The sequence below is a fragment of the Toxotes jaculatrix genome, chromosome 17 (genome assembly GCF_017976425.1).
Source record: "Toxotes jaculatrix isolate fToxJac2 chromosome 17, fToxJac2.pri, whole genome shotgun sequence".
NCBI classification, from domain to species: Eukaryota; Metazoa; Chordata; class Actinopteri; family Toxotidae; genus Toxotes; species Toxotes jaculatrix.
In genome coordinates this window covers 2,607,153-2,675,435 of record NC_054410.1, presented here as the reverse complement: position 1 = coordinate 2,675,435, position 68,283 = coordinate 2,607,153, and the positions used below count along the sequence as shown (strand labels likewise).

Here is a 68,283-nt window from a genome sequence, read left to right as displayed (position 1 = left end):
TCACAACAGCAGAGCGGGTGCACTCGCAGGTCGGTGGGTAGATAAGGAAAGAACATTTAAACTGCACTTTAACTGGAAAAGAATGCAGTTTTCTCCTGTAGCAATGCTTCACAAATGGAGCGAGACTCAAAGGCATCATTGTTTAGTTTATTTGCCATGAAATTAGGAGTCATTAAGGCCGGGCTAAACGGTTCCACATGCGAAAACTGTCTTCCATCTCACGTTCAAGGTAAACAACAAAGACAGTTCTCCCTCTCCCTCACTCACTCTCTCTCTCTCTCTCTCTCTCTCTCTCTCTCTCTCACTCTCAGGCCCAAATCTTTTGTTTTTCTAACCTTAAGCCAGTGGCAGGTATCCCTGCTGAGAGTACAAATCTCTCTCACCACTCGTCTGACCTAGAAAGTTGCATCAATGACAAACTTAACAACATACAACACCAACAATACATCTCTTTTCTCGCCGCCACGTTTCACATTTTTTGTTTGACCTTGCAGTGTGTTTTGATGATGCACACACACACACAGAGAACAGGTCAAACACACTTCCTCCTTCTTTTTTGTCAGCCAGAAATGAACATGACTGATGACACTGAGGTAGCACAGTGCTACCGATGTGGAATTTAAAGTGGGACTGTGAGACTTGGCTGCTGCCGTCAAGACAGCGCTCACGCGGCCCGTGTACACAGGGCCGGGTGGAGCGCGATGGAGAGAAGGTGTGAAGAGGAAGTTTAAGGCTGCTGATATTTCCACTGACGCTGACGCACGATGACATCGTCAGGTTAAATCGCAGGACTGTGGCGTTGTTGACTGTCATGTGGGAAGCGTTTCTGGCATCAGGTGAAAAGACAAAAACTGGAAAAAAAAAAAAAAGGGCTTGACAGTTTTAGGCATTCACGCCGGCATCCTTTCCTCTGTGCCAGAGCAAGCAAATACCAGGAAGAGGTTTAACGTGATCTCATTCAGATTCACTTGCTTCAGAGCGAAGCAGGGCAGAGCAGGGATGAAGGCCGGGTCGTGAGCGTGGCTGCATCACTGATTGGCAGACAGGGAGACGAGCGGGAAAACAGGAAGGCACAGAACGATCCTGCATCACAAGCAGACGAGGATTAGGTCAGTGATCGAAACAACATGAGTCAAAACTTAGAATGCACAGTCGGGAACATGATCTACATCACTGGCTGAAACAACGATCTGGTGATGAGTGGATGAAGAACTGGGGTTGATATACCGCTGAGTTGATGAGTAGATGGATTGCAGGTATGTGAGAGTAAGAGGAGCGCTACACCCACAACACACACACACACACACACACACACAGAGGGGAGCACAGGGGAAAGGGAAACACACCAGAAACACAAGGAATAAACTGGAGACTCAGCCGAGACGGTGACAATCTGTTTATTAAAATTCAGCCAAATCAGACTGTAACTTTATGAGATATTATCCTGCAAACAGAAAGGGATGAAAACATCACCCCCTGAAGTTCCCACAATGCTGCCATCAGCCAGTATCATGTAAGCCTGATGAAACACACTTATTTATGCTGCAAAATATAAGCACAGCTCATGTATTTTTCAACAGTGCAGCCAACAGCTTTTGCGAGTTTGCAAGTCAGCCCTTTGCATCTCCTCTTTTAGTTCTTGACTTTGGAAACTCTACTTCGGTGTATTTCGATCATACATTTGCATGAATCAGAAGCCTCGACTGATTGAGTTACTGCTGTGCATGTGTATTCAAGGGGCTCGGATGGAGCTTTAATCCAGAGCAAAACGATGAGCCGAGCTGCAGAAACAGCTTCTCACACACATCACCGTGTGGAGAAAGAGTTCAGAAGTCAACCATAGCATCCACGGTACAGATGTAACCTCTCTCTGTACTTGGAAATATACATGACATAGAAGTAGAAAAAAGTAGAAAGCATAAGAGTTCAGAAGAACATCTTAAGTTTCTGTTTGTCAGTGGAAGCCTGTTAAAACCTGAAGGTGTAACTATACAAGGAACGAGGCCATTGTTTGGGTCACTGTTTATCTTGTGATAACTCTGGGCTACGTTAGCTGCGAGCGTGTCCCAGCAAACGAATCACGTGTCACTCAGAGAGTGATTCCCTGCACGTTCACCAGCAGCTGACCGAGAGCTCGAGCGAACTGAGAAATGATCAGATCGATTCGTCCTTTTGAATGAGTCGTTCACGAACAACACAACGCCAGCTCCTCCAGGGATTTAACGTAATATGCTCCATTTGATGAGACTGTTTTCACAACAAATTCAGGTTGAGTAATGCAGCCATTTAAAGCACTGTCACAGAGCAGGTCACCATCCAGAGAGCAGTAAAGAGTAAACTTTATGTACACCTTTATGTAGCAGGCATCAAATTAATACTTCAAACACGACCTCCACTGCCTTCCAAGGAAAACAGTGACCAGCATTATGATAGATTGCTACTACAGCTTTTCTGAAAGTGGCCAGCCAGGACCAGGCAACACAATAAATACCTTATCTGCATGTTGGTACGACAATACTGTGAATGTAGGCCTGTACAGCAGGGAAGAATGCACGTACAGAGCTACTGGTCATTCTTAAAGTATTATTCCGGTTAAGCCACCAGACCTTTACATGAGCTGTGGGGTTGAGTTTCCCTCGTGACGAAAAAAAGTTAATAGAATATTTCTGTCAGCTCCGAGCGTAATGCTCCATAAAATCTATGAAAGGGTTCGGCCGCAGGTTTCCTCAGTGACAGAGGTTTCCTCTAACAGCCTACAGGGGAAATAAATGAGGATGATGAGGACGATGAGGATCGTAGGTACCGCTCCCTCGCCACGCCGTTTTATTGACATCCAAATCTGCCTTCAACGCATAATTAAATTATGAGCTTAGCAAGGTTATTCAAAGTTTTGACATTTGTATGCAGCGATCCAACTAGGCTGCGTCTGGAATTGTAAATGAAACGTGACTTAGAAAATGTTTCTCAGGTGTTTTACACTTCAGACAGTTTAGTTATGTGTTATAAAAATCAATTGTTTTCAAGTTTTGTTTTTTTTTTTTACAGTGAAACAGTCCTTTACTTGTCCCCGAAGACAAAAAAAAAAAAAATTGATAACACTGGAGTAACCAGGTTAAGAAGTGAACGCTGTGTGCATGTAAGCATAGCTGCTGTCTCCTGTGCTGTCAGTGTGTGATGGATGAGCTGTGGAGGAGATTAAACGCTCCTCAGTGTGCAGTGACAGGTGAGTCCGGCGGCTCTGTACTCAGCGCTGCATTTCTATCTGTCTCCAAACGGCATGAGGCCCTTTGTCATAGGCCGGACTACAAAGGACCTTCAGGTCTCCATTGTTCTCTGCGATCAATATGGAGCTACAGTGTTGGAAAGCACCGCTGGCACTGCGAGGGGAGTTCAATTAAAATGAAATAGGGTGTATCATGTTAGAGTGCTTTTATAGTATGAGACATGATGTAGTCCCTCATGCATTTAACACACAATACAGCGTCTTATAATGTATTTTAGCGTGTTACAGTAAACTATGTGACATGTTTGGAACCGTCAGCTGAAGTACAATTTAAAAATCACAAAATATCACTAATATGATAAAACACCAGCTCTAAAAAGATGTTGCGTCACATTCATTCATACATTTACAGTGAGGTTTTCTACATGTTGTTAAAACAGAGAAAAATAAAGGCATGAAATTGTCCTGTTTTCTTCGTGTCTTAACAACAAAGGCTGTGACTGTGGTTTATTGCCTGACCTGAATACTTTACAGCACCGCGTACCCTCATACAGCTGGTCGGTGTGTGCATGAGCTCAGGGGTGGACAGACCCTCTGCGTCTGGCTGATCAGGAACCAACGGTAAGTTAATTCCAGGTTAAGATACCAATTGATGGGAGGTTACTAACTTCTACTGTGTCTCCAGTGAGGTCTATGTATCCTTGAGTGGCTGATGCTGCATTCTGACCCCTCTGAACAACTGTTCACATTGGTAGTTAAGTTTTTTCCCTTCACAGCTGCACTTTAAAAAAAAAAAAAAAAGGCACAGAAGTCTCGTATTTTTCCCGTTTTTTCTCAACAACAGCTTCTCTTGTTGAAAGAAACCACAGCCTGTGGTTTATTGTATAATTACATACTGTAGTATGTAAATCACATAATTATAGTATCACATGCACCCAAACAGTTGCATCGTGTTTTCCTACATCACACCAGAGAAGAGACACATGAAATCACAGAAATCTCCTGCTCTCTTCTGCAGCAGAGGCCACAACTGTGGCTTACAGCATAGTTTCTATGTGGTGTAACTACAGCACTGCATTCATTTATACAGATAGACTTTGTTTTCATAGAGCATTTAAAGCGGAGCAAAATAAAATCTCATAAATCTCATATTTCTGCCTTTTTTTTTTTCTCAGAAACGGGCTGCAACTCATTATAGTATAATTACAGAGTAGATCCGTGCATCCATGCATCCGTTCATCCTGCTCAGGGTCAGCGGGGGCTGCAGCCATGAGGTACATACATACATTCAACATGTAATTACAGTACAGTGCAGTCAGAGAGATGTAGGAGAGTATGTGTTTTTCCCGTGTTTCTGTGTGTGTCTGTGCTGCAGCACACTGGATACAAACAAAGAGAACTGTGATTAAAGTGCAGCTTTTCAGCTTTTAATTAAAGTTCATCTGCATCCACAGTGTGTGAACACGTGGCTTATTTTACACACTGTATGGTTAAAAGAATGTGGACACCTAAATAACAGCCTCGGCTGTTCTGGGCTCAGGTTTTCCACCAGATTTTGGAGCCTGGTTTCAGGTCTGGCTCACAGTTGGCAGAGATCTGTAGAGATCAATCTAGTTCTTCTTGATTGATCTGTGTTTCAGATGCTGAAAACCACACAAAGGATTTTACCTTTCTGATACATCAGATTGGTATCAGTGATAATACTTACCACTTAAGCAGATCAGGTAGCAGCCAGATTTGGGGAAAAGAGAGGACTGGTGTCAGAATGGTATTTGGAATCAGATGAAATCCTGAGTTGAAGTTTCAGAATTGAGAGAGGGAAAGCCGTCACGAGACCAAAGGGAAGGTAAACTGTTGTTATATTTTATTCTATGCAGTTTGTTATTGGAGTCAGTTGAGACGTGCTGTGTATGTTTGTGTATTTGGCAAATAATAATGTCAACTTGATTCGTTTTTTCTACATCACGTCAAAAATGAAGCAAAAGCGAAATCACAGAAATCTTGTTGCTTCCTCTCGTCAGCCAGTGACTGCTGCTCGGTCCCTCACAGCCAGAGGGTTTATTGTGTTGTGACACTGAGCTCAGCCAACTAACCAGCCCACACACACATACACACATACACATTCTCCACCAGCAGCACCACCGCTGGCTCTGGACAGGCTTGTTTGGGCTGGAAGCGGGCAGCCCGGCAGCTCGGGGCTGGGCTGGGTCAAAGCAGCGCGGCGGGAGGACGGCCAGCTCTGGCGGCTGCTGTCCCTCTCCAAGACAACTGTTGACGGGGCCAGAGAGGCCCAACTGGGCCAGAGCCGGGCACGCTCAATAGTCCCCATTGACAAGGCATTTCCTGGAGGCAGCAGTGCACAGAGAAATAAGCAGAGAAGAAGAAGAGGACGAGAGAAAAGCAGAGGAAGAGAAGAGGGAGGACGGAAAGAGAGAGGAGAAAGGAGGAGGAGAGGGATGTCAAAGGGACAAAAGAGGAAAGATGGAGAGGAGAAGATAGAATCTGAGACAAAGAGGATGAGGAGGACAAGGACAAGATGAGGAGGACAAGACAGAGGGGGCAAACTGCCAGGGTATGAAAAGAAGGTGAGGTGAGGAGACAAAAATGTGTGAGATGTGGTGGCAAGAGAAAGGAAAAGAAATGACTAAAAAGAGGAGGAGAGAACTGAGAAGTAGAGGAATGGATGGAGGAATAAATACTGGAGGGGAGAAGGTAGAAACAACCTGCTCACAATGACGACATGCTAATGTTTAATAGGTGAAATTTACCGTGGCGACAAAGTAAAACTGAGGCTGATGAGAACGTCATTAGTTCTGCAGGTGTTTGGTCATAAACCAAAATATTGGACAGATTTGAACTTTGACCTGATGGTGGCGCTAAATGAAAACCAGCAAAGTTCTTACAATTCATCCTCAGAGGAACACAAACGTGTGTGTCAGCCTCACAGTGGAACATCGTCTGCAAACGTCTGTATAAAATCTGTGCCGGTCCATCCTGTAGATGTTGGGATGTCTCAGTCCCCATGGACCAAAGCGGTGGACGGGCCGACTGACATTGTCGTCTCTAGATCTAGAGCACTGCTGTGGCTAAAAATGAGAGAGACAAGTAGAAAGAGGACAAGAAAGGCAGAGGTGACAGAAGTAGGGTTTGGGAAGAAAAAGAAGTGAAGACAGACGAGAGCGAGATGAAAGCAGACAGAAAGAAAGAAAGAAAGAAAGAGAAAGAAAATGAGAGGAAGAAAAGGAAGCAGTGAGAAAGACGATGAAGACAGTACACACACACACACACACACACACACACACAGACTTGTCTCTGCCAGGTTTAATTTACTCTTTTGACCCCCACTGAGTACACGGAGGTTTCTTCTTCTCCTCCTCTCTCTCAGCACCTTCATCTTCTTCTGCTTCTTGGTTCTCTGCTTCTTTTCCTTCTCCCTTTTTTCTTTTCCTGTGAACAATTATCACATCTGGAACATTGCTCCTGACGTCTTCTCTCCCGTATCAACAAACATCCACCACCTGCTCCACCTTTCATCTGACCAGAGACGTCATTATGTCCACATCTGGAACTTCGGCTCTTCAGCTTAACTGATGCTGAAAAACTTTAGGTAATAATGTGCAAAATCTATAAACAAATAAATGTTTGTTTTCCTGGTTTTGTTTATCACTGGTTGATATAACAAAAGAGTGAATGTTGAGAAGCCGTGTTCCTCTGTTGCATCAGAATTTGTTTCTCCTACGAAATGTGTTTCTCTTGGCACTTTATTTTTGCTTTGAAATCCATGTCTGGGAAGAAAGTGTCTTGAACATATTTCAAATTTTGGGATTGTTTTTCTGTCCCGGACTATGCAAACAAAACATGTTTCAAATCATGCGGTGAGAACTGCAAAAACTGGCAGTTGAAAGAAAGTTACCAGGCTATAGACCACATTAGTTTATTAGTCAAGTCAGGCATAAAGATTTCTGGGGGGGACATGAGTTATGGCACCAAACCCACAGGGATGATGAGGTTACATTTCCAGCAAGAGAAACTGCTAATTTAAGTCAGTCTGCAGTTTGAAGACTCCCTGAAAAACATCACCATTGGTAACAATCACACAAGCAAGCATGAGAAACAAGGTACAAGGTTTGTTTAATCGCTGTAAGTAGACTGTTCTGTGGGGTGCTGTTCTCTGTGCAAGCTGTTGGAAATAAACTCTGACGTGATCGAGTCTAAAATGGAGGAAACTAACTTGAAATCATTCACCAGTTCTCTGGCTACTTTGTCTTATTAAAGTCTTCATTGTGCTTTTAGTTGGTGAGGTAGCATCATTTGCTAACGCAACACTTTCACTTGGTTTTACCAGGACTTTATTTTTTGAATAATATTTTCTGTCGATGTGTGTGCATTTTCTTTATTCTGCTGCTACTCACCTGCCCACAGTTTATTTTATTTAGTTTATTTTTCTGATCAGAAAGTTATGCACAGCAGCACATCACATTTATCATATCAAAACAAAGTGTATTCATATTCAATGCAAAAAGTAGATTGCATAGTGTGGGAGGTTTCCCGCTCCTGCACACCTGACTCTCATCAGCTGATCATCTCTGTGACCCGCTGCCTGCTCAGCTGTTGCTTGTTGGCTCATCAGGCTGAAGGCATAAAGGCAGCTCTGCCCTCAACCTCTGGTTTTTTTTTTTTATGTTGAAGTGCTTTCTGTGTGCAGCTGCTTTAGCAAACTATCAAAGGACACAGAGCTCACATAAAGGCTGAAGACAGGGGGGGGAAATGGGCAGTAAACTGACTAAAACTTCTATATCAGAACCTATGAAGATAATGACATTAAAGTATTGTTTGCCTTTCTTTTCTTGGCATGTCATGTCCCAGACAAGCAGCTCAAACCACATCAGTCGAGACAAAAATAAAGTCAGTGGCTGATTAATTCAGCAGCACTACTTTGGTTTTAAGGCCTTTTTAAAATGGTGTCACTTCAAGCAGAAGCTCAAGCTCGAGGTGTAATTAAAAAGAGTAAAAACATGTCTTACGTTTGGTCCAAACCTACCACACATACTGTTTTTCTCTCCGTCACCATGATGGCTTGTTAATTGTGAAACGTGCTGCCTCTGTTTCCAAGCATGTTGCTCCCAACATTCAATCGCTGGTGCGGTGAAATGAAGAGATTGTGGGTGCTTTTTCAGCAGGTGCCTTCTTCAGTGAAAGGCCTGCTCCATATCTGCCCCACTGTTTAGACTGAATTGCTTTTTGAATAATTCCATGCCTGATTTCTCATGGCTGTTAGCGCCTTGCTGTTCATCTCAAAGACAGGAGGGAGAGGGCAGAGAGGGGGAAAAAAAAAAGAAACACTTTGGCCACAAACCTAATTAGCCCGAGCGCTAAACCTGTACGCACCACAGCCGCTAACACAGCTCCCCGTCTCTGTGCGGTAAAACGATACCCATCCCAGAGGTAATAAAAACCTCTTTGCTAAGCAGAACACCAGGTTAGTTTTTCAGGGTGTGGGCAAGAGGGGAAAAAAAACAGACTATCAGAATAAAACACAGTGAAGGAGAGAGGCGAGGGGAGCTGTTGCCTAGCAACCAGCACGTCTGACAGGTGCTTTGTGGGGATGGGATGTTGAGTTCATCCAGTTGTTTGCATTTTTTTTTCTCCTTTTTATAATTTTTTTTTCGTCTGGTTCTTATCACTTGTAAAGGCATCTCTGCTCAGATAGCTACACCTTTGTCTTCAAGTGAAGGACCGCAGGTGGATCCTGCTGAGGAACTACCACCTTAACCATTATATTTTGTTGTTTAACATAACTGCATTTTTAATTAACCTACCAAGCTAAAGTAGTAAACATGGGAAACATTATACCTGCTGCTGCCATGTTTGGCCAAGATCTTCCAAAAGTACTCTGATCTTGAGATTTTCCTGGAAAATAATTAAATGGAAAAAGATTGGAACATGCATTGTCCTCTAATCTAATCTTAGTTATCCAACAGCAGCGCTTTGTCGTGTTTGTCCGCTGCAAAGGATTTCCTAAAAGCACTTTCTGTATGAACTGTAATATTGTGAAACAGATCTCATTGTTGACTCTGGCCGGCCCCATCTCATATTCATAACTCAGCTTTCCATCATTCACCTTTGATAACATTCACACCTGCGTACAATGAGTTCATGCTTACACTGCACATTGCCTTTTCAGGTGCTTCCAAAGGCAGCTGCCTTAGATCAGCAAGTTTCTTTCAACCTCTTCTGACCCCCCCCACCCCCATCCCCCTCAAGACCTGATCCTCTGTCTTTATCAGCAAATGGATAAAAGCTAAAATAAGCCCATCATAATGGCTGTAACACTTTTAATATCCCCCCTGTGATTAACAAAACTGAGCTTTGGAAGAAAAAATTAGCAACTAATGGCAGATTTTAAGTTTTTCCCTCTGGTGCAAAAGCAGGAAATAATGGGATGATGGACTCTTAATCACCCTCATCTGAACTTCTCAATCCCACCCACAGACATGGAGGAGAGGTTCTGGGGGGTTGATGCAGGAGCAGATGGGCATTAGGAGGGAGAGGTGGAGGCTTTACAGGTGAATAGGTGGGAGGGTACGGATTAAAAAAAAACGCAGGAGAGGAGAAAAGCCTGGAGGTCAACTTCACTGCCAAGACACTGCCTTTCATGCTCGCTCGGTCTCCCTTTCATCTGCTGCTCCTGCCCGAGGAAAGAGAGGATGGGGAGGGGTGAGGGGTGGGGGTGCCGGAGCTCGAGGGTGAGGCAGGAGTGACACTATGTATGCTGGGAGAGAAGGACAGGGAGGTATTAAATCAATGTTAATCTCTCTAAGAGATGTGTTTTTTTCGTATGGTGATAATTTAGAACACATTGCGTCACATTCATGAGGCGCTTTCTTTTTTCTTTTTCTTTTTTTGTCTTTTTCTTTTTCTTTTTAGGAGCAGACGGTAGATGTCAAATTATATTTCCATGAGCCCGAGCTGGTAACCTCACACAGATTGAAAACTGACCCTCACATCACCCTGAGAACCCAGAAAAAGGCTCCTTTCATTACAGCTGTACAGTAGCTGCTGGCGTTATTGTAAGCGTTTCTGCTGTGATGTCAAGGCTCTGGTGAGTGGCTGGGTTGGTCAGGAGTAGTTGAGAGGTGGGGGTGGTCAACAAGGGGCACAGCTGGGCAGCTGTTGGAGTGCCTGGGGTCCCTCAGGTCCTTTTTAAATGGGCCTTTTCATACAACACCCACTCCAAGTACTCCAAGAAACAAAGAGGAAGCAGAGGACCCGGCCAAAGAGGAGGACGAGTGCACCATAAACAAAACTCAGCATATCGACGGCGATCTGCTTGTTTACAGACTGTAGACATAAACTGCAGTTCCCTGTGTTCTGGAAAAACTGTGCTGTTGGTCTCTTCTGTTGCGTGACTGTTATTTCAAGCTGTCAACACGGTTGGTCCAGTGGTTTTCTGTACAATATACGAAACTGAATGGGAAGGGAGAGTATTGCTAGCTACAGGTCTTGGTTAAATAAACTTTAGAAAAAAGTTCAGTCTAACATTTAGAAACAATCAAAAGTTTTGATTACAACTGCTATGACTTCATCTCTTTTTCTTTTTTTTTTAATTCACTGTAAAAAAAAAAAAAAAAAAAAAGTCTTTATACAAAAGGTCTTAAGCCCCACTGATGAGCAGCTTCCCCTCACAGCACCACAATTAGCAAAGTTTGCTCCCCTCTCTCAGGCAGTCTGTTGCCTCTCATCTTTTGGACATCATCGTACAAACTAGTTTGTTTTCAAGCACACCCCAGGCTTTAGGGTGAGGGTAACTGCAAAGCCATCTGTTTATTAAAATGCCCCCTTAGTAGCATAAAGGGTTCTGTGTACACCACTGTATGTCTATAGCATTAAATATATGTCACTAAATACTCAGAGCAACAATCATGGCTTAAATTCGAGAGGAAAAAAAATCCTAAACCATGAAAATGCATATTAATGTGTTTTTCATTCCACTACCATTATGCAAAGATTGAGAGTTGGTTCATCAAGAAACAGCTGGTGGAGCTTATTTTCCAATCAGGTGACATCGAACCATCGTGGAAGGAGAGGGCACAACAAGATGGTGTAATTAAAAATGCCAGTCAGACCTCAAACAGTGGAAAACAGTGTAGGAAACACGATGGAAATATGACGTCTCCTGTCTCATTCAGTGGACAAGTTTAAGTCACATGCTGCATGTGCATCGCGATTTATTTGCCAAGGCCATTGCGTTTTGTCACGTGGCTTTCATCAATACGCCAAAAGCTCAGTCAAGTGTAAAAACTAAAAAAAATGAAAGCTAAAGGTTGTGGAAAAAAAACATTTTCCTAATCTCGTGTAGGCGAAAGGTGAACAGTCAGGTGGTCAACAAAACGAGCCCTGGGACGTCAGGGATCATGGACATTTACTGTCGGCATGGCCCAGAGTAAGCTGTTGTCACATAAAAAACACACAACAATGTGCATAAGCAAAATCACAACTGCAATCAAACAACAGCTGTGTAAGCACAGCTGTTAAGTCCGAATTCATAATGTGAAATATGTAAAAGACAGCGGGGGGTGGGAAGCAGATCCAGCGCTGCCAGAGCGTGAGCCTGTTCATGGGCAGGAGGTGAGAAGGTGAAATCGAGGGAAGAGGAAGGAAAAAGGAAGCAGAGATTATGTTTATGAAGCGCCCTCATTATGTAACCTTATAGGACCACATTACAATCACGGCCATTCCAGGAATTTCTCATGAGTCCGCCTGTAGGAAAGTGGCGTCCGTTGTTTTTCTGGCTTGGCAGCTGTCGCCCCGCTCGGCCCTGTGGTCGCTGAGGATTGTGGCCCCGATGAGGCACGACATTGTTGAGGGAGCATAAGTGCAGCAAAATGCAATACCCCAAGAATGTAAACCCTGACCTCCACCCCCACACCCTCAGCAGTGCTCTTACAATTATCACACTCCCATGTTCTTCACATGCATCCGTACTTTCTTGTGAGGCCTAAAATTATACAGTTAAAAGTTGACTTGAGGAGGAGTATAGGAGTATAACGTCTCTGTTTCACCTCTTCTGTGTGGAGATCCTGAAGGAATCTCAGAGGAGCCAGGATCTGTCCGGTGATGACATGCAGTTAATCAACTGTTGTTAAATGCAAATTTGAGGTGCTTGAACTGAGCTTTCCCATTTCTGTTTCACTGGTTCACTCCACATTTTCTGGCCCTCTTGCTTTTGTGAGTTTTTTATTTTATTTTATTTTATTTTATTGTATTTTATTTCTTAATACGTGGAAAATTAATATTAAAAAATAATATACTTTACTAAGTTTTACTGTTTCCTTACTCCTGTACATTTCTGACCTTTGTTTTGCAGCTTTTTTTTTTTTTTTTTTTTTTTAAATTTTTGTAACTTAACTCTTGAAGTCTTGGTGAGATTTATCAGGAGAAACGGTGACATATTTATGCTTGCAGACCTTACCACAAAGGAAGCAGGACCTCAGATGTAGCACACAGATGCAGTTAGTTACACTAGATTGCACATATCACCCCACGTAACATATACACAGCAGGGCTTTTATCCCTGTGGTTTGCAGCCAAGGCTGCAATGGTGCAACTTTTCATGTTCTAATGTGAAAACCATATTACGCTGTATACAAATCAAAGGTTTAAAAAAAAAAAACACCTCGACTGTGGCTCACTACATCATTAATTTCCCCATTGACTGTATAAGCAAAGGCAAACCTATAATTTAACTGCGTGATCCATGAGTCAATGCAGAACGCATTAATGAGTGAAGTATTAAAGAGAGCGAGAGTCCATTCAACACGAGCCTGCTGCAGATGTTTACCCTGACTGTTCATTCTTCTCCCCGTACTTTTAATCGCCTAATTTGTCCATCGTGACTTCTCCAAACGGAGTTTTCACTGTATTGCTTGTCCTGTCTCCAGTGAATGGACAGCTTATTCCCTGCCCCATAGTCCCATGCACACCTCATGGTCAAGCAGCTAACTCTGGTTTTTATTTGACTAAAAGCTCTGAGTGCTCTGTGGGATTTCATATGAGACCCTGAGACACTGGACATGAGATCTGAATATATCCCACACCCCAACCAACCAACCACCCCCCCCCTTCCAAAAAGTCACAGCTAATCCTGCCCTTGCAGCCCCGCGTCAGCTGTCTGCACCCCCTTCCAGCTGTCTCCCTAATGATATAGCTAATGAGACATCTGGGGGGTCTCTCTCTCACACTGAGACAGTATGAGCTAACCGGAGGGGGAGCACCACGGAGTGCCGAGGGGGGGGGCACATCAACTTTCCCACGTGTCCCAGTATAGCAGTGTGACTAACTCCTCATTGCTCTTTCATGAAATTTCATCAACTGCTCCTTGAGGTTTTTGACCTGTAGTAGCACAATTCCACAGAGAGAGATAAAGCTGAGCGTGACATGAAGCCGGAGTGTCGGGGTTATCCGTGAAATCAACCAATATTTGAGATTCATAAGTGCCCACGCACTTGAAAGGGTAAGCCCGAGCCAATCAATCACATCTATCCCAGTAGTTCTGCATAATGTCATGGCAAATAAGTTAAGCCTCTGGCTTTAATTCTTATTTCAGCTGAAATCTTTTGAGACTCTCGTGCTCTTGTGAATATTTTCAGTGAAGTGTACTGAGAGAATAAATCTACTGTACGGGACGGTTCACTGTGCTGTCAGTTCAACCCTCACAACAGCAAAGTTTTCACCTGAAGTTAAAGGACAGTCAGCTAATATGAATGTTCCTTTGGTGTCACTCCTGTTATCGCAGTTTAGAGTTGGAGGAGAGAAACTTTAACCCTGTTTTATTTTTGTGTCCTTACATTTTTAATACCTAGAAACTCCCAGTTTGATCACAAGAATCCTACTTTTCGAAAAGCTTTAACCTGTAAGGCAACAACTTATGACTGTCCATCAAAACATCTTTGAATTAAAGAAAGAATGTTTTGATAAATTTTCTCACAATCTGGATTTTAATTGGCAAGTTTTACCATTTTTAGGAAGATTCTTACATCCAGGTGTTGCTGTGACTCAGTTAGTCCAGGTTCAGACCTCTGGATAAGATAAGAAGATCCCCCCCCTGAGAATTTAACACACAAAGCCTGTCCACAGACAACAAAACACATTACTGTGAGGAGAGCAGCCTGCCGCTAACCTGGACCCTCGGGAAGCTCCTGAGACAGAGAAATCAGAGAGGTGGTTAAAACGGACTCCCAGCTGCAGGGAGTCGTGCCAGTTATTCTGCTGCTGAAGTCTCACTTTAACCTACAAGACTGTGGCTTTCACACAGAACACACACACATGAAATCCAGAACGTGGGGACACGAAGGCCTGCAGCAGCTTGGTTTTTCAAAAGTTTTCTAACAGTAACGCAATCCACAAAATCTATACAGTGGTCGCCCACTGTCTCTCTATTCGGTGAGGTTGTTTTGTCTGCGTAATGAAAACAAATGGCGATGTAGTTGTGCTGCAGCAGCTCTGCACACAGCCTCATCCATCCCCATCTGAGTGAGATCTATTCGCCATCACAGAGAGAGGACGCAGAGTCCCAAGCGCTCTGTCACTGCAGTTACACCCCCAGACTGGACTCGGCTTCCTAAATGCATTTAATTTAATTTATCAGAGAACTTTACACTAAACCATAGCTGTACCAGAGAATTCTACACCGATTCTACATGAGCAGTTTGCAAATACAGACTGAACCAGAGGGAGGAGGAAGAGGAAGGGAAGGTGTAGTCGTTCTCTGAAAAGCATATGAACTAAGCCCACTTCAGATACTGCTAGCTAGCTCACCGCTAATGTCTGTACAGTCACTGTATCAGACCAGAAACCGAACAAAAAGACATCAGAAAAGTTTAGTAATGAAGTTCGATCGCTCCACACTGGATTTGATACTATAGAACAGTAAGGTCCTCCACACACACTGTTCATCTGACTCCATTACACTGGTGTAAATTGGTTCATTTGCTGCTTATACTCGGGACTTTCACCTGCCGGGGCCTTAAAATTACCAATCAGCTGACTGATGGGGGGGGTCGCCCATGCAAAACCAAACATCAAGGAAAAAACAGAAGATTGACTACAGAGAAGGAAAGTAACCAGAAAGTCTGGACATAACGTGACGCTGCACTGGCGACACTGAATCAGCCGTTATGTGAGGCACAAGTAGAAGACAAGTTCATGGCTTTGTGTTAGCATTTAGCTCAAAACACTGTTGATCCTAGATACAGTCTTGAAGAGCTGTTAGCATGGCTGTAATCCCTTAATTGTTTTTTAAAGATCATCTGGAAAAGGTATAAATTAGTGTTGTTTTTTTTGTTTTTAGTTATTAAGACATGATGATGATGATTTTAAAAAATGTGCATTTTCCCATGTAAATAAATTAACAAAATATATATATTATTATTATTATTTATTTATTGGTGTATACTGGCAATTAACGTTCTCCGTTTTAATGCTTTGTTTTGGTTTTTGCTGCACGTCACGTCAAAAAGCCAAAATATTAACTGTTAACTGTTTATATATCACATTTTATACGTATATGAGGAGCAGTGTAATCTCCTTCACAAAAATACGTGCCGACTAAGACACATGCAAAACGAAAAGAAACGTTTAAAACAAAGCTGTGTTCAGAATCCCTTTGTTTATGCTCTCAGTTGTCATCCATGCAGTTTCAGTTTCATTTTTTTCTCCCTTTTATCTAAAACTCAAATCGTAATATTGAACCGAGAACTGGATTCCTTTGTTCTCCTCCAAGTTACAGGCAGTAAACAAAGAGTGGAGCTGCTGCTGCTGATGTTGGTGGGTGGGGATGAGAGCTGGCTCAGGACTGCATCACTCACTGTAAAGGCTCCTCTCCCCCTCTCATCAACAGCAGCAGCAGCAACCTGGCAGCTTTCCACACACCACAGTGTGCGTGTGTGCATGTGCGTGCGTGCGTGTGTGTGTGTGTGCGCGTGCGCGTGCGCATGCGCGTGTGTGTGTGGACGCCCTTCAAACACACTGGACTTGGCCTTATAAATGAAAATGCAGTTACTAAAAGAGGGAGAAGGAGGGAGCTCCACCTGTCTTCCCTCCTGCCAGAATGTGTCTGGGTGTATTGGCGGGGATGGGGGGGGGGGATTGGATGGAGGGGGTCTGCATCTAAACAAGGTGAGCCCCGCCCCTCTACCTCATCCAATCTCCTTCCCATCTTTCCCTTTCTCCTCCCCCATTCCTTCCTCCTTCGTTTTGCCAGGTCCTTAAATCAGAAGCTGAATGAGTGACTGCTGGGACTGTGAAAGGGGTGGGTGGAGGGAGGAGGGTGGAGGGTGGCAGAGGAGAAATCCACACCCCCTCCAACCACCATCACACACCCCCAGAGCTGTTAAGGTGGTCAGCTAGGAAGGGTGAGGTTGGTGGGGTGACAAGGAGACCTCCACCTCTCTCCTCCTCCCACCATCCTTAAGCTCACCTAGCCACTCTGTGTGGGGGGAGAGAGGGAAGGGAAATGGGGAGGGGGGTGGGGGGGGGTGTTCTCTACCTCTGCCCTACCTCCCCCCCACATGCAGCACTCAGAAAGTCTTGTCTGTTTGGATGCCAAGGTGGCGGCAGGTTGTCCAGCCAACGTTCTGCCAGGCCCTCATCTGTCCAAAACACCATGAAATTTTAAAAAGGTGTGTGTGTCCTTTGGTCACCTGCCTGCAGAGGGGGGCGCTGAGCAGCTTCTGGAAAAGGGTTTTGTACACACACACACAGAGGCCTGTCTGAATAACACCTTAAACCAACGCCCCAGATATTTTCATTACTTAGATTTAATTTTATTATTTCATTATGTCACAGGACTAATGTAAACTTGTGTCTCGTCTCAAAACGTTTGTTTTTTTGTTTATTTTTTGTCCAGTCGAGCGTTATGTTGAATCCCTGATAATCTTTTGACAGATTTTGAGACTATGTCTCTGGATCATTGTCTTAGTTAGTGTTGTCTTCAAAACCTACTACCTGCCTCCTCAACCAGCTAAACTTTGCAAACCTACAGAACCTACAGTGCAGCACATTTTTAATTTATCATCTGACATTACATCTGGCATCATCCCCACTGGTTTTAAGTTTGGCAGTGAGTCGGTCTCTGTCTCAGATGTGTGATATTTGGGTACATAAGTAAAATCTGACATAAAATTTGACAATGATGGAACAAATTCAGTTGTTGGATTTGCTGACTGGTCTTTGAAAACACTGAATGAAGATCATCATTTCACCGTTTTGAAAAAGGCCTGTGATTTGTTGCTGCCGCTGCCAAAAAGGTTTTGTGTTTCACCCTTGTTAGTGTGTTGGTCTGCCTGCCAGCAGAGTGTCTCGATACCCGATCAACAGGTTACCATGACATTTGATGGATAGCCTTGGACCGGAGAGCAGTTTCTGCTGGTGATCAGGACTTTGCACCACATCACGGTTATTGTTTTTCAGCCATAGCTATGCCAGTAATGACAATAAAAGGCTTGATTCCAAACCCAAAGGGAGGTTTTCATGTTTGAAGTGACAGCTGTGATGCCTCTGGCTTTGACAAGAAGTTAATGATTAGTTTAGTTTCAGTAGTTTGAGTTCTCGAGTTATTTGGGGAGATAGTGTGCTTAATTTGTGGATTCAGACTCCAGCGTTGTCATTTCACTTCGTTTTAGGCCCCATTGTCTCTGTTACAGGCAGCAAACCCATCAAGGTCAATGCTTCTGTATTTTTGTATTTTAAAGTTTTTAAATGAAACTCCTTAAATCGTCCTTGTCTCAGTTCCACACCGTTATTTATGTCTAATGCATTTTGTGATGAGTAGCTTTAAAGGAAATCTGATTTTTTTTTCTCCTCATCAGAGTAGCCTCACATTCTTCCGCATCCCACTGTTACTTCATTTAGCTTTTCACTCTCGCTTTCCTCTCTCCGGTTTCTAATTTCAAAGCGGTCGTTTAGAGATGGGGACGGCCTCTCTTTTCCTTCGTCGTTGCAGAAGTCGGACACATCAATCACACATTTGTTTTCCATTTAACAGAGACGCTTTTAAGAAATATGGAAATATCCTCTTGGCAGCGTGTCGGTGCACTCTTCCTCTTTCAAGCCATCTTATTTAGCTGGTTTTATCCCCCCCACAGCAGAGCTCCCACCACATCTGTAGTGTGGTTTGGTTTGTAAAGGAGGGACGAGACGGAGAGAGGGAGGTGTGTGTGAGTGTGTGAGTGTGTGAGTGTGTGTGTGTGTGTGTGAGTGTGTGTGTGCGTGTGTGTGTGCGTGTGTGAGTGAGTGTGAGTGTGTGAGTGTGTGAGTGGTGAGGGAGGGGGTGAGGGAGGGGGTGAGGGAGTGAGGGAGGGAGGGAGTGAGGGAGGGAGTGAGGGAGTGAGGGAGGGAGGGAGGGAGTGAGGAAGGGAGGGAGGGAGTGAGGGAGGGAGGGAGGGAGTTCAACTTTCTGTGCTGTTGTGCTGTTGAATCTTCCAGCTCAGTATGAAACTTCATCACATCTGCCCTGATGATGGAGAGCAGTGTTCAGGATGCACACCTGAGAGCACCCGTGCAGCACTGGTTTGGTCTTTGAGTGAGACTTTCTCCAAAGAGGGGGACAGAAGGGACCAGAGTCAGAGTGATGGCAGGAGTCCTGGTCTGCTGGAGGCCACTTTAAAGCTCTGTGCTGGTGGTTTGATGGGTCACTAAAAGACCCTGTTTTTGTACAAGTATCAACACAGCGTCAACAAACAAACAAACAAAAAGTACAGATAAAAATAAGGAATACTGTCGTTGTTGTACTAATTTGTCATTAACTGCAGCACATGGTGCGATCAGATTCTGCTCAGGGCCCCAAAAACTCTTCCAACTCTGCAGTTCAGAGCAGAAGAATGTGCCTATTAAACAAACATTACGTTGGTTTCTGAACAGGATACAAATTCTCTCACTTTACCTGCATCGGCAGCTACCAGCTGACCGAGAGGCTATTTATAAACCCAGACTTTCCCTTTTTCTACCTACTCAGGATGTCTGACGGCACAGGGGGAGAAAACGTCTCATTCTGTGAATTAACCATAATGTTGATAAAATGCTGATGATGGCCCTTAAAAAGCCCTCAGCGAGAAAGCTGCCAATTAGCTGGAGGATGGTGATTAAATGAGAACAATACAGCTTTATGTGCTCTGCTGTGTGCAGAGCACACACACAGAACACACAGGTACACTTTTTATGAGCATCACATGCAGAACGTGCATTTATGTGATGCCGTTGTAGTCAGAAATTTGGACACAACACAGACACACACACACACATTTATACATTTCACAGAACTGAAATATCTGCAGTCTCTGTGATACTGTGATGTGATCAGAACATTTAGAAAAGTGACTGAACTTTTCTGATTTTGCCACAAATAAGAGATATAGTAAAACATGAACATGAGATTTTGTCCTTCTCTTTCCAGAACTGTGGGCCTAAAATTCCCAAATACACCTTTTCAATTGCGCAGCCTCTAAAACACATCCATGTACATCAAATACACACAAACACACACACAGAGCAGTTTTCCTGCCAGTGAAGCAGCAGCAGCAGCAGTCGGGGGTTTGCTTTTGTTTCTCTGGCGTTTGTCAGCTGAACTCAGTGATGCCACCAGACACCAGGACCCACTGGAACTCTTAATGAGTCTCAGAGGAACGGCCAGCTGCGCAGCGGCCAGGAAACCCCTTTTAAACACGAAAATTTCATCCCTGCTGCTCGCCCGCTTCCCTTCCAGGCATTCCAACACTGCAACCTGCATCAGGCCTCGCCACCTGCCAGACGATGCTGCGGCCTCCCACCCACCATCCCTCACTCTCTGCTCTAAACCGTGAACCTGAACAGCCGGCCAAATGCTTGGCCTTCAGTCACCTGAAAACATCATCTGCATTTAAATTAAAAAAACTCACTTTGGTGACTCATTATCACTGCAGAGGTTCAGTGTGTTTCATTAAGAGGATCAGCATGCAGGAGAGTCGGCGAAGACTCGCCGTAAACATTTCGCAGTCACCATGACTCATGATGAATAGCAGAAGAGACCTTTTTTTCCATGTTGTTGTTGTTGTCGTCCTTGGCTGGGTATTGATGAATGGGATTGAAAGGTAGAAATAGGCAGCGGTGAGGTGTGAGCATGCAGAGCAATAAGAGCAGTTCCATAAAGGCTCAGTGACATGGAAGAGGAAACTTCCCTGATTCTCTTTAGGAATAAAAGTCAGTCGTTCATTTTCATCGAAACAGTTAATTTCATTTCTTCTGGATGACAGTTCTTAAAATGTTTAGCTCCACTGAGAAGACATTTGGTCTTTTCAGGATTCGGTTTCGCCTCTCAGCCCACCACACTCTGCGGTGTTTGTGCTCCTTCCTTCCTTTTGCGCTTCTTCTCACAAATTATATGAAATGATATACTGTATATATCAGAATCGCAGCCGATCCTAACAGTTAGAATTCCCATTTCCTATGGGCTACACATTGGTTAAGCATATGCAGCATATTAAGAACACGAACAGAGAGCACAGTACTGTCTTTGAAGGCTAAAGTTGCCATGACCTGAGCAGTTCCCAGTCGAAATCTGCCACAGAGTTGAAATAAAACTTGCACTCTGTCCATCAAGCGGAGCAGAGAAACGCCACCACTGTGAGAGGTTCGGGAAGTTTTATTACCTCTTTAAAAACATACTTACTGTATGTACTCTTGGTGACTACGAGGCTTGTTGGAGACGTTCATCACCATCTCCCGCTCATTCCGATTCCTGTGAGTGACCACAGAGGCTGGGTGGCCTCCGGTGACGAGCCAGGCTGTTTACGGACGCCAGAGTGAAGGTTAACTCGACGCCAGATAGCAGAGGTCACCGGCAGCCAGGGAAACGGAGATGGATTTGTGTTTGGTCTGGAAGGGAGACAGGCCTGGAGACTCTCTCTCTCTCTCTCCTTTACAGAGAGGGCTCAGTGTAGCTCGCCCACTAACTCACACATGAAAACTGAACTGAGCTGTACACAAAGACCAGAGCTGTAAAATAACTATGTACTGTGAGTACTATACTTAGAAATCACTTTGGAGTACTGATATTTTACTGGTCTGGTATTTCCATTTTTCCTTCTACCTCTACATCAGCATTACATTTATATGTGTCTCTAAACCAAAGGCAGGCGAGTGGGTTTGAGTTAAGGTTAAAAAAAAAAAAAACTTTCACCAAAATGGGTTTTAAAATATCTTCAAACTTCTCAGGAAATCCACAAAACATTTGCTTTGCATTTCAGACATTTTAGAGACAAACCCTGTACGGCCAGTTTTGGGTATTATTCTGCATTTCATCATGTTCAGTATTAACACTAATAGAGGCCATTCTCCACAATCACTTTCACTTTACTAGTTAAGTAAGGGTTTAGTTTCAATATTGTTTTAGCATTGTGGTATGTTTCAGCAAAGGGATGATTTCATAAAGCAAATTTTAAAGGGACAGTATCTTCCAAATTTCCACTCTGACACTTCATTTTAGCTTTAGTTTAGAATTAGAAGTTTTTTTTTAACACAGAGTAAAGACTGCAGACCATCGCACTGATTCGTTTACATGGAAAGAGCTTTAAAAATGTGTCTTTGCATTTTAAATGCAGTCTGAGCATGTTAGTATTGTTTTAAAATAGACATGAAAAATGTGAATCGGTCCTTTAAATAAAGGATCACAGTACTTCTTGCAGTCAGCTCTCTGACTACTGCTCGACATTGTAAATCCTGAATCACTGTGACACTGAGTTTTGCCAGTTTATGCAAAACTGACATGTTGACTGCTCATTAAGGCTGGTCCAGGTTGAGTTCAGCTCAGTCTGAAACCACTTTTATGGTTTGTTTTCCTCACTGAGATGCCTTGTGTAGGTGGAGTTTGCCCTACAAGGAAATGTAATGAGACCAGAGCGATTTCACAATCACAGAGAAGTGGTTGAAAGTCAATTAGTATTTCTCCTTCTGCGATTAACGACCTACCTGACAGAGTAAAACCCCTCCCTGACCGAACCAGATGAGTCAAGACAAACAGTTTCCTTTCCTGTGTGGGTTTTTTTTTTTTCTTTTCAGTTGCTGTGAGCCTGGCCTTGGCTCTGCTCATTCATCACCCACAAGATCAAGAAGTCTGAGTTTGCACAGTATTTTAACCAAACAGTCACACACTGCCATCTAGTGGCCAGACCGCAAACAGCACTGCACTGTGTGAGATGAACTATGCTCATCCAACAGTAAAAGCCCAAAAGCAAGGCACTACACTCCTGTGGAACCATGAAGTTATTTCAGTCTGCATGTTTTAAAGGATAATAAGTGTAATAATAAAAGGGTAATGATAACTTTTTTTAAATCATGTTTTAAAGGTTCATTCACGTTAGCAGGGATTTCAGGGAGAGAAAGAATCTAATATTTCATAAGTGATAAACCTGAGCCCACAGCATCAGTGTAGGCCTGTTTAAAACCGGGTTATATTAAATGGCAGATAAACAGACAGACTGGAGACGCTGTGTTCAGAGATTTATTGCAGTTTGTTTCAAGCAACATGAACAACAGCGTGATTACAGCAGCTTCTGAACAATCCAGATGTGTCAGATGTGTTTCAGATTTCAGACAGACAGACAGCACTGCATGGTTTACAACACAGCAGACAACACTGTGGTTTCACTATCTCAGTTTCTTCTTTCGTAAACTCTACGTTTTTACTTTGTGAAGATTTGCGTTGATGTTCCAGACTGGTTTTTTTTTTCTACTTTGTCTTCTTCTTTCACACCAAATAAGTATCTCAGTTCAGTGTGTAAAATGACAGTTACTACGACCACATTTTCTGCGTGCGTTCCCCAAACGTCATGTTTCTTGCACCCATCTCCGTTCCCAGCTCTCTGAAGTGGTGCCTGAAGCCTCTCATGTGACTGAACATTCAGGTGTCGTGACGGATGGAAGAACAGTAGTGGCCATAAATCTTTAACATGGTTTAAACCTCTGAAGCTTTGAAAAACAACCACAGGGAGCCTGAAATGATGAAGCCTTAAGCAACACGAGAACAACAGGTCAAATGCAATAAAACCTCAAATAACTAACAATTAAGGTTGTGATAAAACATCGTGTCGTTACAATAACCTGCAGAAATTATTACACCAGAAAAGGTGTGTAAATCACGACTTGACAGTAAATGATGATTAGATGTACATTCTTCACACCTTTGTGAATTATTACATTGTTAGTCAATATTATTGCATGATTCATTAAAAACACACCAAAGCCCTAGTGGTGTAATTAAGGATTGTTATCGAGGGGAAATATCTTAAATGAACAGATTTTGTTCCATTTCAAAGCATCACAGGGACGTTTTAATTACATTATCTGGCAGGTGTCACATCATAATTTATCACCAATGCTGCTCAGCCAAGTTCGTGTTTGTGTGGATGATATAATTTAAACTAAATCAGGGCAGATTGTTGCAGCATGCAGACTCTTTAAATGCAAATCTGTGGATGGGAAATTACGTGTAAACAGTTTGAAACCTCAACATGTTTGAAAAATGTTAAAGCTGCATTCATCAGTATCTTACACGTCAACAACAGACAAAATAACTGCTCAGCAAAACATCAGAGTTAAACAGGTGAGACCTTTGTTTGTTTCCCACAGTCAGTGTTGGGGTGTTTTATTAAAGCATGACCCAGATGACTTTGTTCTCAGTTTATTAAGTCATCTAAGCACTGATTAATCTGGACTGAGATAAGTCCAGTTTCATTTGTCTTGACACTGGAAACTCGAATCTGCTGCTTTTTAACATTTGATTGCGATTCAGAGCATCTAGAATTATGTGTTTAACAACTCTTTTTATTTTTTAAATCTCATTTTCATTATTATTCTATTTAAATCAGTTTATTTTCTCTTTGATTGTGTTTTAAATGTTCTTTGCCTTAGTGTAAAGCACTTTGACTTCTGTGTTCAAAAGCTGCTACACAAACTGGCAGTCTGTTCCTGGTGCATCCACGGCAAAGAAGTCTAAAAAGTCAAATGCTGATTGTTTATTCAAAAGCTTTGTTTCCAAGGACGTTGAGAGGGAAGACAACTATGTCCTAATTATTTCAAGAAAATATCATTTTGTATTTGAACCCACAGTCGTTTGTTTGTTGACTTCAAAGAGACTCTTTATGCCTGACAAACATAATGTCGATGCACAAACTGAGTAGGAAATCACGGAGCTATTTTGTGGTGAAGATGCCCTTTTTTTTTTTCTTAGGAAATCTTAACTTCTAAAATGACATTTCGCCCTCAGAACACACACAAAAAACATCATTCCTGCTCCAGGGGAAATGAGAAATTATCTTAAAAGTTCACTGAAACCACAATCTCCTTTTGGTCCCCAAATAAGATGTTAACAATTAATGTGTTTACAACAGTAAAAGATCCGAAGAACAACTTGTTTTAAGCACAGGAACCAGAGCTGGGAACAAAAACAAGGACATATGTGGAACCAAAGCTACAATGAGGCACTGATTTTACAGAATATCATAAAGGAAACACTGGATTTCCAGAGGAAATAAGATGCATGAGCAAAACAGTTACAGTACGTCAGCATGAAGCACCTGTGATAAAACATTTCAGCGGCAAAGACATCGTCTGTGTGTCGCAACAAATTGCTGCTTCTTTGTCTTTTTGTGTTTTAACAGTACGTAAAGAACCGGTGCGTGCAACACATGCCCGGCTGTGTGAAGCAGGCTGGTTCAGTCAGTTTACATATTTGAGAAAACTTTACAGCTACAAGATCAACACAGGAGCTGTGAGAAGTCTCAGCCCTGACATATACAGGATGACAGTGTGTGGATGTTGTTTTTCAGCAGCAGCGGAAAATTCCCCACGTGTGAAATTTACAGATAAAGTTTTATAGTGAAGGTTACACGAGAGAGCATTTGGATTTGTAAACAGGCATGCAACTCAATAAATGACTGTTTGACTCCTGCATGCAGTCAGTAATGGTAGTTTCCAGTTTGACCTTTCAGCAAAGGATCTTCACTTACTGCTGCACAAGACATGAAGTGAGCTCCTTAACGTATTTACATCAGGCTTAGGAGTCAAAAAGCATAGTAATATTTCTGTTTTTTAGAAAAGGGTTTGTTCAGTTTGTGTGAAATCTTAAATAATACCTCTCCACTTATAATTACAGAACATATACAAGCATTTTACATTTCTAAAGTCCACTTCCAGGCACATGAAGCCATCAGCCTCCTACAGTGATGTGCTGCTCTAACACAGGTGGGGTGTTTCTGAGCCTTCGACCATAAATTTCTATAAATATTTCTACTCCAGCTTCAAAAAGCTTTCACTCAAGCTTTCAGGGTAAAGACTTTGATTTGATTTCTGGTCCTTCTTTCACAAACTGTGCTGCTCACATTTTACTACCCTGACGACAACTGACCTCTGGCCTCATAAACTCATACATTTAAGTGTCAGAAATAAGGGTTTGTCTGCATGAACCCAATTACAAACTGCACACACAACTGTCAACATCATCTCTTTGTGTTGCGGGAGCCACTCAGATCCTCCCGGGCTTTTATTTCCTCCTCTGTAATCAACACCTCCTCATCAGAATCCCGAACCTCAAAAACAGAAACTCCCTGAAGCAGTCAGATCACACACACACACTTCCTGAGGTGAGTGTGTGTTCAGTTAGAGGCTTCGGGCCTGAAACTCTGTCACTCTGAGCTGGTTACAGACACCCTTCACCGTCCTGACAGGCAGCCCAGACAAACTCCTGACACCTGCCTGACGCACTGACGGAGGTGTAAATATCTCTGAGTCTCTGCAGAGACGTGATGAAGGATGGAAACAAGGTGCGGGAAAAAAGAGGGGGGGGCTGACTATTACAGGGTGTCTGCAGCTTTCAGTGAGTTCAGGTGTTTAACTTTTACCACATAAATTCTAATTCAGCCTTTTTGGTTTTTATTTCTTAAGGCTGCACTAAGAATTATATTCAAGGATCTAGTTTCGTTTTTGATTTTTTTCCATAAGGCTGGTATAGGCTACACTACAGTGTGATTTCTTCCAACTGATGGTCATATTTTCAACATGGGAAACTGAGAACACTGTGCATGTTGTTCATGAGCACAACGGTGCTGTAGGTGACTGCCTACAAAAAAAAACAAAAAACAAAAAACAGACCTCATCGTCATGATTTTGTGTCTTTGACGTGAGGAGCAAGAGAAGGGTCAACAACAAAAAACCTTTTGAACAATCAAAGTAACTTTCTAACAGTTTTAAAAACAGTTTTAAAAACATCAGCTGTAAACACAGCTCCACTTTAAGGCATCATAAACTCTAACAGCAGCGTTGACCCTTTTCCTCAGATGGTCTGCTTTGTGTTCGGCCAAAATCTTAGTGCAGCCTTAAAGGGTATATTTAAGATACTGATGGTGCATAAAACGATCTCAGGGCCTGTGAGACAACATGTTTGGTTGAACCTAAAATACTCACATCCCCATCTGTGTCTTTTCGTCTTTTCTTACACTTGGCTGCTGATTACAAGTTTTCTTAGCCAGTTAACTTTTGTTTCCGGATTTGCACAGGAAGATCAGTGCACACAGGGGGTTAAAAACCAGATCTTTCATGTCTTTTATGCATTTGTGTATCCTGCTTTAGTTTGTTAAAATAACCACTTTACGCACAGACCTTAAAATTGTTGCTGGAAAAATAAGTCTGGTTGCATTCCAGCGGCAGAGGACGGAGGCTCTGTGGGGAGTGGCAGCGAGTGTGGTGAGGCTGGTAACAACTGAGGAATGAGGGTCTGGGATGAGAAATAAGAGAAAAAGCTTGTGTGGAAGGCTTTAGAGATGACACACACACACACACACACAACCTAAAATGGCTGTGTGAAAGTGATGAGGGATGTATGATGGGTGATGGGAAATATGAGATGAGAAGAATGAAATAAAATCAAACAAAAAGAAACTCAGGATCAATCGTTATTTATTCAACACGTGATTAATTTTGTAAATGATGTTTCTTTACACTTGATTTGTGTTTTTTTTTTTTTTTGTTTTTTAAAGTGAAGCTTTTTATACATTTGAGATTCAAGTTAAAACTGAAATCAAATCCAGTACCTGATCATTTCCTGTGCAACATCTTACATTTGGATGAAAAGAAAAAAAAAAAAAAAAAAACCTTTGGAAAATGTGATTAAATAAATAAATAAATAACATGACAATTATCTCAAAACAAAAACTCCAATAGGCTAAATCTTATACTGAGTCAATGACTTTTTTCCCCTACATTTCTAAACATAATGTAATCAAGAAAGATTATACTGCAACACGTCGCCTCACCGTTCAAACTGGGCCGAGATTTTCCTGATTGAGGAATCTGATCTAGTATTCGTCAGAGATCTTTGTTTGGGGTTTAATATCAACCAGGGACAAAACCACAGACTTCTAAATCTTCATCTACAGTCTATGGTTAAGACAGAGCATGACGTATGATTCAATATGTCTGGTGCGAATCGATGAGTCTGCATGAGCCAAAAAGTTTGGGAGTATCTGTGTGAGTTTCTGCTGAGTTTTGAGTTCAGACAGAGGCTGAGCTGAACACACACAGATACACTCCACACACAGATACACTCCACACACACACACACACAGCCGTTGTGTCAGTTGCTAGCTAGCTTATAGCTATTGTCTGCACATTTGGTAAATTGGCAAATGGTCTAATTCAAGGCAAAAACTGTCTTCGCCTTCTGCCTGAACACACCTCGACAATAAGGTTTCTGTGTAAAAGGATGGTGGCTGCACTACTATTTAAGATGCAGTTAAACAGTTATAATGTATGTTTAGGTTTTCTACGTTTTTATCACTGTAATTTTCAGTTTCTGTTTCAGAAACTTCGTATGAACCTGAGGGAGGTCTGTGCTTGTGCTTTAGGTCTGTATCTGTTCAGAGAGACAGACTCTGACTCCGCATCCAGTTTTTCCTTATTTTAAACATGTTACTGATCCTACGTTCAGTCTCCAGCTGCCTTTTTTCTTAGCTCTCCTCCTTACGTCCACTGACAGAAAAAACTCTACAATTCTACAAAAAGCAGCATTCCTCTAGAGATTAAAAAGGGCTGGTGCAAAATACTTAAAAAGAGGGAAAAAAGTGGGTTCCTCTGTTCCCAAAAAGTACATACAATCAAGAAGAAGCACATCACCCCCCAAATAAGCAGAACATCAGCCTGATGTCCAGAAGAAAAGCAGAATCCGCAGGATACCTTCTTTCCTTTTTTAGCTCCAGCGTCTACTTCCTTGCTGATAACAGGTGGACTCTGTTTCTTCACTAAATCACATATATTACAATATATTTTCAACAATTTAAACCCTCGTCCCACCTCAAAAAAAAAATGTACATGATGAATAAATGACTTATTGCTATAAATATATGTTTTTCTAGAACACAAACTCCACAGCTCCTCAAACTCAACAGGGATCTTTTAGGACGGCCTGTGTCGCAGATTACAACACCCAGTGTCCCTGCTGAAACCACATCAGACTGAACATTCACATCCTGAGCCGGTTAACACACACCCACTGTATCAAAAAATAAAACAGTGCATTTACACAGTGGCAATACTCATTAGATAGAAGTCAAAGTTAAGGACAGTGGGCGAAAATCTGTCTTTTTTTTTTTTTTTTTCCTGCTACACTGAAATGCCAAAAAGAAATCACTGTGGGGAAAAAAGCGAGGCAGAAAACGACTCTTGGCCTGAGCTGAGCTGGTTGACGATGAAAAATGACCGATGTCAGCTCACTGTCAAAACGCTTCTTCTCCCAGCTGTACCTCTCCTTTTCTTAGGTGATTTTTTTTTTAAGACAGCAGCAGCTTAAACAACACAGTGCAACACTGCTGCCAGCGGTGAGCCGAGAACTCGACTCCTCACGCTGCAGCCAAAGACGAGGACGCACAATCATTACCCACCATGCACGGCTGCAGAGGCCTTTGTTTTGAGGTTGAGAGATGTCTGTGTTTTGGAGATAAAAGCAAATGTGATTTTTGTTTCAAGTCTCTGTTCAGTGACTGGCATGTGGCATTCTTCTGATAATCATATCAGGGTTTCTACATGTTCCGTTTCAAAAAGTAAATGTTATTTTTATCCAGGATTTTCTTGAACCATTTCAAGGTTTGACAGGTTTTCATATATCATAATCACATCCTGGTAGCATGTGGGAAATATGACTGTCATTCATATCACTGACTGTGTGGCTAAAATACTAATTGTATAAATGTATTTTGTAATGAAATACAAAAATGAGGAAGATTTTAAAACTAGAAAACTATCACAGAACCAGAAACAGAAAATGGACGTTACATCATACAGGATTATGCAAATACATGCATTACTTGGATGATGGAGCCTGCTGTGTTGACACAGTGGCCTTTAAATTCCAATTCTGTCCATTTCAGACACTTCTGTCCCTGGAACTCTGGGCATTGATCTCCATCAGTCTCACATACCCTGTGTCCCCTTCTCCTCCTCTTGACCTTTGACCCCTGTATGCCTAGAAACAGTGGCAGTGCTACTCATGTACACAGTGCTCCCCCTGAGCCCGACCTGTCAGGCGCAGGGACACAAACACCACTCTCTTCTGCCGAGTGTAATCGAGAAGTTGTCACAACGTTCCTCCGACGTGTTTAAACTGGCGGCTGATTTATGCGGCAGAGAGCATGCCATGTCCCGCCGGAGCGTCTCTAACCTAAACACAACCCTCCAGCCGAGCTGGCTTTGGCCCATGTATGGGGCGAGTGTTTACCCTGCACCCATCAGTCTGACTGGACCCAGGCGAAGCAGAGCCCTCGCCCTGTCAGGCAGCGCTGGGTCTGAACCGGGGCAGTCCCTGATGGAAGACGAACGAGCTCTTAATCATCTGCACGCATGACAGCGGATTCCGGGAATGGATTAAACGGAGCGTCGTCCACTCAGCGTTATCTCAAGCACCACTCTGTCATCCTTGTTTACACCTGAGCTCTTCTCCAGTTACTGTGGAGGAATAACAGAGGGCTGGCCAATGCCACAAACTAACTAACTGTCAGTTATTCAATTCAGCAGATAAAGGTGGATCGACCCTCTGTGGGTTCACACTGCAGGCAACATGACAAACGACATCTTTTTAGAGCAGAGCAACCTGGTTTTCTTAATAAGCAAACAACCGTAGTTTTAGAAACCAAAGATCTGCCCTGGAATCATTCAGACCTTCCCAGTTTTTTCCAACCAAGCCTCTTACCCTGGGCAAATCTCACAGGTTTCTTTGACATTTTTTTAAATTAAATAATTTAATAAACAAATATCAGTATCAAAAGAATCATTAGTTCTAGCTGTAATTGTAGGATGTAGGATGGATTTGAGTAGCTGACTCAGACATGATCTGAAATCACTTTGTCGTGAGGAATACTATTTTCCAGCCGACACACATTCATGGCTACAGTGCAAAGAACAAAACACAGGACTCAGTATGTGCCTGAAATTCAGCCCACCTCATCTACACCTGAATTCATCCAGACTTCTTCAACCCAAAAACTATATTACATCAAGTGTAAAGAATATCAGAGCTCTTTTGTCTTCTTAAAAAATATATGACGGTATATAATCCATAACATCAGCGTCAAGAGAAGGCCACTTTGCATTTAACCCATGAAGGTCCGGATTACCACGGTTATCAAATTTAACTAACAATCACAAAAAGCTGCTTTTACCCTCTGACCAGATAAACTCCGAACAACTGACAGCTCTGAAACAGGAACTAGTGGAAAATAAAAGTCAATGGCAGCAACAGCAACAACTGACTAATATTTGATTGGTGGGCTGTTTTAGTGGCCATGAACTGAAAAATATCTGTTGGCCTTTATTAGTTTGTTTGTTTGTTTGTTGATTTTAGGAATAATCAGAATCTGTTATTAAATGTGCCACAGTGCAGCTTTGGCATTTTACAGACACTTGTGTTGAGCACAGGAAAAAGCATGAAGAGCTGTGCTAGAATGAGACAAATGATTATTATGTGATAAATACAAAATTAAAAGAAATTACAAATTTGTACAGTAATTTTTTATATTGATGTAGATGTTGCTAACTTCAGTCCTTGGCTTTTTTTTGGCAAACTTCAAAACTTCTACAGCACAATCCCTCTTCTTTTTTTATTTTAGAGGTAATGAGCCTAAATCTATGCTTTTTTTTTGTTAGAATGAATATATATAATTTTTTTAAATTCAACTCTTTAAACCTGCACAAACAATTTGATGCTTTTGAAGTAATTTTTATGAATTTCTGTTGTGTGTGTCTAACGATGTCTTTGGTTGCAGCCACCATTTAAACATCCTATAACCGGCAGTGAGCTACCTGTCCAGGTACAATTCAGAGAAAATAACAAGTCACTTTACAATATGGGAATATCATGGATAAACGAAATCTAAGAGGTATGAAACTCAGTGGAATGACAGTGATGACAGTGAGTTTTACTGTGCAAAGTTTAGAAATGATCTCTCATTTCTCTGAGATGATGACACGAATGAAATGAAAGGCAAGACGGTTCACCTCAAACTTTAAACGATTCCAGAGCTGAGGAAGGGGAGGAAACGTCTACGAGATCTACAACCAAGTCCCGTCGCCCTCGATTTAACTTTTCTTGGAAAACCATGACCTGGATGACTGAGAATCTTCACAGACATTAAATAATATATTCTCCTCATATATTTTCCAATCATTGGATCAATTTTCTTCCTTTGCCAACTTTTAAGTTGGGAGAACAACCATGGTTTCATGTCATTCTGTTCCCTGTGTTAACAAATTCTTGAGTAAAATTACACAAAACCAAATATCAACATATATTACATGGTCAGTCCACAAGAGCTTAGCATTACGGCAAATTAAGTTTCTTTTGGATTTTGTGCGTTTCAAAGGCAACGAGCCTTCTTTTTCATTTTTTTAAACAAATTTGTAGGAGCTCAATTTATGGTGAGGTGACATTTTGAGAATGCAGCCATTACCTTGCGACTCTTTTGTCCAGACTGATCTGGTGTCCAGAGTTTCCTGTGGCCGGGTACCAATCACAAGCTTCTCACCATCATTTTTACGAGTGCTCTGTGTCTTTTAAGGAAAACGAGTTAGCTCTTGAGCGTGGCTGCCTGCTCCTTCTCCGCCTTCTCTTTGGCCTTTTCCTTCTCCATCAGCTTCTCCTCCTTCTGCAGCATCACCATGATGTCAGCCACCTGAGAGGTGGAGATGTCGATGTCCTCCTTGTCAATCAGTTCCACCACCTGGGAAAATGCAGGACAAAGGGAGTTCACTGAAGCCCCTAAAAGCTTGGTTTTAAATCTGAAGTAACTTGTTGAATCCTGATTTTAGTTACTTCAAATAATTAAACATAAACCAACCAAACCATTTCTTTGACTCTGGTTGTCTGATCATTGAAGTGAAGTGTTGTTGTACTATTTATTTCTTATGGAAAAATCATAAATCAGCCTTTGATGTTCAGTAGACCTGATCCATAACAAACCGTTTTACCTCTTTCACACAAAATTCAGACTCTAAACGTACTTTGATGACGTCATCGATGTCGATCTTCCCGTCCTTGTTGTCGTCGAGCGCCTCGGCGATGCTCTGCAGCTTGTGCTCTGGAATGTTCTGGATCTGCCGCATGACGCTGATCAGCTCGTCAATACTGATGAGGTTCTCCCTGAAGGTGTAGAACAGACTGCATACAGGGAACGGTTACCAGGTTTGACGGGACGTAAAATGTGGTGGAGAAGTCTGAGGTCAACATGCTGCATTCAAGGTTCCCAGATCACACCAATCAAACTGAGTTACATTTCACGATCACCACAGGTTCAATTTGGGCCAAAAAGTTCAATCATGCTGAAATTCAGTGCAGCACACTTCAAACTGAGAGATGTTTCCAATGATTTATTTTCACAGCTGATTTATACTGAATTTAAAGCTGCTCTGGGCAACTATAAAAGGCATGAAGAATAAATCAAATTTATATTATAGGTTGTTTTTTTTCATAGAAAAATTATCTAGCAAATCAATAAATCTGATTTTACATAGACCTTGTAACTATTTAGGCTCAGTAAAGGTCACAGATCCCTGACAAAGACTTTAATACAGCCTGAATAAACATCTTAAACCTTTCAAATCATGCAGCTTGGTATTTAAGGTGATTTCATTCATTAAGGGATAAGAGCTGTTTAGTAAAATTGGAGCGCAGCAGCTGGAGTGCAGCGGCTTGGTGTGGGAAGGAGAAATGGAAGCTATGGATAAGATGAAAGCGATACAGCACAATTACAGCAGCTGACGGTCGAACATCCACAATGCACTGTTAGCACTGGGTAAGCAAGCAAATGGCGGTTTACCACAGTTTCTTACCTTGTGGCATCACTATATTTAGTAAAGAATAATCTGTAAATTTTTGAATAAATTAGGAGCTGGATTTGGTCTTTCAATTGTAAACTAAAACAATTATTATACAAATTATTAGACTTTTTTTTTTGCTGGGAAACCTTTTGTTCTTTGTTTTATCTCCACCACCATTTTACAATGAAAGTAATGATGATGATGATGATGATGAAAATGATGATGATGGCAATGCTTGTTACAACACAAATGTCCTGCACAAAAACTGAGGACTTCTACAAATCAAACATCGGCTAATTTTTAAATCTGAAGTAACTTAAAGATTCACCATTTTCTGTCATGGACAGTTGAAGTAAACGATACTTAGGCAACACGTTGGGCAAAATCCTGAGAAAACAGGCCAAAGCAGTGCCTGCTCAGGCAGGATTTGTATAGCAGACAACCGAATAACAAAACAACAGCATTGGCTGTTTGTTCAAATGGCTGTTGAGCAATGGATGAGAAATCTCTTTCATCGGTGCCGGCAATGTACTGTCCTCCACATCAAAAAAATTGCCTTTGCATCATTCACTCTCAAAAGCTTCACGTCCGTCACAGACACAAACACCTCGGGCTGTGAAATGGTGAGACGGCAAAGCTTTCATCTCAGAGGAACAGTTCGAGCTTTTGGGAAACGGGCTCATCTGCTCTCTTTCCAAAAGTGAGATAAACAGGATTCACAACAATCTCATTAAATATACAGAGAAAAAAAAGACAACTTTATACTTTAGAATATGTCCTGGCTTCAGCCCTGTACTTAAATGGGAACTCCACTAATTATACACATCAGAGTCTATAGGAGTTTAATGCTACAGTGGTGGAGTGCTCTTTTAACACACATACATGAGGCTGATATCAATCGTCTCATCTCACTCTGAGAAAGAAAGCAAACGAACATGTTTACCCAGCGCTGAACTCATCTTTTAAAGGGTAAGACCATCATAATGACTGAGGTCCTGTAAATCTGAGGAGTCCGAGGTTTGCTCCATTAGCACAGCTCTCTAACTGCAATCATTACATCGTTGTTGTTGTACTTTAGTAAAAGTATTTTTAAAGTGACAGTAACTCCTGAAAGACTAACTGAACGTAGTGAAGGAAAGAAACTCTTTGCACACTATTTTAAACTTCAGCTGACAACAGTGCAGTGGTAGTATGATATATTCAGCTCTTACCCGACAGGTGGGGTGGTTCCACTGTCCATCTGTCCGTCCAGGATGACCTTGTCCTTCTCCAGCTCCAGGATGATCTTGTCGATGCGACCGATCATACGGTTCACTCTCTTAGACAGACGCTGGCTCGCCTTTGACTCCTCTAGTGTCTTCTCCTGGCCGCTCTTAGAGAGCTCCTTCTTTATTTCCTCCAGATCCTGGTAACACACACAACATGAATACACAAAATGAAGTGCAGGATGCAAACACATCCTCACATGAAAAAGTGCATGCATACACAACCCAGGCTTGCAAACACAAGCTACTGAGAAACAGATCGGGTCAGATCGAGTCAGATCAGGCACCTCATTGTATTCTTGGACATCATCCTTCAGTTCTTCCAGCTCCTCTTTCTCCAGAGTCAACAGCCTCTTCTGCTCCTTCAGCTTTGAGCAGGCATCACTCAACAGGTCAATCTCTTCTTTGGTGATCTCCTCATCCTGAAAGATCAGCATACAATTAAAGACATTTCCTCCAAAATATCTGATTATCCATTATTTGGATAAAACCCTTTGTTACACATACAATAAGTCAATAAACTGCTTTAAAGACAACTTTTTAGATTCAGATATAACAACAAACAGTAGCTTATGGTCATATTTTCCCTCCAAAATGGATGTATGTCACTATACAAACGAGTTATGTTGAGAAAAAAGGTTCAAGCGTGTGTTCTCTTAACAAGAACCATATGTTCATTTAATATAAACCCACACAAAAAGCCACAAAATGGGTAAATGAGGGAAGCAAGAGAGGATGCTGGGATACTCCCCACGACCCAACAACATACTACCACATGAGGGAAGGAACTCTGTGGAGCTACAAAGGTTGTCAGGTGGGAAAGAAAAGGTTTTCAACCTGGTCAGTGACTCTGCCTGGGAGGGTCGACAAGGACTAGAGAAGGAAAAGTCCATACAGGTGTGAGACAAACAGAATTTGCAAATCTTATTTAGCATTTGTTTAACCAATTCAGAGCACCAGAGAAGTGAGGTTTACTCTTATACATGCTAGAATATTTTGATCCTGGTTTGTCCAGAATACAAAAGTTTTTTTTTTTGAGAGGGGAGCTGTATTTTAGGATTACATGGCTGAAAACAAAAATCTGATTTCAGTCAGAAAAAGGAAAAAAGTCAAATCGTACTTGTTATAACTTATCTGTGATCTGTCTGTTCGCTTTACTGTAATTTACCTCGTCTGCTTTTCATCCCACTTAAGAACACACTAAGATAAATATGGGCATTTGTGGTCTGCCCCCGCTTCATTTTCTCCTGCTCTGCTTTCCAAGCACGAGTATCTGCTGGCTGATGTCAACGTTCATCTCATCATCCCCATAAAACCTTGTATTTAGGGGTTATCTCCCGTCATTTTCATTCCTTCTGAATGTGAGATCACACAAGTTAAACAAATGCCACAATTATATGCAAGTACTGTTTGACCCACATCTGGGTCTGCTCAGAGAACGATGGGAAACTGTGCATGCAGGGAAAAACTGGTACGGATTTGAGGGTCATTTTGGAGGAGACGTCATTAAACCCAACCTGGAAGCGCAGGAAAGTCTGCCACTGTTCGAACTGTGCAGTACAGAAGACGCAGAGGTTAAAAAACGAAAAGGTGGCAACAATTGAGTGATAAATAAATGACTCAAGAGACAGAAAATGTGTCCATGCACAGTATCAAATATTAATGTTTTTTGCTGGTCAAGGGTTCGTAGTGCCTTTGGGGGAAACAGTTAGAAAATAATTTGAGACATTAACTTTGGATTAGTTACAACACATATTTAGTTTGTTGTTTTAGTCACTGTTTTAAGATGCTGACACTTACAAAAGTAAAGTAAGTAGGAAGTACTTGAGAGTTTTTAGCAGTAACCCATAAGCTTTCATGTTAAAACAGCAGCTGCCTGTAAAATATATTAATTATTAAACATACAGCTGATTTCACCAGCTGTCTGTTTAGAGATGTTACCTTGATTCCCTCTATAACAGGTGCTGTGTCCCTCAGCGTCTCTGAATGAGCAGCCGCGTCAGCCTTGGACACTGCCGGCTCTGTCTCACTGCGCTTCGCCCTCTCTGCTTCGAGCTCCAGCTCACCCTCCTGTAGAAGACAGTGAAGGGGCTATTGATCGGGCACAACAAATCTTTTATTCAATAAATGAAATACATCCGGAGAGTCGTTACCCTGGCAACCTTCTCTGCAGCGTCAGCCAACCTCTCCATCTCACGGTCCTTGTTGTCCTGGCGTATGGCCGCCTCCTCCTGCAGCGTCGTCTCCAGTTTGGTCTTATTGTCCACTTTGGAGAGCTCCATCTCTGCCGCCATCAACTGGGCCTCCTTCGTCTGGGGAGGGGGAAGTACAAGAGAGCAGAGTAGTGACCAGTCCAAGTGAAGACTGAGTGTAGACCTGGACACTTTCTAAAGTGTTAAAAAATATTTACTGCACATTCTTATCAAAACTAAAATAAAATTAAAGTTTACGCCCACAACTGAGGAAAAATCCATTTAAATATGTCTCAGCAAATTCTGGCTCTACTTTCATTACATATCCAAGTTCTGGCCTGTTCACGTACCACCACCTCAGGGAGATTCTGCAGTGTGGTCTTCAGCTGGTCAGCAGGAGACAGTGTGTCAGGGAGGTACATGGCCCGAGACAGCAGCAGCAGAGAGGTGGGGATCTGTTGGTTCAGGTGCAGCTCCAACCACTGCAAACAACAGAGAGACGACAGATGTTTGAACAGACAAATAAAATCTTCTTACACCTAAGTAACCCTGATCGTTTCGAGTCTCCATGACCGCTGAGAATGTGAAGTCGAACCACTGAATAGGACAATGGGCAAAAAAGGCTGCAAGTATACCATATTTGGTTGTTGCTGTTACCTGGCTGAGCTGCTCTCTCAGTCGTTCCTCTGTGACTCCGAGAGATCTCATCCCTCTGACGCGACAGGCTGCCTGCACCTCGTTCACGTTCAGACTCTCTACTCCTTCCTCTGCGATCAGCTGGATAAACAGAGCACAGAGGTCACACAGAGCTTCCTAAGATCGGTTCACTTCCATTTTAACAGCATCAAAAATACTGTTTGTTCACTGTACCGACTGCTTCTGACCAGTCTCAGATTTTACCGTATTTGTAAGAACAGCTGTCTGTTCAAGAGGAAATGTTATAAGTTCAGGAAGAAAACAGCTAAAAGATATTAAAAATAACAAAACGTCACCACTGAGCTTTATACCTTGTCATCTGCGCGGATGGCCCTCAGCTTCATGATGAGCTGGAAGCGGAGGAAGTTGTTGGTCCCGATGGACTGGAGCTCCAGGAGACGGCAGAGAGCCACCAGCTGAGGTCGGGTCAGGTTGTCCAGAGTCAGCTCATCCTCAAACAGCTTGGAGAATTTTATGATCTGCTCATTACTGGGACGCTCCCCGGAGTCCCGGATCTACAAAGATGAAGAAGAAGTCACGACATGTAAATCATATTCTGAGTGATGGAGGTCTGTTAAAAGTCTGGGAGCTGGAACAGGCCAGATTTCATGAAAAAAAATATCTGTTTTAAAAATTAAATCAAGGGCTGAGATTTCAACAGAATTCTCTAACCTAAACATTTACTGTTACTTGTCCAAATTTATGGTCATAAGTTCATTTCTAATAAACTGAACAGTATAAGCACTTCAGTTAAAAAGACAACTGTAAATAGAAGGATCATCTAAACTATTTCCTTAATGTGTAAAATGTTGTCATGAACACAAAAAATTGACCATCATTTCTTACATTTATGACCTAATGTTTCAGCCGTACTGACTTATGTGTACATAATACACCAAACCAGCCAGGGACATTTTACTGTTTCCACCACCAGAGGGCAGTACAGCAGCAGCCTGTTTTCCCTCTGTTCACGCTGCCTGGTCTCAGCAAACAGCGACACCAACCTTCTGGAAGAAGGTGGAGAACTCCTCTGTCACGCTGTCTTGAGCCACCTTGTTCCTCAGAGCGATCTCCTCGATGGTGTCCTGCAAGAACTTGGCCATCTCCAGTTTGACCCTGAGCTCCTTCTTCAACCTCTCCTCCTAAAAACAACAGATCATAAGTTCCGTCCTTGTCCTGACCTCATCAGGATCCCGGGTCAAAGTTCATGTGATGGATGAGGATTCAAATTTTGTAGAATTAAAATCTGAATAACTTTATACCTACATTATACTGCAATGTGGAGAGCTATAATGTTAATTTTGACTTATTATTGTCAACAGACTTATTATTTAGAAACACACCCCAGAATAATGATGATAATTTAAAACTAGTCCACAAATTTTAATTGCAATTGCAATGCAGCTGGAAAAATAATCCCCAAAACTGATCTTATGTTTCTTGTCTGCATCTTATAGCTTTAGTTTAAATAGGAGGCCCCAGTTTCCGTTACCTTCTTAGACTGTGTCTCGAAGGTGGACGGCAGCATGTTGGGGAAGAGTTTCAGAGCTACAGGAAGCAGGAACTCCATGAAGGGAACAATGATGAACACCAGGAAGGGTAGAAGTCTGAAGACGTCTGCACAAGTTCTAAGAAACTGGGGAGAAAATGTAGGAAACTGGCATGAGGACAAGATAATGTGAAGGAATCTTTGCATTTACTGAGGTTTGACCATTGGCAACCTTGAGGCGGATGTTCACCTGATACATTTGTGACCATCTAAGTCAGTGTCTGCTTCCGTCTGGATAAATATGGCTGATCAGAACAGGGCAGAGGTCTACAAGTGTCTTTCATTTACACCAGGTGGTAGTTTGTGTGTGCCTCCAGCAGAGGGCAGCATCGGGAGAGAAAACCCACCAGGGAAACATGGGAAAATGTTTACCTCATCTTCCTTTGTCTCTTGGTACAATCACCCAGCTCAATCCCTCTAATAACAGTTTCAACTGTCAGCACTTCTAACCCAGTACCCATACATCCCCAGAGCAACAGAAACCTCCTAATTCACTGCTGCATTATTCGCGTGGAGCTGTAGACCAAAGTGAACATTCTGCCTCACAAGGCTCAAAAACCGTCCACTTGAGCCAACGGGAAGCACATTTGTTCAGCACAGAGCTGAACAATCCTCAGAGTACAGAAGTACCAGGCAGACACCAGTCTACTTCATTGTACAGCTGTCCAACTGAGGCTTACTGACCATCCCGGGACACAATCCCAATCAGCCATCTACAGAAATGGCCCTGAGGGGAGAAGGCCAAAACACGAGTCCTTCTTTCTCCGCCCTTTCCACCTGCGTGTCAGTAGACCAGTAGGGTGAAGGATTTAAGCCAGCCTGAGTGAAAAGGCCTTTGTCCACAGGCCCATTGACATGTATATCATCTCCCAGAGTTCCACATCAAAGGAGGGTGGAGGGGGTGACAGATTAAAATGGAAGGAGCCTTAAACGGAGGCCTGAGTATTGTAAGTGAATATGAAAAGAGGAGATTAAGGAGGCAAAGCCAGTCCAGGTCAGATGAATGGGGTGTAGATGGGTTCGGGACATGCGCTCCAAGGGAGTCAGCTGCATTTGAAAAGGTGCAGATGGGATGGTGGTGTGGGTTTAATGGAGGAGGGGGGTGGTGGTGGTGGTGGTGGTGATGGTCATCATCAGCACTGACCAGCAGCTATTAGCACTGTGATGCATGTATTTCTACGTTACATTGTGAATAAACTGAGACTAATTTCATTTAATGCGACCTGTGAAAAACAGTGAGTGTGACCTGAGCTGACCCGCTCGCCTTCCCTCAAATGACACCTGTGTGCCCAGCACATGCATCAGATTACTGCAGTGAGAACTGGGCCTCAGTCCAGAGAGCCTCTCTGGAAGTCAGCTGACCGGATGCCACGAATTCAGAACAAGTAGCAGATTAGGTCAAAGAATATGAGAAGAGTCTGTCCCTTAAACATCTTTTACTTCACCACTTGTTTCTGGTTTACTTCACTTTATGCTACAGCTGCTTTAATTTAGTAGTTGTACAAACATAGTGAAACTTTATTACAGTTTGACAAGGTATTTCATCACATAGCTTTCAGGAAAAGTTGGGACTGTTTTTCTACTAAAAGTGTTTATGAAACTTTTTTAAGTGTAATTGGGAGAAGCTAAAGTTAAATGAGTTTTCTAATCAAAGCCGCAACACATACAGCTTCCACCTAAAGAGCTTTAATCAAGCAGCTCAATCCGCCGAGCGCCTGGTGAGTAAACACTCAGCGTGCAGCTAATTTCTATAATTGATCCCATTAGGTTTGTGAAGCCATGGATTAAACATTACAGAACAAGATGTCTGGGCTGGCCGACTCGAATCCTTGCTCAGTCATCCCTGATCTCGAAACTCATGCTGGTTATCCGCTGCGTAAACTCTGAGTCAGAGTGGAAAAATGGCTTCCATACACACTGGAAACAGTGGCTGACTGATCACTTTTCCTATTACTGTTTCCCTCCAAATAAAATTTTCTCTAACTGAGCAGACCTTTGAATGGTTTCTGTTAAAATGGCTGACAGAATTCATATAGTTACTAGATATGGTTTCCTTAAGTTAGAGCTAACCATTTTACCAACTGAAATTCAACTGAAGTGCTGTAATGATTAGTCAATTAATTGATTATCCGATCAAACTATCATAGATGTTAAGAATTACTGTGTTACTGTGATGGGTTTTTGACAATGCAATGCAAGAAAAAGGAGAAAGAACATCATCTTAACAGAACTGTTCTCTAGAGAAAACTTTTCACAGCTACATCTATAGGTTTTCCCTGCGGGCCTCACCTGTCTCCTCTCACGTCGGGACAGGCTGTGTCCGTTCAGCACCCTCCACAGCATTCGCCCAGCAATGGTGGTATCAATCCACAGCAGCTTGAAGCCATGGTAGTAGTGTTTGATTTCATCTACAACCCGCTGTCGGATTGTCCTTCTCACAGGCTCTGCATCGAGCGTGGGACTGTACACCGGCCCTCCTTCCTCCAGCTTCTTCTTGTCCTTTAGAGAACGCAGTGATTTCTCCACCTTTGAGTCGTCCCATCTCCTCCTCGAAGTGTGTATCCACCTTACACCAGAGATGTCCTGTGGTCGTGCTATAGTCCACTGGGCCCCTGTTGTGGCCGAGGCGTACAGGGAAGACGAGGCCCCCAAGACAAAAGCACAGTAGAGCCGTGGCGAGTCTGGGCTCTGGCTGGGACCCACATGTCCATCCGACAAGGGAAGGGAAGGAGCGAATGAGGAGACCTGGGCCAAACTGCCGAGTTGGAGTCCATCAAGTCTAACAGGACAACAGGATGAGGAGCTTCACATTAAAAATTCTGACCAAGTCTTAGATGAAATATAAAGCTAAATAAAATAGTGTCTTTAAAAGAAAAAACTGACACCTAGACATTGATTAACAAAAATAAATATGGTTTTAAAATTGGCCCTTAAATGCTGTAAGTTGTGGAGCAAAACTATAAAACCACCTCAACATGTCTCAGTATATTATGAAGAAAGTGTGTCTGCGAGAAAATGTGTGTGTGTGTGTGTGTGTGAATTGGAGTTCTAACATAAAAACAACATTCAAGAAACCACAGAGTTTTAAAGGCATATTCTTTTAACCTGATGTTAACGTTTGGAAAAGTAAAGATATACAAGCATGCAACACTGGCTAAGAACAAGTCAAATCCCAGTGGGACCAGAGCTCCCAAAACTTCAAACAGGCCTGAGCCGGGACTGGTTTCTATAAAAGCAGCAACCAAGAAACCGCAAAGCTTTAAATACCTTTAAAACAGAATTTCAGTCTTAAAATGTTATACTGCAAGCTGGACCTTTCAAGGGTTTTATACAGTTTTGTGTTACAGCTTTATGTTATCCAAGTTATTTTCAGATGTTCTGAGGAATTGCACAGACACTGTGTATTCCCCACATCTATTTGGCTTACTTCTGACTGGAGAGTCTGAGGGCTGTGCAGTTGAAACAGGCACCATCTTGTAGTTTCCCTGAAAGAACGAAAAAACAAAACAAAAACACGAGCAGCTGAGTTCTGATGATAAGCCGTTAGACAGACAAGTACATGAACACATATAGAGCATACTGAAGGATTTCATGAACTGCTGCTGATGAGTAAAGGAGCTGATCATACAGCAGCAGCCATCTGCAGGTGTTGTCTGCTCCGATACCTTAATGCAATTCTGTTTCTGAATCCAATGATCGGAAGTGAGTCCTGGTGTCCTATACAATGGTCTGTCTAGAAACACCAAACAAAAGTCTGCTGTGATCTTCAACACGCCTTTTCGCTGTTTTTCAGGCTTTGTTAATACCATACCTTTATCACATGGTAGCATGTAAATCTCTGATCAGGACAGCCAGAATTCAGTTCACCAGCATATACACAGAACCATTTTAAAGTTGGGTCTTACAATAAAATTATTCTTGTGTGGATAAATTTGCCATTTTATCCTGTGAACAAGTTCAGAGATTATTTTTTACTACTTAGTAATGTTTTGAAAATATTCTGTGTTATGTATGTGGTCTTTAAAGAACTCTCTCAAACAAACTGGACTTATTGTTTTTGTGTAAATATCTTCACACTGATCTGCCCTGGTGGCCATAACATTCACACCCTCAGTGAGGCCCACAGTGGGGCTTCCAAACCCCCAGGGGCCGCTATCAGAGTAAAGTACACGCAGAGAGAGAGGGCGGAGTGGCGAGACACTTCAAACCAATCACCTGAGAGCAGATGGCTTAACCACACCCTCCCTCTGGTTCTCACATGGCTGGCTGGAGTAAATCCAGCAAGGCCTGGTTGAACATGACAGGCTGTGGCTGCCGGCCAGGAGGACACAGAGTTTACTGGAACAGAGTCACCTTTGTGGCTGAGTGCAGCAGAGAAAGAAAACCCTGGAAATACAGTAGATTACCTAACCCTCTACTATTCATCTGGGCTGTACACACATCTACACTCTGCCACGGGGTTTCCGTTGTGGTTTTACGCCCCTGGGGGTTTTAACAGTTTTGGTTTCACGTTCACACCTATTTCAGTCCAAGATCTGTTACGTTAGGTGGACCATTCTCTAATTCTGGCTGCACAGCTATTATTTATTATTACACATTTGTCCATGGACATTTTTATCAACATGCTTGATTTCAACTAACACATGGTTGTATTAAAATAATTCTATAATCCTAAATCCCAGTGGAAATACAATAGAATTAGTTTTCCTCTAAACAGTCTGAAAAATGTGCCAGTTGCAATGAAGCAAGGAAGTTCTATGAAATGAATGAAGTTTCTACAGTGTGTTTCTTTTACACACAGACACTCCCTAAAGTGATGAAATAGTTTGTCTTACACAGTGTGCAGTGCAACGTGATGGCAATACTAAACCTTGCAATTACAGACCCTTGTTTGCGCAGGTTAATTTAGCTTTTTAATAACATTAATTTCATTTCTCTTTCTGTGGTAATGTGGTCAAAGATTGCTAAGGAACCATGACAAGCATAAAACCTCACACAAGCGAAACTAAAACTGTTTTGTCCTCACAATGACGCAAGAAGTAAACGGTCTACTAACCGTCTACTAACCGGCAGGTAAAAGTTTAGTTTAAAGACTTCAGTTTTCATGTCGTTGGGAAATGCTCCCCCCAAGAACACCTGGTCAATGATTATCAGAAAAAAAACCCACATCTTATGAAGCATGTCTACTGAACCCACTGAACCTACCTTCGATCTAAACTTTTATGAAACAATTAGTTAAAATTTCACTCAACTTAGGTAAAAGAACATATTTACGATGGCAACGGCCTTGATTTGGTCTTGACTCAAAATAAACTGGGTTTGGTCTTGAAAGGTCATCTCCAGGTCATGACCTGCCCTGCCCGCTTGACTTTTACCTTTAACAGCTAAGTCATGTGTGACCTGCAGCCGGCAGGGATCTGGTTCTAAATTGCTACAACAGCAGTCTAATAACATTTCCTGTACTTCGTGAGCAGTTTATCTCCAGACAGAGGCCTCAGGTCAGTGCCTTACTGTGCTCTTACAATCAGGTTGAATAAAGATACATCAGCTGTTACTTTAAGTCTCTGCTATTTCAATATATTTGCAGCTGTCAAACAACTCATACATGCCATTTTTCACATTATAATGTGAAAATCAGAAAAAGATGATGGATCTCATGTAAACTATCCTTGTGTTTCATCAGAAGTGTGAGCTCACGCAAATAAATTCAACTGAAATGGAGGCAAGAAAAGAAGAGGACAGCTGGTAGGGTGACATAATTGGTTTATCAGCTGGACACCAACCATCACAGATGTTTCTTTGCTTTAAATCCAGTCCAGCAGTCCAATCTTGTGCTCTAAATCCAGGGCCACTGCAAGATTGTTTATTTCACTGCATGTTTATTCCTTTTGTATATGTTTAGATCTACAGTGGCCACATGTAAACAAACCATTGCTTGGAAACAAAAGTGGCATGGACTCAGAAAAGTCCAGACTGAGGTTGGCTTTGTTATGTTTGGCCTTCTGAGCATGTAGGCCTGGTGGCTCCTTGGTGTCAGACATCTCCTTTCACAGTTGTAAAATATGATATTTCTGGGTCATTTCCCCTGGGTCAACAGTCTCAGTCATACTGAGCATTAATGCGAGAGAACTGAAACTCACATTTTCAGGCGTCTCAGTGTGAAGTGAGTCTAAACAACAGTGGTCTCAGCTGGACAAACCACATAAAGTGAGTAAACGTTCCAGTGTTTAAATACACTCCACATGTTCCAGACGCCCCTTCACATGCCAATGCATGTGTGTGTGTACCATCACTTTATCACACCTTTATTGTTCCTCCCATAGTTTATTGACACTCTTTTAGATAATACTCTAATCTTTATTACGTCTGAACTTATAGCCTTTGTTTGATGACTGCTACACATCCACTTTGCAAAGACAGCACAGTGGTCAATGTTCAGCAGTCACAGCGGCACTGAAGACTCTTGAGTCAAAGATTTTTTATTTTCCTCGTTTATTCAGAGTAGGTTAGAGCTGTGATTATTATTAACTGATTAATTACCCACTTTGTAAAAAGGGGATTTCATGATCAAGATACAATTGTAATTATGGGATTCTTATGTTGTGATTGCTACCAGGGTATGAGGTTGTGTCCACCATATTACAGTGCACATGTCAGCACAGACATGAACACATAATGGGAAAATTAAGCCCAGTCTGTCTCAGATGAAGTTTTAAGAGGTACTGACCTTTGCACATGGAAGCAATGCAATTCGTCTGATAATCTGGGCCTAAAGCCAAGAGAACAATCTCAGTCTGTGCACTGCAGACAGACAAATCCCCATCATGACCCTCTCATCTATTTATAAGCACAGCTTTAAAGCGCCAGCTCAAATACATACATTTAGATTTTTTCTGTTGCACTGTCCTCTAATGTGATATGAAATAAGTCACTTCATGCTAATTTTCCACCGTGGTAAATACACCCAGAGAGATTGAAGGGACAGCCCAGGTAATGCAGATGAAAGTATCTAAATCTTCTAGAAATCTTTGTGTGAGGTAAATGTTTTTGGTCCCTGAAAAACAAATGCAATACAACACACAAAAAACTAAAACTTAAAACAGAAATTAAAACTTAAAACAGAAACTAAAACTTAAAACACAAAGCCTCAATTATAGCAGCAGCCATAGTTGAGGAAAAGCACAAAACTCCCACACCGCAACATCACCATTCCTGCGGGTCCTTATTTCACAACCTTGTCCAAACAGATGACCAAGATAAAATGTGCCCCATCGTGGATTAATTTAACAAAAGAACCCAGAACAGAGCCAAAATATAGCTTCATTTGTGTTTAAATCCCACCTCTTCTTCTTCTTTTCTCACAACATATCTTGCTTGGGTAAAGACAGCTTGTGAATGCTGAATAAGCAGATGGGAATCCAGTGTTTCCCCTAGGTTTACAGCTTTTTTTGGGGGGGGGGGGGGGGGGGGGGGGCACGCTAATATAATGGTAAGGGAAACACTGGAGACGTGTCTGCCATAGCAACGAGCATCCTCTCAAACTGCGGTGGAAAGAGGGAGCGCTGTCCAGTTAGAACAGAAACCAGGTTGTCCTCAGATAACCTGGATCCTGAACATAAATCCTAAATCATGTTTTGCTTCTTGTTTAATTCTCATCAGAGAGGTATGGTGCCTTGAAACGCTGAGTCTTGCGAGGTAATAACCCTGTAGTCTTACATGTTATACCTGCATTGATACATGGTAGTGCATGAGTAACAGACTATTTAAAATGCTACACCCAGTTATGTGCAAGTATCCTGACACCTTTAATCATCCACCATCTTCCTCGAAACCCAAACAGGGTCAACTCATGACCACCCGATTCTATATGCTAATGTAGCCCAAGCTAAGTTAGCTTTATTTCGTCAGAATAAACAGTATAAAAAAGACAGACAATAACAAACAAAAGCAGTAAAGTTACCTTTACTTTTCCGGAATTCGTTCTTTAAAGATCGGGATGTTTTCATTAAAGGTGCCCGGGACCTCGTAAACAGGATTAACGCCATGCGGAGGGCTTTCTGTCTCCACTCGCTGCCTTTAACAGTTACAGTAAACTTACAAGCTAGCCAGCCAGTTAGCTAGCCACTGTTCTTTGAAAGATGTCGAAAGCAGAAAGGACCGCTGCCGAGGTGCACAGAAATCCCAAAATGCTTGTATGTTTCTAACAGGCTACGACGCATATATAACAGTACATGGGAAAATTTAGATCCATGTCATGTCATGTCATGCCCTTCCCTGCTCCGCGGATGACAGCGAGCCGGGCCAAGCTTCCGCGTGACGTCAAACCGTTAATGGTACCTTTTGTTAAGTGACCCGTGACGCGTGAGGAGGGGAAACTTCCGGTTGGTTTTTAAAAATAAAATTAACTTCAAATGCACTGAGCAGAAATAAACAAGTTATTAATACAGTGAAGGTCTTTGCTGTCTCCTTATCCTGATGCCATCTGTTATTGTACCTAAAAGGAAATTAGAAACTAAGGCATTAAAAGGAAAAAACAAAATAAGTAAATACAAAAAAGATGTTATCCAAAGCAAACATGTACAGACCTGGAAAATATACAAAAACACACACTACGTACACATTACTTACAAATATACAAGTGGTCAAAAGATTTAAAACATCTCAGTTTTCCACCTGTTATTGTGCTATTCAGTGTCAGTGTTTTTAAAAATTTAAGCATAGAACAAATCAATAATTCATCATCAAAAACACAAGGAAGCATTGAATCTTTGTTGACCTAAATTTTTGACTCACTGAGCACACGAACACACTTGTGATGTTCTTTCTACCCAACACTGTTGCAATTTGTTCCCACATATGTGTTGCAGTTGTAGGTGGCTTTGCTTTTACCCTTCGTCCCAAACCAACTCCATGGAGTTGAAGTCTGGAGACTGTTCTGGTCTTCCATCATGTGGAGCCACAGTCTAGTTATTTTTCCTCTAATGTTTTGGATCATTATCATGCAGCCCTAACCAAGCACTGTCTTCTTGTGCTTCTTCTCTTTTTCACATTGTCAGACTTAATTGACTGCAAAAAAGAGGAATTGCTAACAAAAACATATATTTGGTTCTAGACAAATCAGAACTGATGCTAGTTAAATAACCCATTGCTATTTAATTTACCTTTAAATCTCCCCCACGTTCACGTCATTGGTTGCCATCAAGTACATGGAATTTATTTTGAAAAGCAATTTTTTACCGGAAAAGGGTTGAGTCAGTCCAGGACGATTCACGCCCCCTAGCTTCCGCTGTTGGTACTGCGGGTGTGTGTGCTTAAAATTTGTACAGTGTTCAAGTGGAGCAAGGAAACATCGGGGCCGGTGCTGTAGCTGCCATTACCATGTTGTTGCTTTAAGGAAAACGATGATCTGTTTTTATTTTTTGTTTTTTTCATGACGACTTGTGTGTTATAGTTTTAGAGCAATCAGAGGATCCTCATAACAAAAATCATAGCAGCAACACCTGATTTAGTTGTGTCAGTTTTTCTGCTTTTAACGGAACAACAGGGCTGTATATTTCAGGCCATGATGTGGTTATATACATTAGCTTTGCTATGCATCAAAGCTGCCCAGGGACCCCAAACACTAAGTTTAAAATTTAACTTACTGTGTATAAATAAACAACAACTAAAAAATAACAACAATATGTAACATGAGGAGTAATACTGTATAACAAAATAAAATGAGGGATACATGTACAGAGTACAAGAAAGTTGGGGGAAAACAGGCAGCCTGACCAGATGCACTGATTACATTATGGACCACATAATGCTGTGCAAATAATTACATTGTGTTTAATCAAATTACCACCGACTGAGATGTGTAATGCGTCTGCATAGGAGGTTTGGTCGCACAGGGCTTGCTAGAAGCTGGAAATGGAAGGGTTCATAGGCTGGATGGTAGATAGAGGATCAGTGGAGCCCCTCAGCAAAGTTTTGCCCAGGGTCCATTTAACAAGTTAATCTGGCCATGGATATTAGAGTAGATTAAACTTTATATATAGGCCTAGACCTTACTTAAAGTTAGCCCTCTGGAGATTTAGAGAGAGGGTACAGGGCCACCGTATCCTAGAAGATTGCAAGCCATCACTGATAAATACAGCACAATTACGTTACACATATTACATTACGGGTTGTAATGGCTTAATGTACTGCAGTGGTCGTGTCAAATTTTGAACCCCAACGTGCAGATTAGATTTGTTACGCTGAGGTATTTGATGTGAGGAAATACTACATTTTCCTATACTCCTTTTCCTTTGTCGGCTGTAGTGATGGTGTAGTTTAGGTTAACAAAAGTTACATGAAAACGTCAGTGGACATAGTAGCAACAGCCCGTTTACATTATTGTTGGTAAGAAACAAATACACATGCACATGTCGAGGCTCTGAAGACTAAATATAGAAAAAAAACTCAAGGAAAAAGGTGAAACGGTGTGAAAACAGACGGGAGACACCGGGGTCAGCTACTTCCTACGGTTGGTTTTTTGAAAGGACCGGTTGGATCCTCTCTCCGCTCCCGACCAATCGGAAGTGAGTATTTTTCGCGCTGGTTGGCCGGAGAGTTTGAGTTTCCCGCAAGCTTTTGATTCGAGTTGAATGAAAGCCTCCGTTTTACAGGATGAATACGGACATTTTCTCCCTTTAACCACCGACAGGAAATTGAACAGGTAACTACGAAGAAACGGTCTTTCATGTTATTGTCAGCCCCGGGGGAATTAGCCGGTATGAGTTTTTGCAAGTTCACTTGTTCGGGCCGACCATCCATTTTAGCTAGAGAGGACCTGCTAGCTAGCAGGCTAGCTAACCGTGCTAACGTTAAATGTGCAGTTCAACTTGGCGTCAATGGTGCACTGGTTAGCAGGGGCTAGCACGGTTAGCTTTTTTGAAGCGAGCTGTCATGGCGCCTACAAATTGAGTATATTTGTGAAACAATAGCAAAACAATTTAAACAGCTGCCGCAATCGTTCAGTCGTGCACCCGTTTATTTATTCACGTATTTGCTTCAGTCGGGCAGGATAGCTAGTTAGTAAGTAAACTGCATTTAGTTTTTGGGTGGCGGCTTTGTCTATTTGCTGGGATGCGGTGTAATGGCTGACTGTAGCGCTGACAGAGATGCGGTTGTACACTATGGGAAAATGCTTGTCCGCTTGTCCATTGCTGGAATCCATGAGATTCCCACATCGTGGCTTCCGCTTCAGATTGTAGTCGGAGCCCGTTTTGTGCATGACATTATAGGGCAAACGTGGCTTAAGTGGGTAATATATGTTGGTCCTCTTAGTGCACTTTAATGTAGTAGTTAACTTTAAAACGACTGAGCGGTTGTTGCAAACGCTTGCATTAACGGCATAAGTTCAGCCGCCTTGTCGTTATGTTGCAACTAAGCCAACTAACCTAACACAAACCATAATTTAAACACGTTAGCTTTTATCTGAGACAGGATACATCTAATTCCAGCAATTATTCGCACTCCAGTAACATTACTCCGGCTTGTCAGCTGCTTCCATTTCCGCGGCTTTTCTCGCCGGTGATGCGGTGGTTACGCGGCACGGTTAGCCACCCACTCATTGGGCATTCGCTGCGTGCGGCGGAGCCTGGAGCCTTCCTTCTCCTCGCCGCTTTGCCACAGACTGCAGCTAGCAGCTAGCTAGTCCTTTTCCAGGAGAAAGCCAACTTGAAATTGTCGCGGTAAGAGGTCTTCCGCCCGCCCGGTGGTTTTAGTCCGTTTGCATGGATGTAATCGCGGATGGGTTTTACTTGACCTCATTCATATTAGTTGTGATCGGCGTATAGATCTGGATTTCATTGAGGCATTAGTATTCTTCCACAATACTGAGGTATTGTTGTTGCAGACTTGTGGACAATTGAGTCGCTCGTGTATCATGTAAAAACATCCAGAACTACGCGGCTAGAACATTCCGTGACAGGTGCAGTCCTCTCTGTCCTCCAATCTCTCTGTTCATGCTCCGCTGGAGCAAGTGAGTGCCATTTTGTAAAATGTGTAACGATATACTTACAGGATTCATATCCCAGAATGCCATTTTACAAATTGCCAGAAGAGAGAGCATCAAAAATTGACTGCATGATATTGTTAGACATTTCTGACTGAACCTGTGGAATGAGAAGTTTCTGTGTGTCCTTGTTTTGTAGCTCAGTGAGCCTGGAGGGGGCTAGATGGGATGGACACTAAAGGTAGCTCTCTGCCTTCAATGCCCGAACCAGCCAACCCAATCAGCATGAAGCAGCCCCCAGAGTCCCTCAGTGTACGGAAGGGTCGGGGGGACTTGAGCAGTGACCCTGCTCTGCTAATGGACGAAGCTGCTGCCCAGCTGGCCGCCACACTACAAGACGGCGTCCTTCATAAGATGGCTGGCCACAGTCACAACAACCACAGCCACGAGAGGCTCAAAGACCTCACCTCCCGTGTGCTGAATGGGGACCAAGACACGCTGCCCAAGCTTTGTGCTCCAGAGCCACCTATGCTTAAGGGTGCTGAAGCCCCTGCTACGAATGGCACCCATCAGCACAATTGCACTCCTCATACGGAACCTGAATTGAAGGTGACAATACCCCAGGTGGTCAAGCAACCGCTGTTTGAACCATGCTGTGCCAATGGGACCAGTTTGGCCACGGCCACTGAAGGTACTATATCTGGACCCGGGAAGAGGCAGGACGTGAAGAAAAGGAGGGGGCGACCTAACAAACCAAAACCTCAACCAAACCTCAGTTCCTCTGTCATCCCTGTGGAGCAACTTGACCACGCAAATGCTGCTGATGGAACTGAAGCAGCTGATGAGGTTTTGCTTTTATTCCTGCTTTTACTTTTTTTTTTAAGCCAAAACGTCTGTTTGCTTATGGCAGTACACTGTAATGCAATACTCAGGTAGCATTAAAAGAAAAGGAACACACTGATCTATTGACATAAAAATGTTTGTGCACTTACTTTGGGGAAATTAAACATAAAGTAAAAATGGGATGCACATAGACAAATGTTGAAAAACTGATAACATTTGCAAATCTTTAAACCCAGATGGAGAGTTCCATGTATTGGATGTTTTTAGTTGTTTGCCACTATGTGTCTGAAATAGTCTGTGGGAAAAGTAATTGATTTTAGGGCAAAGGTGTCAGAACCTCGATTAGTTTCTATTTTTATCTATTGATTAACTGATTATTCTTTCTCCTCTCCAGCCTGATTTCATCCCCGAGCTGAAGGAGGAGGCTGCAGAAGAGTCTCCTTTGCTGATCCGTTTCTCTGTTGGTGATCTGGTTTGGACAAAGGTGTCTGGATACCCCTGGTGGCCTTGCATGGTGACCACAGACCCGGAATTCAGCAATCACTTCAAACAGAAACAGAAAGGTGAGATTCACTCACAACCACCTGCGTCATTCTAACTGGGCTGTAAGTGATATGTTGTAAAGGTAAAGGTTGAAGAATCATTGTTTAGTACTTACATGATAATGTGTTATATCTCTGCCAGTATATGGGACAGATTTTCTGTTTTAAAAGTCTAATTTCTATGTCATTATTAATTTCTTTTCATTTTTTTGTGGTTTGTCTTGTTTTCTGTTTTTTTGTTTTGTTTTGTTTTTGTTTTTTTGTTTTTTTTGGAGCAGCCAATAGCAGGTCAGGCCTCCTTTACCACGTGCAGTATTTTGGAGACGCCCCAGAAAGAGGCTACATCTTCGAGAAGAACATGGTGTCCTTCACTGGGGAGGATCAATACCAGGATCTTAGCCAGGGCAACAAACAGGCAGCCTCCCGCATCGTTCACAAAAAGGTAAATCTGCTTCTTTTCTTTTGCGAGACCCATGCATATTGGCCGTGTAGGGGATGTGGTGCGCACTTGTTTAAAATTAGAATAGTTCAAAATGACTTGGCTCAGAAACCTTGCAACATTAAAAGAGTGCACTTCCTTAAAAATGTTTTACACAAGGTTTGCTCTCATCATTACATTTCTAGAGAGTTGAAGAAGAGCAAAGTTAACCTAACCCTTAACCTCAGGCTCATTGAGCCTGATATGTGCAGCCTTCTTCTTCTTCTTTTTTCATACTGTTTACTGTTTATAGTATTTATTATTATTGTGTATTATTGCGTAAATCCTGAGTGTCTTCTCTGCTGCTGTAACAGTGCAATTTCCCCATTGTGGGACTATTGAAGGTTTATCTTATCTTATCTTATCTTATTGTAGGCACAGACAGTCCAATCAGTTTTAGCTTATTTTCACCAACACCAACAAACAAAAAGAATAATTTTTACAACATAGACATTTGTGCAGGTAATTCTTGACGTGTTTCTTGGAAAGTCTTCTACACAACTGCCACATGTATTTTTATATATTGTCCACAGTGTAAAAACAAGCATCTGTTTATTAATGGAATCTTCTTTATGGCACGGTTCTTTGGTACAACACGCTGATAATCATCACTTCTGTATTGCCTTTTTGTTAACTTGTCATATAACCTTGCCGTTTTTTCCCTGTCATGCAGACTTCTCCCTCTGTACCCCGTAAACTCCACGCACAGTGGAACATGGGCGTCATTCAGGCCAAGGAAGCGCTCAGCATGTCGCTGGATGAGCGCATGCTGAACTTTGCATTTCTGTATGATGATGATGGGCCCCATCTGAACCCCCACATCCTTGAGAAGTTGAAGCCAAAACAAAGCGACGAGATGAACCAGGAAATGGAGTCACGGCTCAGTCCAGAGCTCCCCTCCCTGCTGGTAGGTCTCCCAGTCCCAAGACAGCACTACAACAGGGAAAAACAAACAAGCACCCAGAACAAAACTCAAAACGGGAGAATGGCAGAACACAGTTTCTTCCAAAAAAAAAAAAAGCTACACCATTATTTTCAGTCCTCTTCTTGCAGGCTCTAACAGTTATTTTCCTTATCAGATCCTCTGATGATTACTTAAATTTCAGAAAACATTAAAATCTCCTTCAGTTTCCAAGAGCTCAGGGTGACATCTTGTTTTGTCCAACCACCAGACCAAAGCCCAGAGATATTTAGTTTATAGTCATGTAAAACCCTCACACTGGAGAAAATGACACCTGAGAGTGATTGGATAATTCTGCTTAACAATGACCGTTATCAAAGTGTTATTTTTCTGATGAGCAATCAGTCAATTAGTTTTCCTAGTTCCTGCAAGTTTCAAAAGAACGAAAATGTATGAATGATAAATGTAATAAGTCTTGAAAAGTTCTAAAATTAGATAAAGCAAGAATGATTGCAGAACATTGTAACTGGCTTTACACCCAGATATGCCCCTTATACAGTTGAATAGTTAGGTCACCTAGTGTGAAGAATTATCTTCAAGTTCTGAGACGTTTAGCAGAGCAGAGATAATATGACATAATTAATATGACATTAACCCACAACAAAGTCCATATTTTAACTTACTTGTTTGGTTTTCTCGTCAGGATTCCACAGTTTCCGAACAAGATACACAAGCCGACTCAGTCGTACCGCAGAAGAAGAAGAGAAGACCCAAACAGGCGCAGTCTCCCACCAAGACAGTGTGGAGAAGGAAAAAATCTGCAACGGACAACACCTCTGACCCCGTGAAGAAAAGGAAATCAAAGCTGGTTTCTTCGACAGATGATGTTTCGGAACCAGTCGCACTTCCAGTTTCAGTTCCAGGTAGGTTGAAAGTTGAAACCCAGGCAGCAGATCAGTCCATGGTTGGTTAAATCTGGCCGTGGCTGGTATGTGTTTACCAGAGCTGTGGAATCACCCGCTTTAAATTGCCATATGTGGCTAGTAAAAAAGTGAAGTGGGTGGATTATTGTGAAATTTATCACTTACTGTGGCCTGTGCATTTAAGAATTTCCATTCTTGACTGTAGAGGGAGGAAATTTTGTGTTTTGTAACTTCTAAATCCAAGTAAACTGTTCAGCCTTAATAGTGTTGAAGCTTAGAAATGCACACTTTATCCAAAATGCTGTTCAGTGGTTGTGTAGTTTTGTTGTTGTTGTCATAAATCATTTACACAGATAATATGCAGAAAACCTAATTCTAGTTGCCACTAGGTTCTTATTTCTTTGCTATTTAGAAAGCATAGCAAATATTTAAAATAAGAGCTGATAAAAATACATGGATCAGTATATTTCAACAAGTAACGTTTATAATTTGATCCTCATCAGTAATTCATTTGTAGATTTGTTAAATTAATTTAATTTGAAAAGAGCCTTTTGTTGTCGTAGTTGATAAAGTGAAGAAAAGGCGAAAGAAAAAGACTCTTGAAGAGCAGAGGACTGATTCCTCAGGTGAGTCAGTTGTCTTGATTTTTATGTAGTTTTATGTAGTATTACTAAAACAGAAAGGTAGAGTTTATCTCATCAAAGGGAACTAAAGTTCAGGAGAACGAGCCCTTTCTTTCTGTAGCTGAGGTTGACAAGGGTCAATCTTTGGCCAACATGTTTGGAACATGGTGGGAACGAGTTTTCAAATCAACCCTTGAGCTGCTCTAAAAGCCGCTTGAAAATATTGTCAGAATTTCCTGTTCTAACCAAATAACTTCAGATAAAATTGTCTAATTCTAAACCGTTCTTAATTCTAAATGAAGACAGTTAACCGTTTTAAAATTTTTTGTCTTCAGTCAAAAAGGAGCGAAAAAAGACTTCTAAAAGGCAGATAACAGATGCTGCAGCAGAGAAGGATCAGCAGCCTAAAAAGAGACGCAAAATCAGCAAAGATGCTGAGAAACAGGTGAGTGATGTCATGTCAGACGCAAAACTGCACCTGAGCTTGAATCATAATAGTTGGCGCTGAAGAAAACTTCACTGTGGAGATTTTAAATTATTCATTTTTAAAGTAAATCATCTGACAAAATTGAAGTTTGGTGCAAAAGAATCATTTTAAATTAGGGAATGGACATTAATAAGAAGAACAGAATATGATCTTGATTTTTTTGTTCACCACGTCTACATACTGAGCGAGATTTTACCTTCCCAGGACTCGACTTCAGAGGGAACGGTCAAAAAGTGGAGAAGAGGGAAGAAAACTGACAAAGACGTGAAAGAAACCAAGAGACGGCAGAAAAAGTCTGAAGATCCTCTTACTGGTAAACAACCACACTACTCCGTGTTGGGCAAGCTCCATTGATGGGCTTCTCTTTTAAATTCACACCCCTGTGATTTGTTCTGTGCCCTCACTTTCCACTTAGCTGCTTTGTTGTGGCGCTGCAGTACGTGGTAATTACAGCTCGAATGTTTTGACTGTGCACAGATGACCAAGATGCAGAGAAACCAAAGCGTAGGAGGAAAAGGAAAGAGGACGGTGAGAACCAGGCCACTCCTGCTAAGGCAAAGAAGAGGAGGTCCTCTCCATGTCCTGACCCTGAGGTGAGAGGGAATAACCTCAGGTGGTATTAACTGAAATTACACGAGCTGATTATCAATGGTGTAAATCCTCGAGCATACTCAGGTGTGAAGGTAATAAATAGGCTTCTGTTGATTGTGCATCATTTAAGATTTAAATGTATGGCTGTAGACATGTTATTGATTGCCACTGTCTCATTCAAAGTTCATCACACGTTGTTGCTGCAGGGCTCTGGGAGTGAGGGACGTCCTGATTCTCCGAGTGACAGCTTAGACGGGACAAAGAAGGGCGAACGGAAGAAAGAGTTTGTCTGCCAGGTAGGCCTGCCTTTTCACTCTCTGACTGTCCTTTATTTGAATTGAAACAACAAACTCTTGCTTCTAAATACAAATATATCAGAGTCTCCATCTTTTTATAATCATTGTGGAATTGAGAGGTCTTTTTTTTTTTTGGGCTTTAAATGTGGTTCTTCACATTTTTCTTCACATTTCTTCACATTCCACGACATTCTCTGATCTTTAACTGATAACGTGCACAGAAATGTCTCAGTCTTTGATCTGTGTGTGTCCCTGCAGATGTGTGAGCAGGCTGGTGAGGACTTGGTGCCCTGTGAAGGCCAGTGTTGTGGGATGTTTCACCTCCACTGTCTGGGTCTGTCCTTGAAACCTGACGACAAGCTGCTGTGTCAGGAGTGCAACACAGGTGAGAGGTTCACATTTTGTCCAAGAAACAGCCAGTGGGCAGTTGTTTTACGTTATGAGCAGCCTCTTGTTCCACTTAATTCAGTTCCTCACTATAACATAGCATAACCCACTTAGTGGACATTTTTATCTCAACCTCCATTTAAGTAGACCCTGTTATTCACAGCTTGTAATTACTTTTGTTATGAATTAATCTAGTTTCTTTTCTGACTAATCTATGAATAATTAAGTTAATGAAACTGTCTCAAAATCAATCAATCAATTTTTTTTATTATCGGAAAGGTAACATGACAGCATTGTATTATGAGTTAAGCTCTGATGCACACAGCACCACATATTTCTCTGAACACACAGAGTGGTGGTAGTAGTGGAGGAGTTGCAGCTGTGATAAGATTCATAGTGTTGGTAGAATGTTTGTAATCCCCCTTTTCTCTTTTGCTTTTTCTCTTCTCAGGAATTCACTCGTGTTTCACCTGTAAGCTGTCGGAGGGCGAGGTGCGTCGCTGCCACGTCCCACACTGCGGCAAGTTCTACCATGAGGCCTGTGCCCGCCTCAATCCCCTCACCTTGTTCGACAACAAGGGCTTCCGCTGCCCGCTCCACACCTGCCTGAGCTGCCACTATGGCTGCCGCACCAAGCACAAGTCCAACAAGGGTGAGGAACTGCAACGCTACTCTGCTTTTTACTGTTTGCATTCCTTTGTGTTTGTGTCTTTTACATTTAATCCTGAGACACGCGTTCAGTCCTGGGCTCAGTCAACGATCAGATTCATTTATTAGTGTCGTTTGAGATGTACAGATCTTCACACTGATATCAGGGTGTTCTACATAAATTGTTCCTGTCTGGCTGACTAAACGTTAGATCGAAGGATGGAATATTATTGAGGTTTCTTTAAAGCTGTGTGGGAAGGAACATTTTGAGTCAGCTGTCCATCATAACTGTAAAGGAAAGACATCATTATTATCAATATGAGTTATGAGATTTGTGACATTTGAAGAGTTTCAGAACAGACGCATTTAGCATTTAAAATAAATAAATAAAACACTGTTTACTGAAGTAATGGAATAGAAATAGAATAGAATAGAAATAGAAAGTGATCTTCTGTGCTTTCCAGACTGCAGTGTAAAAACATTTCAGACCCTTTTGTGGAGCCTTGAACTCAATAAGCACAGTCTGTGTTTATCTGCAGAGGATGCTCATGGCTTGGTCAGATTACAAGATTTGATGTAGTGACAATGAAAACAAGGTTCTAATGAAACATAATGCAGACATCCTTTGTTGCCAGTTTGTGACTAACATGGGTAATCCCCAACTGGGAATATACCTAGTTCTAGAGTGAAGACAAAAGTTAATGGCAGTATAATGGAAAAGTATTCAAAGCCCACAGCTAGACTTTCAAATGAGCCGATCACTAGCAGATATTAACTACCACCATCTTTACAAAAGGATCCGATCGGTTTCAGTTGTGCTCAAGAGGTTTTGAGTCACTAAGTTTCTTGGTGATACACCCGTTCATCTGGCGTTTGTCTCTCTCCACGTTGCAGGTAGGTTAATGCGTTGCCTGCGCTGCCCGGTGGCGTACCACGTCGGTGACCTGTGTGTGGCCGCAGGCAGTGAGATGATCACCAACACCGCCATTATCTGCACCAACCACTTCAGCGCCAAGAAGGGCTACAGCCACCACAGTCACGTCAACGTCAGCTGGTGTTTCGTCTGCTCCAAAGGTTTGCTGCTTTTCACTGCATTGTTGCTGTGTTTGTGTTGTTAGCTTTTGTTGTTAGCAGAGGTGGTCTGCTTCAGGCAACGTGACCTAATTCTCCTGTCACACTGCAGCAGTCCCTGCTCTAATATGATGTAATAACTTTACAGAAAGTGCTATGTGAAGTTAAAAGGTTGTAGATTCCCCAAATGTTCTTCTGGAGCAGCAAAGTGTGGTTGAAACATGAGCAATAGCTCCTTAATCTCTGTAAAGTGTAATAGGGAAATCATGTTGGCACAGACAACTGCACTGAAGCTGGAGTAGGTGTGGAGCTGTTAATCACATTTACTGCTGCTGCTGCTGAAAATCACAGAGGAAACGCTGAACTGCAGCAGTTCCTGAGAATAAATTTACTGTGGAAATTGCAGCCTGTTTTGTGGAGACGGCTGTAATGTAAGGAGACGCGCCCCCCTCCGCCTCTGCAACCACAGCCGTGGCGCCCCTGAGCAAGGCACCAAGGCAAGATCTATCCCTGGGCTCCTCCTAGGGAAGCCCCCTGCCACAGCGTCTCTAGTCCATGTGCATGCTCGTGTGTGTAATTTCCCCAGCTTGAGGGATTAATAAAGTATAAACTTAATGTCACATGGGTGTTAATTTTTCAGAGTGTGAGAGATGATACTGAACCACAGAAAGAAAGCTAGAGTTGCTGTTTGCTTACTTAAATGTTTATCTGCCTCCGAGCCTCTGCATCAGTTCTCCCTATGTATACAATCAGCTTCACAACCAAAACAACATGTGGGTCGATTAATGAGTTGGGTACCTGGCAGCTCTGTGTTTTTTGTTTTTTTTTGGCTGCTAGTCAGACTAAACATTTGCTCTTTATTGTGCTTGTTTTTATCACCCTTGCACAGATGACTCATCGGTAAATTAGAGCTCACTTGCCAGCTTTACTGCTGCTGACTCATAACTAAACGTTTAAAATATTCCACACCCATCTATAATGTCTTCCAGGTTTAATTGGATTTCACTTTGTGTTGCAGGAGGCCAGCTGCTGTGCTGTGAGTCCTGTCCAGCAGCTTTTCACCCCGACTGCCTGAACATCGCTATGCCTGATGGGAGCTGGTTCTGCAATGACTGCAGAGCCGGAAAGAAACCCAGATACAGAGACATCATCTGGGTCAAGCTAGGAACATACAGGTGAGAGAAGCTGTGACGTTTTTGAGCCTGTTCATTTCCCTTCATGTTCTGTATGGCCCTGAATACATTCTCTAAATCTCCTCAGATGGTGGCCTGCAGAGATCCACCACCCGCGAAACATACCCACCAACATCCAGCACCTTCGCCACGAGATCGGAGAGTTTCCCGTGTTCTTCTTCGGCTCCAAGGATTACTTCTGGACCCACCAGGGTCGCGTATTTCCCTACATGGAGGGAGACAGAGGCAGCAAACACCAGAGGACTGGCATCGGCAAAGTTTTTAAGAACGGTAACGCTCTAGGCTTCCTACACATTTGTTGAATTATAAACCTGCTTGTTATGTAACATGAACCGTTGAAGCATCTTAATCTAAACGTTCAGATGAATGTTTACACCGTTGAGATCAAATGTAATGAGCCTTTACACTGTTTTGTTTCTTCAGCTCTGTTGGAGGCCGAGGCTCGATTCAAGGAGATAAAAATGAAGCGAGAGGCCAAGGAAGCACAAGAGAACAGCCGAAAACCACCCCCCTACAAATTTATCAAGGTGTGAATCTTTGCATTTAACTCCGTTGAAATGAGCACGTGAAGAGTTAACTGCTAATTTTAAAGTTTGATGTTTCATTATGCTGGTGATTACTCTTCTTATAATTCTGACTTTTTCCTCCTTTTCAGGTCAACAAACCCTTCGGCAAAGTTCAGGTCTACACCGCAGACATTTCTGAGATTCCCAAGTGTAACTGCAAGCCGACAGACGAGAGGCCGTGTGGGTTTGAGTCCGAGTGTCTGAACCGTATGCTGCAGTACGAGTGCCACCCTCAGGTGTGTCCCAGCGGGGAGCGCTGCTGTAACCAGGACTTTACCAAACGCCTTTACCCAGAGACTAAGATCATCAAGACGCCCGGCAAAGGCTGGGGCCTGGTCTCCCTGCGGGACATCAAGAAGGTGAGGGGAGAGGCTTTCTGACCATAAGACAGTCTTTTAGTGAGTCCAGATGAGGTCTCATGTTAATGTGTTAAACAAAATGCAAGATTCATCTTTATTAAAGGTCAATATGTCTTTTAGGTTTTTTTTAAGTCATGTATTTGAAGCACAGAAATGCCAGTATATATGAAATCAGTGTGTTTTGAAACTGTCATTATTTCTCCACCAGAGAATAGTGAATAAGTTTATTTTCCAATTGTAAAATGTCCTGCCTGGTACTTTTTTTCCCCCCAGCTGCTTAAGAGAACGTTATCGAAATTGTTCTTTTATCATATAGGTCATGCAAAGAAAATTAATATACATCTTTATCATATTAAAACTTTTCTGGTGTATATAAAACTGCCATTTTGGCAGCTCATTTACCCAGAGTGTGATGTATTACAGCAAAGACTGAGTCAAGCTTAAATACGATGCCTATGAAAGTGTGGTCACTGTTTTTATTTTGACATGAAAGGGTCTGATGAAAAAAGCCCCTTTAGATCCCGTTTGATTTAGTGTCATAAAACCTCCAGGGGGTAAGAATACTTCTTTAAAGGCATTGTAGTATCTTGCATTTTTTAAAAAATACCTGGAGCGTTGGCAGTCCTGTGGATCGTCTCGGGGACACTCCCAGTATCAAGACGTCGCTGATCTCTGATCTGATGATGGCGTTTCTCAAACAGGGTGAATTTGTGAACGAATATATCGGAGAGCTCATCGACGAAGAGGAATGCAGGGCGAGGATCAAGTACGCCCAAGAAAACAACATCACCGACTTCTACATGCTCACCATTGACAAGGTTAGTGCCAGCCACATCTGGATTGTGTGTGTGTGTTTGTGTGTCTGCTGTTTTAGCGAAACCCTGAATCCCAGCATAGCTCCACAGTGTATCAGGGTGCTGTTTTCTCAGCAGCAGTGCCACCTCCACTGGGAGCTAGAGAAACACAGTGGTATTGCATTGGGAATGTTGCATGACAGACAGCTGTAACATTACAGTAGTCAGTACTACAAATACCAGAGGCCTGTGGAACCTTCACAATGGATCGTCTCTTAATGCTGACGATGTAATTACTGTAAATTAATCATTCACATTTCAACAGTTAAATAATGGTTAAGTAAACTGCCTGAAATGACGGACTCAGAATCACTTGAATGTTTTTTCAAGGACCGGATCATTGATGCTGGTCCAAAGGGAAACTACTCTCGCTTCATGAACCACAGCTGTCAGCCCAACTGTGAGACGCAGAAGTGGACGGTGAACGGCGACACGCGGGTCGGCCTGTTCGCCGTCTGTGACATCCCAGCAGGTGAGACGAGTCACAAACGGCTGAAAAGAAGTTGGATCATTGCAGCTTTGTCGACAGATTTTCTTTTTACAAGTCTGAAGAATATACAGCAGAATCCCAGATGTTCATTTATTTTTATTTACTATTTTTTGCTTGGATCATAGGAACTGAGTTAACCTTTAACTACAACCTGGACTGCCTCGGCAATGAGAAGACCGTCTGTCGCTGCGGCGCCCCAAACTGCAGCGGTTTCCTTGGTGATCGTCCTAAGGTGAGCTTTATAATCAGAGCTGCAGGGCCTGGTTCAGTTAAGCTGAAAATACAATTTACAAATTACCCCGAGTCACAGTTAGATTTAGAATCACAGAATAACTTGGTATGTATTTTCATACAGATACAGTGTAAATGTAAGGAGTGTTTGGACCTCGTTTTTAAATTTCAATTCAAATATGTGAAAATACCTACTCAGTTCAATGTATATCTAACACGTGAAACTTGGTGTCTCGTCTGCAGAACTCAAATGGCCAAACAGCCGAGCCAAAAGGGAAGAGGCTGAAGAGAAAGTATAAAAAGAGGAAAAGTGAGGGAAAGAAGAAGTCTGAGGACGAGTGTTTCCGCTGTGGAGACGGAGGGCAGCTGGTGCTCTGCGACAAGAAGACCTGCACCAAAGCTTATCACCTGTCCTGCCTGAACCTCACCAAGAGACCCTTTGGTAAGAGACACCCAGCACCCAACACACAGCAAATTCAATAATTCATGTAGAAAATTAACTAAATCATTTTTTTTTAACTTCTGGCTTCCAGCTGCTTTCACTGTTGGTATTTTTGTCTCCACTTGATATGAGTTGATTCATTTGTTTGATCAAAATCTAATTGCAGCTTCTCAGATGTGAAGATTTGCTGCTTTTCTTTGTGAAATGTGACAGTAAATTTAAATCTCTTGGTTCTTGACTGTTGGTCGGACGAAAAACTGCATTTGAAGACAAGTTGCACTATGAGGAGCTGAGTTGAAGCCTTATATGCTAAACGTATTGTCTGTATCATTTATCGCCCCGCCCCCAGGCCGCTGGGACTGCCCTTGGCACCACTGTGACGTCTGCGGGAAAAACTCGGAGGCTTTTTGCCAGCTCTGCCCCAACTCCTTCTGCAAGGCTCACCAGGAGGGGGCGCTACGCCCCTGGCCTCCCACAGGACAGGTGTGCTGTCTGGAGCACGACGAGCTGGAGGGAACAGACAACCAGGATCAGGACATCAAAATGGAGACAACTGTATCGACCGCCACTACTGCCACCATCGGCGGCCGTCCTCCTAAAGGCTCCAGGAAGGCAGAAGGAGCCGAGGCCAAAACAAAGGGCTCTAAGAGGAAAGCAGCAGAGGCCTGAAGTGACCTTTGACCCCCCCTCAAAGAGCCAAAAGACCAAACCAGACTCTGACACCTGCTTCCCCGTTCACGAACAACTATAAACCCCACGTCACCCCACAAAGTCTTCAAGATCACAGAAACCAAGGCACTGTACATCTTCGTCATCAGGGAAAGCCGCTGATCTCTCACATGCTCTGCAACGACCTCTAGCTCGCCGCTCAAACTTTTCTTGTTTTTATTTTTTTTATTTTATTTTTTTTACATTTTCAGGTTTATTTTTTTAACTTGTCTGCACTGAGGCGAACCATCTGTGGTAAAGCACAAAGCAGCAGAGCGAGTGCTGGTCAGGAAACTTCGGCTAATGGATTCTAACTCTCATTCTTCCACCAACCAGACTGCCTTTTTTATTTTTGTTTTATCGTTGTCTTTGTTTTCAATATTTGATTTTTTTTTTATATATATATATATAACAAAAGAAACCAGTTGGTTTCTGCAGAAAAGACACTGAACCAGCCGGAAGTAATGCTGAGCAGCAGCGCCACTGTCTGCTAACTTGAATTTCAGTCACACCCCCTCACTCAACACGGATGATCTTGAACAGCAGAGTTTTATAGCTATATCTATATATGTGTATATCAAAGACCAAAACTATAATTACTGGAATAGTGTAAGACATCAAACAGGTTGCCAAATTGATTGTTTTTATTTTTATATATAGTATATATATGCCAGATGTAATATCAAACACCAAGACACTATGGATCGGCCTCAGATGGCCTCTTTACTTTGATTTCGTAGCCATAGGTTACATTTAACTGTAGACGTGTTTGCTATTTTACAACCTGTTATTTTCTTTTAGCTCAGTTTTACTTTTTAGGTTTGTTTTTTGTTTTTTTTTCTTTTTTTTTGTATCAGGATGTTGAACGATAGCGCTACAAACCGTTTATCTACCTGCCTGTCCAGAGAACGAGGGATTACAGAAAGTATTAAACCGAGAACGCTCTTAAACTGCCGTCTGACATGAAAACACTACTCTGAGGTTTAAAGGTCTTTGACTCTCTCTGCTCAACGAGTAAACCAGCTAAATGAAGGAATGACAGCGATGCTCTTGAACTTTTTTTCCTATCTGAGTGTTGAGTCCTAACTTTAAGGTGCTGTTTGTTTTTCCCACTGATGTATCTGAAATCTGAGGTACACAGGTTTTTATGCATAAACACACACACACACATCATGCTGTTTGGAGTCAGAAGGCCTTCGGGTGTCACTGGCCGGATCTTTTAATCTGTGATAGAGTCACTGAGTTGTTCATCTGTAGCTGAGGTTTTGTAAAGTAAGACCTCAACTTTTCTTTTTAATCCTCAGGAGGTTTTTAGTCTCAAACTGCATCCTGCTTGCTGTGTCATAGTTAGCACCTTGGCTAACACCCTGGTTCTCAGTTTTTGCTTCACTTTTCACGTTTTCACTTGACAAAACATAACTGGGAGGAAGAAAACAGTCGAGCACTGTGGCCAGTTCAGACATTAGGCTCAGCTCTGCGCTGTCAGACTCAGTTTTCCGACGGCTCCAGCTGCACTTGATCCTCAGCTGCAAATTTAGCGTAAAGGCCCGTTTACGATCTACGCATCTGTGTGGCCCGAGATCAGCGTCACGTGAAAGTCAACATCTGGCCACGTCCCAGAGAACTGACACGGAATGTCCTCAGGCAGGCCCGGAACTTAGGACTCCGCAGAGACAAAATTGTTTTAGTGATTTTTCCACAAAAAAAAAAAAAAAAAAAAAGCTGGAACTTAAGAGGATTTAGAAACCAGTCAGTGAATTTAGAAAGTAATCGTTAGTAACTGCACTAATGGACATAGTGCTGTATTTTAATCTTCACTGAATCAACTCAGCTGACGTACAAACCATCCTGAGGTTTACGGTGATTAACCAGATGTACCTGACGGTCCTGAAACATGCAGTCAGTGCGTATATCAGAAATATTAAGCCTGCTACACATGAAACAGGAGCCGTTACAGTAACACTAAGCTGAGCCTCGCGAGCTGAGTCTGAAATGTCCTCAAACGGCCACCGTACTCGGAGCTTTGGCACCATCTTAAATCCCAGCTGGCTCAGGTGAACTCAGTTAAACAGAAATAACACAAAAGCTGCTCGGCTTCGTCTGTAGGACAGGTTAATAATCTGGAGACACCAGGTTTTGCCTTAAGTTGTTACTCTAAGTTTCTCGAGTGTGGTTTTTGACTGAATCTGTTGTATTTAATTGTTTCCCGTGTCAAACGAACAACGTTATGTAGAGTTAGCATCACCAGTGTCTGTCTCTCTCTTCTGGGTCGGTTATGAGATTTTTTTTTATGGTAACACTGAGGCTTCAGATATTTTAATTTAACGTTTGACAAAAACAAAAAGAAACAGTTTGGCGTCATTTTTTTCTTTAAGCCACTGTCCGTGTTTTTTTTTTCTTTTTGTTGTTTTGTTGTTTTCTAAAACATCTCCAAAAGCCAGATTAGACTTGTACAGATGCAACAGGAGGCTGCACCTTTTTGTTTTTGTGTTTATTTTTATTTTTTTTATTGTTTTCTTTTTTCCCGGGGCATGTGAATGGGACATGTCCAGAGGTGCAGCAGGTAACGAGTAATTCCTCGACTTTCTACGTAACGATCTTCATCCTAACCTTGATTTGTGTTGAGTGAATGTAGTCCAGCCAGTTATTTTTGTAAGCACTGTATTTCCCTGTAGAGCTGAAGTGTAATGTGTGCGTAGGGGTTTCATTCTGTAACTACTGTCATAGTAAACCAGAGACTAATATGTACATAATGTATAAGTGGTAATAGTGATGCATCTATTGTAAATATACAGTTTCTCTGACATTGTATGTTTTTTTTTTTTTTTTTTTCTTGATGCAGTGCTGAAACACTTTTGTGCAGGATCTCACATCTGTTGAATCGTGTAATAAAAAGTGTTGGAACATGCATCCACTGCACGGCTGGACCTCTGTTACTCTTCAGCGCTGATCTTTATCTCGTGTTGCTTTAAATATTCTGCAGACTCCGCGTGTTGATTGGACAAAACAAGACATTTAACTTTGACCAGCTGTGATGGACATTTCTTTTACTAGTTTCTAAAATTTTTACGATAGTTTTGGTTCTGCGTGTTTCCCGGTTTTTCAGATATCATATCCGTCTCAGAGATTTGCCCCCCCTCCCTAATACAATGTAAGTGAACAGAATCTCATTTGTTTGTATTCGCAGTAATTCTCTGTCCAGTGCTTTGAGTGGCAGTTACAGATGTCTGTTTATATCTCCGTTGTATCAGGGTGGGGACACAAATCTCAGATACCGTCTCTGTCCCAAAACCTGAGCGATTGAAACCAAAACTGCGTGGTTTGACGCCCCTGGACCAGTAAGTGAGATTCATTTTGTAATTTTGTGTGAACTGGTCCTTTTAAAGATGTTTGAAAGTTTGTCTACTGTTGATTCAAAGTTTGAGGGTTTTTTTCCTCAATCAGCTGGATGTGGAGGATTAACTGATCCTTGAGCATCTCTCTGTGTATCGTGACAAAAAAATGCAGTCAGCGCGTTTGTTTTATTTTTAACATTTCTGCTAACGTTAAATTAACCAGAAAATGTCACAGTGACACTTTCACTTTGTGCTTGTTAAACATGTTTTTACCTTCAGCAAGTAGTAGGGGTGGTTAATCGATTACGATTATTGAGGTCTCGATGAGATTACCAATCGATTACTGAGTTTCCATCTGTAACCCAAAATACACCATAAACGTACTGCACCATTAAAAAAAACAGTCAGCTGCTGAATTACACAACTTCTCTTTTATTGAGAAACATCTCAGAGCACCTTCAGTAGCCTATGGTGCAGAACAGCTGTAACTTCCAAATTATTTTTTACTCGCTTCAGATGTGGTCATTCACCGGGGGTAATTTTGTTGTCACGTCTCGTGGACGTTGATTCGGTGCAGTGACAGGCTTCAGGCGGTTGTCTTTAGCCCACGCAGCCTCCTCTGGATGGTGAGCCCTCATCCATCCATCCATCCATCCGTTTTCTATACCGCTTGATCCCGTCAGGGTCGCGGCGGAGATGGAGCCTATCCCAGCTGACTACGGGCGAGAGGCGGGGTACACCGCGGACCGGTCGCCGGTCAATCGCAGGTCCGACACACAAAGACAGATAACTACACACTCAACTAGGGGCAATGTAAAGTAGCCAGTTTACCCAATGTCCATGTTTTTGGGACTGTGGGAGGAAACCCTAAGTACCCGGAGAAAACCCACGCAGGCACAGGGAGAACATGCAGACTCCGCAGAGGAGAACAGACCGGGGTTCGAACCCGGAGCCTTCACGTTGCTAGCATTGCCACAGTACTTTAGCTTAGTGCGGCAAAGTTTTCCAGACAACCAACGT

The 68,283-nt window shown here is 42.3% G+C and overlaps 2 protein-coding genes across 3 annotated transcripts; one reads left to right on the top strand and one right to left on the bottom strand.

Moving 5' to 3' along the window:
- Positions 1-27,218: 27,218 nt before the first annotated feature.
- Positions 27,219-47,622, bottom strand: letm1 (leucine zipper-EF-hand containing transmembrane protein 1). 2 transcript variants are annotated; one of them, XM_041060188.1, is made up of 14 exons: positions 47,273-47,622; positions 42,740-42,797; positions 41,602-42,091; positions 39,256-39,399; positions 38,768-38,905; positions 38,075-38,278; positions 37,725-37,844; positions 37,418-37,549; positions 37,029-37,187; positions 36,817-36,945; positions 35,163-35,297; positions 34,822-35,015; positions 32,795-32,951; positions 27,219-32,514 (listed from the first exon to the last, which is right to left on the bottom strand). In XM_041060188.1, exons 1-14 carry the CDS (start codon positions 47,355-47,357, stop codon positions 32,362-32,364), a joined length of 2,298 nt encoding a protein of 765 aa, XP_040916122.1. In that variant the 5' UTR covers positions 47,358-47,622; the 3' UTR covers positions 27,219-32,361. The 2 variants fall into 2 exon arrangements, with proteins under 2 accessions (XP_040916122.1, XP_040916123.1); XM_041060189.1 differs by having other exon boundaries at positions 32,795-32,933.
- Positions 47,623-49,973: 2,351 nt separating this feature from the next.
- On the top strand, positions 49,974-65,521 carry nsd2 (nuclear receptor binding SET domain protein 2). The gene is made up of 23 exons (XM_041061425.1): positions 49,974-50,014; positions 51,495-52,141; positions 52,533-52,701; positions 52,959-53,122; positions 53,832-54,065; positions 54,763-54,982; positions 55,546-55,608; positions 55,941-56,050; positions 56,297-56,405; positions 56,570-56,685; positions 56,890-56,979; positions 57,238-57,364; positions 57,818-58,018; positions 58,909-59,088; positions 60,104-60,260; positions 60,346-60,548; positions 60,702-60,805; positions 60,934-61,203; positions 61,905-62,021; positions 62,388-62,529; positions 62,673-62,779; positions 63,022-63,220; positions 63,570-65,521. Exons 2-23 carry the CDS (start codon positions 51,524-51,526, stop codon positions 63,887-63,889), a joined length of 4,020 nt encoding a protein of 1,339 aa, XP_040917359.1. The 5' UTR covers positions 49,974-50,014; positions 51,495-51,523; the 3' UTR covers positions 63,890-65,521.
- Positions 65,522-68,283: the final 2,762 nt, after the last annotated feature.

Excerpts from the sequence above, each read along its gene's own strand:
- letm1 (XM_041060188.1), bottom strand. The coding sequence starts at position 47,357 with ATGGCGTTAATCCTGTTTACGAGGTCCCGGGCACCTTTAATGAAAACA. Across the intron at positions 37,845-38,074 it reads CCATCCGCGCAGATGACAAG|CTGATCGCAGAGGAAGGAGT; the intron begins GTATAAAGCTCA and ends CTGTTTATCCAG. Across the intron at positions 36,946-37,028 it reads CTGCAGAGAAGGTTGCCAGG|GAGGGTGAGCTGGAGCTCGA; the intron begins GTAACGACTCTC and ends TGTCTTCTACAG.
- nsd2 (XM_041061425.1), top strand. The coding sequence starts at position 51,524 with ATGGACACTAAAGGTAGCTCTCTGCCTTCAATGCCCGAACCAGCCAAC. Across the intron at positions 52,702-52,958 it reads CTTCAAACAGAAACAGAAAG|CCAATAGCAGGTCAGGCCTC; the intron begins GTGAGATTCACT and ends TTTTTGGAGCAG. Across the intron at positions 56,980-57,237 it reads AGAAAGAGTTTGTCTGCCAG|ATGTGTGAGCAGGCTGGTGA; the intron begins GTAGGCCTGCCT and ends GTGTCCCTGCAG.